The following is a 72089-nucleotide window of genomic DNA, read 5'->3' as shown; positions in this document are numbered from 1 at the left end:
AATCGGTGTTACCGAAAAATCGGGAATACAACCCGAATAGGGGCATTTTGGTTAATTGACACCTAGAATTAACTTTTGACCTAAATGTCCATGAAAATAAAGTAGTGTTAAAGTTTGGAAATTACATGAAAAATTGAAATTGGAATGAAGTGGGATTAAGGGAAATTGTGGGGTGTAAATTACAAATAATGGAAACTTAATTATTTAAGTAATATTTAATTAATTAAGTGGAGGTATAAAAGGCCAAGTGGGCAGCATATCCCACTAACACACTCATCTTCATCTTCCTCACCTCATAGCAGAATTCCATTTCTCTCAAATTCTTTAAGGTTCCTCCATAGCCGGCCATGAAAGAAGCTTTAATCTACCCATGATCAAGTCACTTTCTCCCTAAGTGTCTTCACTAAATCTTGTCTACACACCATGGGCAACATAAAGATAGCAAAAAGGAGAGGAAATTCCATGGATTTGTGAAGCACAAGTTGAGGTAAGTGCCCATTTTCTTCCCTTGTTTAAGTAAAGTTTATGTTTAGCTTGAGATGAGTTGATTGGTGATGAAAATGGATGGAATTATTGAGTTATTGGACTGTCCAATTTTAGAGAGCCATGGGAGCCTATATTACTCGAGTATTCTGCCCAATTTACTTTGTTGGAATTGTATTGAATAAATATAGAAGTGCCAAGAATGAATATTGAAGTATTGGGAGGAGGAGGATTGCCAAATTGGGAGTGTAAATTCTCTTATGCAGGTTGTGATTGTTGGCAGTGTATAAATTAGGTTATAAGTGTAAAGTTGTGACTCCAATTGGTATGATGCCAATTGGAGGTGAAACTAGACATAAAATAGGCCAACTTTCATGCAGAAGTGTTGCCCAAATTCTGCCTAGAAGTGACCTAAAAGATTGACCAAATCTGGATTGGTGACTTTGCAAACCTGAAAATTAACCATTTGAACAGTAGTCAGTATTTTGGCCATAACTCACTCAAAACAGGTCCAAATGACCTGAAATTTATACCATAGAAAGCTTAGACATAGAACTACAACTCTTATTAAGACCACCAAGCTCAGAAATGCCAATTAGCAAGTCAAAATGATCGCCAAAGTTGGGTTATAAAAACTGGCCGAATTGACTTTGACCTAAAAATGACCTCAACTTTGCAATGTAAGTGGAACTTGACCAGCAATAGTAAAATGACCATAACTTGGTCCATATAACTCCAAATGCCCTGAAACCAATGCTAAATTTTCACTAAGACATAGACCTACAATAATGGTATTTTGACCAAAATGTAGAAACTTAGGGAACTAGGTCAATTAACTTGATTAAGTTGGCATACCAAATCTGGAAATGGTTCAAATGACCATTAACTCCAGCAAAGTGTTTTAAGTATAACTCCCACTAGAAGTCTTCAAACAAAATGAGCCATACCATTTTGGAAAGCTAAGAAATAGACCTTCATCTTTGTTTTTGACCTCTCCCTCACCTTATGAATGTAAGAAGCTCAAATGTTGGGTCAAAGCTACTGCCCTAGTTGAACATCCTGTCACTACAAGACCATTGAGTCCAGTCCAATAACTTGACTATAAATAACTCTACTAGACTTGAAAAATTACAATAAAAAATTCTTAGTGACTATAAGACATAGGGTAATATATCATATAAAGAATAATAGACCTAAATATGGCAGCAACCTACTCAAACAAAATTGGCAAAGTGTAATACTAAAACTGCCTAGTAAGGGAACCAAAATTCAGAATTGACCTAGTTATGGTCAATTGACCATAACTTGAGTTATACAAATCCAAAAGACATGATTCAAAAAGGAAATTAAAGAAGACATAATGAGAAACAATTTAATGAAGAGAAATCTATTAAATTTACACTGTAGCTTGGTCCAATAGACAGTAAACATTAGCTATGAAATCTGAATAATTACAATAAAATGCAATAAGCTTTGAAATGAAATTGGCAACATACGTCAACATGTGAGGAATGAAAAATAGAACATATTAGTGACATTAAAACTAATTCACCTAGTGTGCATTAAAGGTCAATATTATAGGTTAACTAATGAAAGGAATAGTATTAATAAAATTTAATTATTGAACCTTATTATTAGAAACAATTTAAATGAGTACTGAAACACTTTAAATTGTGTGTTTCAGTTAGAAAAGACACTAGGAAGGGAAAAGACCCGCTGAGTCAAGGCCAAGAGGTGACTTATCAGAGGTTTGTACACAACTAATTTTAATTGATTTTGTTCTGAAAATTTCATATGACTAAATGACGTATTTTCCTTATGTATTATATTTATCAAGCATTAGATTTAATTCAATGATTATTGAAATTGTCATAGTATGTATGAATTTAGCTTTGTGAAATGGTATTTCAACAAGTATTAAGGATTGAATAAATTATGTTTTGGAAAATTTTGATAGAATATGTTTTGAATTGTGATGGGCAATTTGTATGGAAAAATACAAATTTTTTTTTGAATTATGATAAGCATAAAAAATTATTGGAAATTGGAATTGACTTTGAATTAAATTGTATTGTGATTTATGCTCACAAAAAGAACAAATAGATTGATGATATTATTTTATATCTCACTATAGATGCTTAACTAGGTTATTACTCGTCTCTCTCATTTATTGAGGAGACAATGGAGTTAGCTTTGTTTTGATTACCATAGTATCTGCACAGGCTTAGATTCTCCTCTTATTAGAGGTTAGATCTAAGTTTTTATTTGTTATGGCCCTTTCAGAAGTTTCATTATTGTGGTGTGTACTGTGCACGATGATTCAACCTCCTTGACCACGATGATTCAACCTCCTTGACCATAGGGAGTTAGAATCCGATTTGACCTCCCCGACCATAGGGAGTTAGAATCACCCCGAATATGGCTCTTTCAGATTAGTCTTGCATAGTTAGTGAGATAAAAAAAATGGCTTTTGAATAGTAATGAATTTTGATTTCAAATGGGATATATGCAAACTTGATTTTATTGAAATTAATATTTATTTCCATAAATTGCTGGAATTAATTTAATTGTTCAATTGTGATTTGACAAATTGAAATTCTTGATCAAGGTTATTTTAACAAATGATTATATTATTGGCAATTATTATTTTGACCTTTGGAATTTTTATGAAGTTCAAGATTTCCAAATTATTTATTATAATTCTATCAACATATATATGGTATTATATTTTAAATTATAGTTGTGCACCACTGAGTTCATCACTCAGGGATAGCTTTATATGCTGTTGCAGGTGAAAAGAGCATAGAGCAGTTGAGTAAGCTTCTTTGAAGACACATTCAGATAAGCTCCAGGTATATCATAGGTATACCCATGTACATAAGTTTAATGTATGCATGTAATAATATGTATGTAAATTATTTGAGCAGTTGTATAAAAACTCTTGTAAAATATTTTGGTATGTAATTAAATATAAATTAGTGTAATGTAAATTTGAAATTTCATTTACGTGTATAGTTTTGTAATATTAATTTTTGAGTCTTGTAATCAATGAAATGTTTCTTTTATGATGAGATTGGTTTGAAAATAAAATGATTTGACTATTGAGGTTGAATTATGAGATGAAATGAAGTTTATTGGAGTTGTATTTGAGAAAACATATTGGGAGTGTTTTACTTTTCAGGTTTGAAGAACTGTTTTCTCAAAATAAAGCCGGCACTCTGCTAAAATTTTGAAAAATTTTTATAACACAAGATTTTAATCGATGTTTTAAATTTCATGAAAATTTATTTAAAATCCATTGTAGTATATTTAATGGGTTACCGGTACGCGAAGTACGGTAATTCATTAGGTATACTACAGGATCATGTTACATCTTACAGAGAAGTAGGGTGTGACAACTTTTCTCAAAATCCCTAATTTTTTCTCAATTTTTCATGACTCAATAACTCTAATTTTTCCAATACTCTAATTTCAAAGATTCAATGTTTATAATTCATCTTCACACCTTCATTCAAGTATGCTCACTTATTTAATTCAATCAATTGACATCAATTCTATACTCAACCTTAATTCCAACTGAATTCATGGAGTCCCTCTACATGAAATTTTTTTCATGTTTTTATACCATTAAAATCTTGTTTAACCTTAATTCCATACTTAAAATTCAATTTAAGTCAGAAGAGGGAACTTACCTTAATTGAAGCTTTTTCAATCTACCTCAACTCTTCAAATTTCTTTAACTTTTTGCTCCAAATCTTCTTCTTGAGGGTTAATTTGAAGGTTTTTATAATCTTTTATCAAGGATTTATGATATAAAGGAGGTTTTAAGAGCTCAAATTTGTTTATCAATGGAGGAAATGAAAAAAAAAATAGAGAGAGAGAGAGCAATGGAAGAGGGACGGCAAGCTTGAGCAAAGAGAAGACCAAAATTTCATTTTTAAATTTTTAGTATTTATCCCTTCATTAACTTGGTCAAAATTGTAATTAAAAAGAAATTTATTTATCACATCATGCTTAGGTCATCTTGAGTGATGTCATAACTCTATTTTCCTTTTATTATCTTTTTTCTTTCTTTTTTCCATACTTCTTTAATTGAATTCTATATTTCAAAATTTTCATTTCTCAGATTTTATTGGAAAGTTAGGTCATGGGTCACCTCTAGGGGTGAATTGACCAATTTGCCCTTCGCCGGTCTGATCTGGTTTGCCAATAATTTTGTATTTCTTCTAGAATCCTAACCTAACTATTTGATCTAGTTCACAACCTTTTTCTGTGATTTTCACATTTCCCCTAGCTTTGCAATTTTTCTTAGGCCTGTGGTGTCACAATGCCCCTTACGAAAACAGGGTTACAGTTGACCTCGTAGTTACTTCTCGGTACGGTCACCCATCGCTGTGAGCCCCGGCTCATTTAACCTTTTATGTTTTATTTTTCTGATTTGTATTTAACCTTCTAGTAATCACTATTAATTTTCACTCAGGACTTTTTTAGGTGCCTTAAATATGGTTCTAATCCTCTTAATTGTCCGGACCAACACCAGTCACTGGAACAGTGATTTGCACAGGACTATACATATAGGGGTGTTACAATTCTCCCCCCCTTAAAAGAAATTTCGACCTTGAAATTTTTCTTGCTGTCAGTCCTTAAACAGTCGTATGTATTGTTTTCTCACGTCTTTCTCACACTTCCATGTGGCTTTATAGTCTGAATGATGGTCCATAACACATTACTCAATGGTATTTGTTTATTTCTTATCGGTTTCGTCCCATGTGCTAACATCCTTATGAGTTCTCCCTACTACTTACTTTAACTTGAATTAGGGATAACAAAGGTTGATCCTTATCCCACAATTTTGAGCTCCATGGTTGGGCTCTTAACACTGTCATAAGTTAACTTACTTCGAAGCTCGCTCTTCTATGTGTTTATGCCATAATAAATATTTTTCCTAATGTCATTCTTTTACCATCCTCATTCTTACTTTTCTATTTACTTCTTTTTCCATTCCACAAATTAACTTTGATTATTTCATCCCTTAGTCTTATTTTCTTCCTTGACTCGACTGTCGAGTCAAAATTTAATACCTCTTAACATCCCTAATAAATTCACTATACTTCGATATTACTCTGTTTTGGTCCTGTGACCATTCTAGTCAGCACTCTCTCATTGATATTCATAATGTTCCTTTATTACATTTGCACCAACTATTCAAATTTTCACTTCCCCATCTCTTTTATCAATCGATATTCTATAGTTTATTTTTCACTGATTTACAATCATTACTTCCTCTTGTACTAAACTATAACCTATCCTTTGATACCTTAAGAAGGGAGTCTACAGAACAATCCATTTTCTCTTGTCATGTACCAAACATAATATAATCATTATGGTTTGCATAATAAAATTGTGCCCTTTCTAAGAAATACCTGGCCAATTATTCTTATCCTATCTTTGTGTTAATTAAAACATCATTTTACACTTTATGATTATCATCCATAACATCCTGTCTCCTTCAGGGGAAAGAAATTTTTCTTTGTGCCTTACTATTACACTAATATAATACTGTTTTTCGCTAAACTTTAGGCGAAAGATCCATGACAATATCAAAAAAAATTATAAACCCCATATCAGAGACTGGATGACTTTACTGTGTAGGTGTTATCATTAATTTATGACTATACTGAAATCTCAAGTCTTATAGCAATTCCTGATGTATCGTAGTTTGGGTTAGATAACTGAGTCAACGACTCTAGCTACCTTATAACTATACTCTTTCAATATTATAACTTTGGAATTTTAAATCCCTAAGTAGGAATTTCAAACTCATTTTCAATAATAAAATTTTGTCCTGGCAGAACTCTATCAAAACAGATGTTGTTTGCAACCATCCTTATCTTAGTGCACTATCGGGTAGTATGTAGCTCTACACAATAATCTCAAGTCAGTACTATAATCTGCAGCTTACAGTACAAACATCAAGAATATTACATAGTTACTACGATGCATGCTCAATAGATCAAACTTTCCTATATCTTATCCTTCTCAATTTCACTAATATTCGAAACTTATTTTGATTATAGTACTAACAGTAACATCTTTGCCCTCATTTAGAGCAATTATATTACTGTAACTTACTTTTAGGTCCTCGTATCTTATATTAAGTAGGCTCAATAATTAGCTTTATAAATTATTGTATGCTAGCAAATACTTTTCACTAACTAACTCTTCCAAAACTAATTTCACTTATTATCATAGTTTTTATCCTAAAGAACTATTCACTAATGCATTAAAATTTATTCCCATGTAAAGGAACAGCAATAGAACATATAATTCTAACACTAACACATAAATAAGTAGTGCTATGATCAAATAATAACTAGTTATTTCTTCCAAAATAAAGAACTTACTTACCAGCAGCTACATTCCAAGTTTCTGCTCTTTCTCCCTGGCACAGTGGACGCTCTGACTGATACGCTACTATGTTCGGGTTGATTCGCTATGCTATTATTGCAAGGAATACCAACTCTATTTCTATCTCAGCCCTGACCAATTGTCTGTGAACTTCGAAGAGCAAATCTGATGAGAATCAAGCTACATCCACAACAAAGGATTTCATCCAAGGTCCAATTACTAGAGCTAGAGCTAAATCACTTCAGAATTTAATTTGTGAAATCATAAGGAGCAAGGATTATAAGCTGGAATGGCATGAAGAAAAATGTAAAGGATTAAATTTGGTGAAAATTATGCTTAGAAGTGACCAGGTGTCACGTGGAGCATTAGATTACATGGAATAACCTGTGGACATGCATGCACCAGATTCAACCCATGTACATGTATCTGCTGGCACCTTTTTCAAGGAATATTCCATCTGTTATAACCACTTCTCTTTTGGACTTAAATGCCCTTATTTGCTGCTGCATTAAATTTACTTTTTGTAAGGAGTTTTTAGTCTTTTGATAGATTAATTTTTGTTTGGACTTAAAGCTCCTTACAGCTGTTACTAAAGTAGGGATATTTTTGTCTTTAGTTTTGAAGCCAAGAGGCTATAAATATAAGTGTAATGAGAGAGTGGAGGACACACTTGAATATTAATGAGAGATTGTTTCTGCTCCTCTAGTGAGTAAATTGGCTGTTGCCTTTGTTCTTGTGAAGCTCATTAACCTGCTGAGATTCTATCTTGTAAGGTTTAATATGCATAATATTCTTGGTTTATTCATTCTCCATATGAATTAGGTCAAGAATCCCATTTCTGATATTTTCTTTGAATTACACAACAATCTGATTGTGCTGGTTCAAAGATTCAAATTCATACATCTTGATTTGGTGCTTTCCATATTGTTCATTTAATTCTTGAATGTGGATTTTCAAGTTACCAATTACTTGAAGGTTCACATCAATTTTGGTATCAGAGCAAAGGAACGTCCAAACAAGGTAGATTCTCTATTTGCCTTTTATTCTTTGTGTTTCTTACCTTCTTCATATTTGCTGTTTGGCTCTTGGGGTTTAGTTGGACCTGTTTGTTTAAAATTTTGTTTTGTTGGGTTTGTCTTAGGGTTTTGGGTTAATCAAGCTAAAGCGATTATTCTAGCCATCCATTTTGCTTCCTTCATTTTGATATTAAGCATGAGAGATTATCTGGTTCATTGAGTTCGACTTAACAATTTGGCCTGAAACTGTACCAGCATTATTTGGGTGTGTTTAAGACGTTGGGTGTAAATTTTGGGGGTTGTTTGATATCGTTTGCCTGCTGAACCAAAATTTTGCGGCAAACCTGATCAACTTATGTTCACATAGCAAATAAACCCAGAAATTCCTGAAAATTTACAAGGTGTTTATACCCCATATCAGTAGTTCCCAAATTAAATTTCAGCTTAAAATTCATCCGTTTGTGCAGGGAACCAAAATTTTGCGGCAGACCCGATCAAAATAAGTTCACATAGCAAATATACCCAGAAATTTCTAAAAATTTACCGAGTGTTTACACCCCATATCAGTAGTACCCAAATTAAATTTCAGCTTAAAATTCATCCGTTTGTGTGGGGAACCAAAATTTTGCGGCAGACCCGATCAAATTAAGTTCACATAGCAAATCAGCCCCGAAATTCCTGAAAATTTACAGGCCATTTGTGCCACATTTGAGCTATTCTCAAATTAAATTTCAGCTCAAAATTTAATCGTTTGTGTGGGGAACCAAAATTTTGCGGCAGACATGATTATATTTGATTTACATAGTAAGTCTGTCAAGAAAAGCGTGAAATTCTTGCAGCAATTAGTCAATATTGGGTTGCATTTGCCTACTCAATTTCATATCAAAATACACTCATTTGCTTGGTGATCCTAAATTTATGCAATTCTTGGTGTATTGTGTGAACTGCTGGTAATTGTGATAAGTTGGTGGCAAACTTGGATATTTAAGCTTAATATCTCTACTTTAGGTTGTCTCTTTTCCAGCTTACTACTCTTTTATTTTGGTGGCTTCTTTCTTGATTCCTATTGCATTACATTTCCATACTTGAGCTTTTCTTTTCTTGACTTCTTGAATCACATTATTGTTTTCTTGATTACTCGTTTTGATCCGTCACATTCAGGAATTTTATTGTGTGTTAAATTTTTGTGGGTGCAGTCTTGGTTTGAGTTACTTGAGTTTGATAAGAACTTGTGGACATAGCCAAGAGAGGTAAAAGGCACAGAGTGGTGAGTTCATAAGAGGGAAAAAGCCTTGTTGAGTTAAACACGAGTGGAGTGTCCTCTGTTGAGTGTAAACACGTAAGGGAGTGAGTGAGGTGTTTTCTTTACACTAACCATTTTCTTGCAGGTCTGAAAACATGTCTAGAAGGGGTGATGGTATTGAGGGGGAAGGTGAAAATCCATTCTACATGCAGGCTGTCAGACAACAATTTGAAAGAATGAATGTTGTGTGCAATGAAATCATAGATAGGTTGGAAAGATTGGAGCAAAGAGATAGGCAAAATGAGAGAAGGCCAAATAGGAGGGATCTTGTACCTCCAGTAGTTGAATCTGATGAAGTTGAGGTTGATAACTATGATTTTGAAGTTGAAAGACCTAGGAGGGGTAGATATGAGAGAAGAGCTGAAGATAGGAGTAATGGGGATAGGAGGATAAGAAGAGAGGAAAGAGAGAGGAATAGGGTAGTTGACAATATCAAAAGTATTAAAATGAGCATCCCTTCTTTCCAAGGGAAAAATGATCCAGATGTGTATCTTGAATGGGAAAGGAAGGTGGAAGCTGTGTTTGATTGTCATCACTATTCAGAGGCAAAGAAAGTAAAGTTAGCAGCAGTAGAATTTACTGATTATGCTTTGGTATGGTGGGATCAAGTGTTGATTAGTAGAAGGAGAAATTATGAGCAATCAATTGCAACCTGGGGTGAGATGAAAACTATAATGAGGAAGAGATTTGTTCCTAGTCATTACTATAGAGAGCTACATCAGAGGTTACAAAAATTGACTCAAGGTTCTAAAAGTGTTGAAGATTATCATAAATAAATGGAAATTGCTATGATTAGAGCAAATATGGAGGAGGATAGAGAAGCCACCATGGCTAGATTCTTGAATGGGCTAAACAAGGAGATTGCTCATATTGTTGAGTTACATCACTATGTTGAGTTGGAGGATATGGTCCACATGGCTATGAAGGTAGAAAGGCAACTTAAAAGCAAGTCAAAATTTGGAGGAAATGCAGCTACTTCTTCATCTTGGAAGTCTAACTGGAAGAAGGAGGATAGGGAAAAGGCTTTTAGCAATTATAAGAAAAATGAGGATAAAGATGAGGAAAAGAAGGTGGAGAAGAAATTTGTAGAAAGTAAAGGAAAGGAGGTTGCAACTACTACCCGAAATAGAGACGTGAAGTGTTTTAGGTGTTTGGGCAGTGGACACATAGCTTCTCAATGCCCTAACAAGAGAGTCATGGTCATGAGAGAAAATGGTGAGATAGAAACAAAGGAGGAAATTGTGAGTGATTCCACATCTTCAGGGGAGGAGGATGCAGAGGTAGAATATGCTGCTGAAGGAAGTGCTCTAGTGATTATGAGAGCATTAAATACTCAAGTAAAGGAGGATGTTGGTGATGAATTGCAAAGAGAAACAATTTTTCATACAAGGTGTCTTATCCAAGACAAAGCTTGTAGTGTCATCATTGATGGGGGAAGTTGTGCCAATGTTGCTAGTACGATTTTGGTGCAGAGATTAAGGTTGAGGACTTCGAAACACCCTAGACCCTATAAATTGCAGTGGTTGAATGAATGTGGTGACGTGAAAGTAACAAAACGAGTATTGATTTCCTTTGCAATAGGAAAGTATCAAGATAAGGTTATGTGTGACGTGGTTCCAATGCAAGCTGGCCATTTATTACTTGGCCGACCATGGCAATTTGATAGAAAGGTGATCCACGATGGGTATAAAAATAGGTATTCTTTTGAAATGAATGGAAGGAAAATCATTTTGGCACCTATGACACCAAAACAGATTTATGAAGACCAAACAAGGCTTAAGCAAGCAATGGGTGAGGAAAAATCAAGAGTGGCCGAAAAGAGAGCAGAGAAGAAAAGAAGGAGTGAAAAGAAATTGAGTGAAAATGTTGTGAGTGAGCAAGACAAGGGTGGTTGTGAGGAAAGAAAAGAGAGTAAAGAAAACATTCCAAGAGTGCTTGAAAAGGTGAATCTTCTACAAAAAGGAGAGTCATGCGGAAAGAGGGGAGAGAAAATTAAGCTTGTATGCTAAAGGAAGAGATGTGAGGAATGCCATGTTTGCCAACAAGCAAATGTTATTAATTGTGTTTAAGGACTCTTGTTTATCAACATCTGACCTTGACCCCAATTTGCCTAGTGTTGTTGTCTCCCTTTTGCAGAATATGAGGATGTACTACGAGGAGATGCCACTGGACTACCACCTATTCGAGGGATTGAGCACAGATTGATTTTGTACTGGAGCGATTATTCCCAACCGTCCACCCTATAGAAGTAACCTCAAGAAACCAAAGAATTACAAAGGCAAGTTGAGGAATTGCTAGCTAAGGGATATGTGAGAGAAAGTATGAGCCCTTGTGCTGTACCCGTCCTTTTGGTACCAAAGAAAGATGGCACATGGCGCATGTGTATGGATTGTAGGGCGGTCAACAAAATCACTGTAAAGTATCGCCATCCTATACCTAGATTGGATGATATGTTGGATGAACTTTGTGGTGCTTGTGTTTTTACCAAAATTGACTTGAAAAGCGGATATCATCAAATTCGCATGAAAGTAGGTGATGAATGGAAGACTGCATTTAAAACAAAACATGGACTATATGAGTGGTTAGTGATGCCTTTTGGGCTAAAACTTTAGATGTATTGAAGGAACATTTTTATTGGCCGAATATGAAAAGAGATGTTGAAAGAGTATGTGCTAGGTGCATTGTGTGTGCTAAGGCTAAATCTAGAGTTTTGCCACAAGGTTTGTATATACCTTTGCCTACCCCTAGTGATCCTTGGGTTCATTTGTCTATGGATTTTGTGTTGGGATTACCTAGGTCTAAACAAGGCCATGATTCAATTTTTGTTATTGTTGTGAGTTTTCAAAATGGCACATTTTATTCCATGCCATAAACCGATGATGCTACAAATGTTGCAAATTTATTTTTAGAGATATTGTTAGGTTGCATGGCATACCTAAGAGTTTAGTTAGTGATAGGGATGTTAAATTCCTTAGTCACTTTTGGAAGGTTTTGTGGGAAAATCACCAAGTTGTTATTTTCCACCACTTGTCACCCACAAACCGATGGTCAAACTGAAGTAGTAAATAGGACACTAACTACTCTTTGCGTGCAGTGGTTAAGCAAAATTTGAAGTCATGGGAAGATTGCATTCCACTTGTTGAATTTGCATACAATAGAAATGTGCATTCTTCTACTGGCTATTCTCCATTTGAAATTGTGTATGGTTTCAATCCTTCAACTCCTTTGGATCTTTTACCTTTGGCTGTGAACGAGCTTGCTAGTTTAGATGGAAAAAGAAAAGCAGAATTGGTGAAGAAAATCCATGAACAAGCCAAGCTTCAAATTGAAAAGAACAATGAAAAATATGCTAGTCAAGCCAACAAAGGAAGGAAGAAAGTCACATTTCAACCTGGAGATTGGGTATGGGTTCACTTGCGCAAAGAAAGGTTTCCCTCTCGAAGGAAATCAAAATTACAACCAAGATGTGATGGACTTTTCCAAGTGCTGACCAAAATTAATGATAACGCTTACAAAATAAACCTGCCCGGTGAGTATAATGTCAGTGCCACCTTCAATGTTGCTGATTTATCTCTTTCTGTTGATGCAGGAACAGATTCGAGGACGAATCCTTTTGAAGCGAAGGGGAATGATGAGAATCAAGCTACATCCACAACAAAGGATTTCATCCAAGGTCCAATTACTAGAGCTAGAGCTAAATCACTTCAGAATTTAATTTGTGAAATCATAAGGAGCAAGAATTATAAGCTGGAATGGCATGAAGAAAAATGTAAAGGATTAAATTTGGTGAAAATTATGCTTAGAAGTGACTAGGTGTCACGTGGAGCATTAGATTACATGGAATAACCTGTGGACATGCATGCACCAGATTCAACCCATGTACATGTATCTGCTGACACCTTTTTCAAGGAATATTCCATCTGTTATAACCACTTCTCTTTTGGACTTAAATGCCCTTATTTGCTGCTGCATTAAATTTACTTTTTGTAAGGAGTTTTTAGTCTTTTGATAGATTAATTTTTGTTTGGACTTAAAGCTCCTTACAGCTGTTACTAAAGTAGGGATATTTTTGTCTTTAGTTTTGAAGCCAAGAGGCTATAAATATAAGTGTAATGAGAGAGTGGAGGACACACTTGAATATTAATGAGAGATTATTTCTGCTCCTCTAGTGAGTAAAATGGCTGTTGCCTTTGTTCTTGTGAAGCTCATTAACCTGCTGAGATTCTATCTTGCAAGGTTTAATGTGCATAATATTCTTGGTTTATTCATTCTCCATATGAATTAGGTCAAGAATCCCATTTCTAATATTTTCTTTGAATTACACAACAATCTGATTGTGCTGGTTCAAAGATTCAAATTCATACATCTTGATTTGGTGCTTTCCATATTGTTCATTTAATTCTTGAATGTGGGTTTTCAAGTTACCAATTACTTGAAGGTTCACATCAAAATCGATGTGCTCTAGCATAATCTTTAGCGAAGTGTCCGTGTTCACCACAATTGTAGCAGGCTCCAGTGGCCTTACGACAAATGCCCCCATGTAACTTGCCACATACATCAAAAATATGGATACGGTAGGAACTTCTGGTTCTCAGCCGACTGGTTCTCGATTACTTCTGCCCCAAAAATCTGCCTCTGTCATATCTAAAGGAGCAGAAGCATGTAAATTGTTAGATTAGAGCATTGAATTTCAAAAATTTCTTCTAGGGTTTCATGTATCATGCAACATCCATTATGTGCCTAATTAATTTTAATGTTCAATTGCATATTAAAACACTTTTAATATATATTAGGATCTATGTTTGCTATTTAAGATTTTTGAATTAACAAGTTAATTCAATTGAACCCTACTTTGAAAGTAGAAAATGTGCACTAACCTTTTGATGCACAAGTGATGTAATTGCCACCTTTAGGAAGCACCTAGGACCCCGATTATTGTCCCTTTAGCTTGTCCATACCAAGATCACCAATGGGCAGCCCCTAAATCAGCTTATCAAGCCTTGCCAACCAATTGCAATTTAGGTTTTTGCCTTTAGAGAGGTTGTAGATGTGTATAGGACACTAGAAATAATTTTTAGCAATTTTAATTCAAAGGAATTTGGGCAATGATCTTTGAATTGATGAAAAAAGAAGAAGAGGAGAGGGAGAGCTCAAGGTGGCGGCACCTTTGAGATAAAGAAGAGTATGCTTACCTTTTCATTCTTTTCCTTTTTATAATTAGGTCATCATTTAAAACCCTTACCACATGTCATCACCACATTGCATCTTAATTTTAATTGACTTAATCACATTAAGCCAAGTGTCAAACCTAGACTTAATATTGACGTTGATCATCTTACATGATTGGAAGACAAATGGCAAGCTTATATGGTGCCATGTGTCACTATCTCATGGTGCCATGTGTCACCATCTCATGGTGCCATGTGTCACCCTGTGAAATGACCAAATTACTCTTATGTTTTAATTTTGAGTTCTCAATCCAAAATTATTATTTCTTCTCTTCTAATCAATTTATATCAAATATAAATTAATTAATTAATCTCCATTAATTAATTTCTCACAATTAAATTCATATTTAAATACTTTAAATATAAATTTAACTTATACTATGCATCTAATAACCTAGATTTGGTTTCAAGCTATGCTAGGGACTTTGCAATATTATTGCAAACCAAACCTATTTAATTAATCAATTAAATCACATTTAACTTGGTGATTAACTTGTGTATGTGTGTGACTTACTAGGCTCATCACTAATTGGCAATGAGATATGATATTAACTCTTAATATCATTAGAACTCTTTCTTACCATAAATGATTTCTCTAAATCATTTTAGGCATCTCATAGACCATGGTTGACACCTAGCATAGCATGGCATGGCCACCCAATCAGCAACAAGGAATACCTTTGAATGAACCTATAATCATATGTTACCATGCACTAGAATCTCTCTGTTACAAAATTCTAATTTAAGCTGGAGTCATGGTTTATGTCAAACCCCATTTGCTATGAATATTATGTTCTCTTTTAATTCTAGTTCTTGATTAATTAGATTTTCTTGTCAGAAACTCTTTTCTGACTAAATTTGTATGTCCTGGCCAGGAACCTGAAACATCAAGAACAATTAAATGAACATAGGACTTTATCCCTATTTACTTAGGGTAACAAATTCCATCTTGATCAACACCTACCTTCATATATAACTAGTAGGAGCCAACACATGTCCATATACCCATACACAGTACAAGTATGAAAGCAGTATCAAACTCAAACTACCTATATATAAGATAATTGTGTTATCTCAGGTCTAAAGATTATATGCACTAATATGATATATGACAATGCATTGATAGGAGTAAACTCCAGGTGCTTGTCATATGCGTCGCTGGTTTGGCCTACTTATCATATATAAGTGCCTATCATGTTTGTTATATGGCATGAGACTCACCATTCCATCTTATTTATATCTCATATAAATACCTTGGGAACAAACATGATTACAATCTTTCTGGATAAGTCATGTCCTTATTGTGAAGTATCCTCTATTGTGAACCAATTTATGATACTTTGTTCTAGAAACATTGTCACTCATATTCTTAATAACTTAGGAATAGAATTTCTAACAAAATGTCAATTGACCTTTTCTATTACACATAAATACATTATGTAAATAGAAAAAGTGAAATTGCCTTTTATTAATAAAATATGTATGAGATATATACTAAATGATATGCTCTATGACATACTACTAACAATCTCCCACTAGCACTAGAGCCATTCATTACAATATCTTAGACCCATCTTCTTAAGATGTCGGTCTAACTGAGCTTGTGACATAGGCTTAATGAATGGATCAGTTGGATTTTTAGCTGATGCTATTTTCTGCATGGCTACATCGCCTCGCCCAACTATCTCTCTGATAATGTGGTAGCGCCTTTCTATGTGTTTGGATTTCTGATGAGACTAGGGTTCCTTATATCGAAATAGCCTCTTTTGCAGCATCTGATGCAGCAATATACTCTGTCTCTATAGTGGAATCAACAGTCGTACTCTGTTTGGAACTCTTCCAACTGACTGCACCTCCATTACAAATGAACATAAACCCAGACATAGACTTTCTATCATCGATATCTGATTGGAAATAAGAATTAGTATAACCATCCAATTGCAAGTCACCACCTCCATAAATCAAGAATAAATCCTTACTTCTTCTCAAGCACTTAAGCATATTCTTGACAACTATCCAGTATTCCAAACCTAGATTGGATTGAAACCTACTAGTCAAACTAATAGCATGCGCAATATCTAGCCTAGTACACATCATTGCATACATCAAACTTTCAATAGCTGAAGTATAAGGAATCCTGGCCATTATCTCTTTCTTCAGGTGTCTTTGGAGACATCTCTTTAGAAAGGTGGATACCATATCTCACCAGTAACAATCCTCTCTTGGAATCAAGCATGTTAAACCACTTTAACACCTTTTCCAAGTATAGACTTTGGGATAAATCAATTATTCTTTTCACTCTATCTCTATAAATGTGAATTTCAAGAATATAGGTTGCCTCTTCTAAGTCTTTGACAACCATACCTTTATAGCTGTCAACATATCTATGTCATTACCTATCAACAGAATATCATCCATATATACGACAAGGAAAAGTGATAGCTCTATCACTGACCTTCTTATATACACATGGCTCATCCACATTTTTGATAAAACCAAATGACTTAATGGCTTCATCAAAACAGATGTTCCAACTCCTCAAAGCTTGTTTCAACCCATAAATGGATTGCTTTAGCTTGCATACCTTAGAACCATCTTCGGATTCAAAACCCCTAAGTTGTTCCATGAAAATGTTTTCTGCAATGTATCCATTGAGAAAAGTTGTTTTGACATCCATCTGCTAAATCTCATTATCATAGTACGCAGCTATTGCTAATAGAATCCTAATTGATTTAAGCATGGCAACAGGCAAGAAAGTCTCCTCATAGTTGATTCCTTACCTTTGGCAAAACCCTTTCGCTACTAGCCTTGCTTCATAGGTAGACCTTTCCATCAAAACCAATTTTCTTTTTGAAAACTCATTTATTCCCTATAGGTACAATACCTTCAGGTGGGTTAACAAGATCCCAAACTTGATTCTTATACATGGAATCAATTTTGGATTTCATAGCTTCAATCCATTTTGAAGAGTCTATATCTGATATAACTTTTTCATAGGTAAGTGGATCATCTCCATGATCTACTTCTTCATGAGTAAACAACTCTTGTTCATCTTCATGAAGAAAATCATATCTCACTGGTGGGTGAGATATCCTGGTTGATCTGCGAGGAATAACTGTAGATGTTTCATCAATAGGTGTAGGTTGACTAGATGGATCTATATCCATCTGATATGTTAGTTGGTCAGAATTCTCCAATTCTAACTCTATTTGCCTTCCTTTGCCTCCTTTCTTTAATAAACTGTTGTTCAAGAAATGTCACATCTCTACTTACCACAACCTTTTGTGATGTAAGCAAATAAAAATAATATCCAAAACTCTCTTTTAGATATCTAACAAATTGACCCTTTTCTGATCTGATTTCCAATTTATCAGTGTTCAACTTTTTGTTATAAGCTGGACAACCCCAAATCTTAATATGCTTAAGACTTTATTTTCTTCCATGCCATATCTCATAAGGTGAGGAAGATACTGATTTTGATAGAATCCTATTCAGAATATGCAAAGCTGATTCTAATGCAAATCCCCAAAAGGATATCGGTATATCAGTATAGCTTATCATACTACGTACCATATCTAATAGGGTATGATTTCTCCTTTCAGATACACCATTCAGCTGTGGTGTTCCTGGAGGAGTCAGCTGGGAAGTAATGCTATGCTCTTTCAAGTATTTATCAAATTCAGTACTCAAGTATTCAGCTCCCCAATCTAATCGAAGAGTTTTAATACTTTTTCCTGTTTGATTTTCTACTTCAGATTTAAACTCTTTGAACTTTTCAAAGGATTCATGTTTGCATTTCATCAAATACAAATACCTAAACCTTGATTTATCATCAGTAAAGGTAATAAAGTAATGAAAACCACCTCTAGCCATTTCCTTAAATGGACCACATACATCACTATGTATTAGCTCTAAAATATTTTCAGCTCTTAGTCCTTGTCCAACAAAGGGTGGTCTAGTCATTTTTCCTTGAAGGCAGGATTCATAAGTTGGAGTAGGTTCAGAACCCAATGAGGATAAAATCTCCATTTTCTCTAGCTTTGCAATTCTATCTTCTGCAACATGACCTAACCTTAAGTGCCAAATATATTTTGAACTTGAGTTGATTTTCATCATGGCATTGCAATCATTTAGATCGCTTACATTCAATTTGTGTTTATCATTATTATCCAAATAATAAAGACTATTATGCATATAACCTGAGCCAACATATTTATTTCCAAAATAAATAGTGCAAACATCATTTGTGAATTGAAATTTATAATCATCTCTAGTCAAACTAGATACTGAAATGATGTTCTCAAAAGCATCAGGTACATACAAAATATTATTTAAATACAAAACATGTCCAGACATGTAAGAAGATTTAAATCCTATGGCTAAAGCTTTAACAGTTGAGCCATTGCCAATCCGGAGTCTAACATCTCGAGAATGCAAGCTGCTACTGTTTACTAGTTCCTGCATATCATAAGAAATGTGAGAACTGGCACCGGTATCTAAAACCCAAGCTGTAGATGTATTATGAGTATCATCAGAATCTAAATAACAAGACACAGACATACGAACTTCTAAAGGTCTATCCTTCTTGTCCTTCAGAGAAGCAAGATACTCTGGGCAGTTCCTTTTCCAGTGCCCATCCTTCTGGCAGTGGAAACACTTTCCTTTACCACCATCAGCTTTGGTCTTCCCCTTCTGTTTGGCTATCTTCTTGGTAGGTCTTGGAACTTGAGGTTTCTTTTTCTTATTGCCCTTCATCTTATTGGACTTTCCAGCAGAGGAAGATGCAATCAAAGCTACCTCTTTTCCTTTATTGCTTGGCATATTCTTTTGGGCAATAATAAGCATGTTAAGTAAACCAGCCAAGGTGTATTCCTGCTTAGTCATATGGAAATTTGCTACAAAATTCCCAAATGACTCAGGTAGGGACTAAAGGATCAAATCTGTTTATAGTTGGAAATCCATGTGAAAGTCAAGATGTTCCAGCTGCTCAATAAGTCGAATCATCTTGTGGACATGATCCCCAATATTCTGTCCCTTAGAAATCCATATGCGGAATAGATGTCTAGATATCTTATACCTAGATTTCCTGCTGTGCTTACCATACAACTCTTACAGGTGAAGGAGGATCTTACTTGCATATTGCAATTTTTAGTTCCTCACTTTAGTTTAAATATTTTTCCGAACGTTCTAGCTGTCCGGATCGACACTGGTCACCGGAACAGTAGACTGTACGGACTAGCTAAAATGAGGATGTTATAATATAAATTATTTATTTAATTGGACAAGTTGGCCAAAAATCATCTCTGAAAACGAAATGACCAAAATGCCCTCCATTTGGCTTAACGAGCTAAAATTATGTGTACTGATAAAAAAATTTTATAAGCATTTTCTTGGCATTCTAATACCATAAGAACCTCAATGACCCTTCTCTGGAGTCTCAATAATTATTTTATAATTTTCCCCTGGGTCTAGGGTTGCTAACGGCCTTCACCGTCACTTCCCCTTCGAGTTACTCATCCCTGGTGTTTCGGCTTGTTTAACTTTAGTGTATTTCATTTCTAAAAATTTTTCCTTGATTTTTTATGAGCATTATTTAGTTTCTTTATAACTCCTCACTCTAGTCTATTTATAATTTTAAACATTCTAGCTGTCCGGACCGACATTGGTAACTGGAACAGTAGACTGTACGGACTAGCTAAAGTGAGAATGTTACAACTCTTCCACTCTAATAAAAATTTCGTCCTCCAAATTTACCTGATGCAAACAGTTGAGGAAGCTGTTGCCTCATTGTCTCTTAACTTTCCCAAGTTGCCTCTTCAATGTTGTGGTGCCTCCAAAGCACTTTCACCAGTGGAATTTGTTTATTTCTCAGTTCCTTTACTTCCCGAGCTAGGATCTGTATAGGTTCTTCTGTATATGTCAAGTCCGGTTGGATTTCAATCTCCTCCATGGAAACGACATGGGAAGGGTCTGAGCGATATCTTCTCAGCATAGAAACATGGAATACATTATGGATTTTATCCAGTTCTGGTGGTAAAGCTAGCCGATAGACCACGTTCAGTGACTTCATATGGGCCAATGAACCTAGGACTTAACTTACCCTTTCTCCCAAACCTCAGTACTTTCTTCCACGGTGAGACTTTAAGGTTAGCTTTGATTATCTTCACTTTCTCCTCAGTCTGTTTCACCAGGTCTGGTCCTACCAGCTTATCTTCACCCAATTCAGTCCAACACACTGGGGTTCTACATTTCCTCCCATATAGTGCTTCATACGGAGCCATTTGAATGCTAGCTTGGTAGCTATTGTTATATGCGAATTCTGCCAGTGGGAGATATCTATCCCAACTCCCCTCAAACTCAATGACACAACTCCTTAGCATATTCTCCAGGATCTATCACATAATTCACATTATTATTATCATTTCAATTTATTAACTATGAAAATTCAATTAGTTCTTAGGTTTACCTGTATTACTCATTCTGACTGTCCATCCGTCTGAGGATGAAAAACCGTGCTAAAATGGAGTTGTGTGCCCAAGGCTTCTTGTAATTTTTTTCAGAATCTCGATGTAAAACCTTGGGTCTCGGTCAGATATGATGAAAAGTGGGATTCCATGCAGTCTAACTATCTCACTGATATACAATTCTGCTAGCTTCTCTAGTGAGTAGTCAGTCCTAACTAGCAGAAAATGTGCTGACTTCGTCAATCTATCCACTATCACCCATACTGCATCATGCTTCTTCTGGGTGAGAGGTAGACCACTAACAAAATCCATAGTGACCCGGTCCCATTTCCATTCAGGTATGCTTATAGGCTGTAGCAATCTTGATGGAACTTGATTATCTATGATATGAACCAGCCTAACTCCGCCTCAAAAGCTAGCTCACAAGGGGAGGTTTGCAAACTCATATATATAACACCCAAGACCTCCCTGTAGAATCGATGTGGGACGCATCATTCCCGACCCCTTTAGACTGAACGTCCTCGTGGTGTAACCGAGGTTATGACACGTTCACCCCGACCTCTCCCGAATAACGTCAGGGAACCTTTGTACATGGCCCACAGACCCATACAGAGTGAGGCTCTGATACCAAATGATATGAACCTGCCTAACTCCGCCTCAAAAGCTAGCTCACAAGGGGAGGTTTGCAAACTCATATATATAACACCCAAGACCTCTCTGCAGAATCGATGTGGGACGCATCATTCTGCTTTAACTTGCAGACATGTCAAACACTTAGTCACATAGTCAGCTATATCCTTCTTCATACCAGGCCACCAATAATGAGGCTTCAAATCATTATACATTTTTGTGCTTCCCGAGTGCATAGCATAAATACTAGTGTGTGCTTATTTTAGAATATTAGTCTTTAGTTCCCCATCATCTGGTGCACACACTCTTCCTCTGTAATACATACACCCATCTGCTTTCACCTCATAATCAGTTTCCTTTCCCTCTGGAATTTTACCCACAATGGCCATTAATTTTTCATTTGCCCTCCGCCCATTTTGTATCTGCTGTAGCAGGGTTGGCCTCACTTGCAACTCAGCCAAAATAGCTCCATCTTGAGCTAAGGACAAACGGGCATTTAGTGATCTTAAAGCTGTGATGGACTTCCTGCTTAAAGCATCAACAACTATATTTGCCTTCCCAGGATGAAAATCTATCACACAATCATAGTCCTTTAGGAACTCAATCCATCACCTCTGTCTAAGATTGAGCTCCTTCTAGGTTGGCAAATATTTTAGACTCTTATGGTTTGTATAGATGTAACATTTTTCACCATATAAATAATGCCTCCAAATTTTCAGTGCGAAGATAATTGCTGCTAACTCCAGGTCATGAGAAGGGTACTTCTGTTCATGTGGCTTTAACAGCCTAGAAGCATAGGTGACCACTTTCCCCTCTTGCATCAATACACACCCTAGCCCATTATGCGACGCATCACTGTAGACCACAAAGTCTTTTCCCGACACTGGCTGTGTTAACACTGGTGCTTCTATTTAGCCTCTCAAAACTGGCTTGGCACTTATCGTTCAGCCAAATTTCACATTTTTGTGCAACAACTTGGTCATTGGAGCAGCTATAAGAGAGAACCCCTTCACAAATCTTCTGTAATACCCAGCTAGCCCCAAGAAACTTCTAACCTCAGTTGTATTTCTGGGAGGCTTCCATTCCATCACTCCTTTTATCTTTTTGGGATCCACTATAATCTCCTTAGCTGATACTATGTGTCCAAGAAAGGAGATTTCACTCATCCAGAAGTCACACTTGCAGGGTTTGCAGAACAATCCTCAAATGTTCATCATGTTCTTCCCTGGTCTTTGGAATACACCAGAATATCAACAATAAAGATCACTACAAACCAATCTAAGTATGGATGGAAGATACGGTCCATAAGGTCCATAAATGCTGCTGGTGCATTTGTTAACCCAAACGGCATCACTAGAAATTCATAATGCCCATACTGAGTTCTGAATGTAGTTTTTGACACATTTGCATCATTTACTCTCAACTGATGATACCCTGATCTGAGATCAATTTTTGAAAATACACCGACTCCCTTCAACTGATCAAATATATCGTCAATTCTGGGCAACTGATATTTATTCTTCACAGTTACCTTGTTCAACTGTCGGTAATCAATACACAATCTCAAAGTTCCATCCTTCTTCTTCACAAACAGCACAGGAGCTCCCCATGGTGACACACTGGGGCGTATGAACCCCTTATCGAGTAACTCCTGTAACTGAATTTTCAACTCCTTCAATTCAGTGGGTGCCATCCTATAAGGAGTAATAGAAATTGGTGTTGTACCCGACATTACCTCAATAGCAAACTCGACTTCCCTTTCTAGTGGTAAACCAGGAAACTCTTCAGGATATACATCTGGGAAGTCTCTTACTGTAGGTATATCACACAGGTTTGGCTTAGCCTGCCTAGTATCAACCACGTGTGCTCGGTAAGATTCACAGCCTTTTCTCATCAATCTTCTTGCAACTGTAGCTGAGATAACATTAGATAGGAAATCTGTCCTTTCAGCCACAACAGTAATCTCATTACCCTTAGAAGTTTTCAGAGAAATCCTCTTCAATTTGCAATAACTATTGCTTGATGACGTGACAATCAGTCCATTCCCAAAATCACGTCAAACTCATGGAAGGGCAATTCAATTAGATCTGCTGAGAATTCATACCCCTGAATCCTCAACGGGCAACCTTTATACACCTTATTCAGTACCACACTGTGGCCTAGTGGATTTGTGACCAGAATGTCTTGATCACTCTCCTCTACTGGAACTCCCCTCTCTATGGGTAGTTTGATGCAAATGTAGGAATGAGTGGATCCTGGATCCACCAATACATGCACAGAAGTGTTGTAGAGGGAAGACGTACCCCTGATGACATTCGGGGCATCTTGCTCCTCCTGAGCTCTGATGGCATAGGCCCTGGCAGGTACTCTAGTATTTGGCCTCTCAACTGACTCGAATGCAGGCCTCAGTGATGGACCAGCTGCCTCAGATTTACCGGGCTTCATCCAAGGAGCAACTGTAGTTGATGAGAATCAAGCTACATCCATGTCAAAGGATTTCATCCAAGGACCAATTACTAGAGCTAGAGCTAAATCACTTCAGAATTTAATTTGTGAAATCATAAGGAGCAAGGATTATAAGCTGGAATGGCATGAAGAAAAATATAAAGGATTAAATTTGGTGAAAATTATGCTTGGAAGTGACCAGGTGTCATGTGGAATCATGCTTTTATTGGAAAATTTGTTGTTGTTTATTTTGATGATATATTGGTTTACAGTAGAGGCATGAATGAACATATGCATCATTTAAGAGCTGTATTCGATGTGTTGAGAAAGGAAAAATTATATGCCAACTTGAAGAAATGTTCATTTTGCATGGAAAAGGTTGTCCTTTTTAGGATTTGTCATTAGTGCTAATGGTGTTGAAGTCGATGATGAAAAAATTAAAGCTATTAGAGACTGGCCCACTCCAAAGTCTGCATCTGAAGTGCGTAGTTTCCATGGACTAGCTATTTTCTATAGAAGATTTATTAAGAATTTCAGTACCATTGCAGCACCATTGAATGATCTTGTCAAAAAGAATGTTAATTTTGTTTGGGAACAGAAACAAGTGATGCTTTTCACAATATTAAAGACATGTTATGTTCCGCTCCTGTGTTGGCTTTACTTGATTTTTCTAAGACTTTTGAGATTGAGTGTGACGCATCAGGTATAGGTATTGGAGCCATTTTAATGCAGGATAAGAGACTATTGCATACTTTAGTGAGAAGCTTAATGGAGCAGCTTTAAACTATTCTACATATGACAAGGAGTTGTATGCATTGGTACGTGCCTTGGAAACATGGCAACATTACCTTTGGCCAAAGCAATTTGTCATCCACACAGATCATGAGTCATTAAAGCACATCAAGGGGCAAAATAAGTTGAGTAGGCGTCATGCAAAATGGGTTGAGTTCCTTGAGACCTTCCCATATGTGATTCAATACAAACATGGGAAAGAAAATGTGGTGGCTAATGCCTTATCTCGAAGGTATAACCTTCTTGCCCTTCTTGATGCAAAGTAACACAGAACCTTTTATCCTAAAAGGGATAAACCATATAGGAAAACTCCCAAGAAAAAATCTGTAACATCTTTTAAAAAGAAGAAAAGAGAAACCAGAGAAACTAATTTAGTCTGCTACAAATGTGGAAAAACTGGTCATTACGCTAATAAGTGTAAAGTAAAGCAGCAAATACAAGCTTTAGCAATTGATGAAAATCTTAAAGATTCATTAATAAAAATACTCTTAAATGAGTCAGAACCAGAAGATTTAGAAATAAATGCAGTAGATTATACTTTAGAAGAATCTTCAACCGAGTCTGATAAAAAATCAGAATGTAATGGGAAATGTGATTATTATAAATCACTGTGTACCTTAAATGGTTTGTGTACATTAACAAAAGAACAAAATCTAATTCTAGATTTAATAGACAAAATAGAAAGTCCAGAAGGAAAAAGGAAAAGACTAGAAGAATACTTAAACGTATTCAAAGAAAAGAGTCCTTTAGAAAAGAAAATTAAAGAAAGAGGAATCCATACGATCTTAAAGAAATAATGGATAGAATTAAGAAGGCTAAAACGCCTAGAGAACCAACCGTGAAAGAACTCAGACAAGAAATAAATTCGGTAAAAACTGAAATACAATTCCTAAAAGAAAGAATAGTTTTATTAGAAATAAAACATGAATCTCCATTAATGATGGAAATAGCAGAAAAGGAAGAAGAACAAGAACCAATAGAAATAAATAGTCTTCAGTATGTCAATAGAATTGATAGGGTTATAACTCACAAATGGCATACTAAAGTAACTATAATTGTTCAAAAGGAGTACTTATTCAGTACTATCGCCTTAATTGATTCAGGTGCAGATTTATGCTGTATAGATGAAGGACTTGTACCTTCAAAATACTTCTCCAAAACGGTAGAAGAATTGCATACAACAGACAGTTCTAAAATGAACATCAAATACAAATTATCTGATACGGTAGTTTGTAACCAATGAATATGTTTCGAAATACCATTTATAATGGTAAAAGGATTATCTCATCCAGTAATCTTAGGAAACCCATTCTTACATATGCTATACCCTATTAAGTCAATTACTGAAAAAGGAATAGTATCTGAAGTAGATGGAAGAGAGATTATTTTTGAATTTATCTCCTTTCCAATAGAAAGAGAAATCGATGTGCTTAAAAGCAACATCAAGAATAAAGAAAATTTCATTTATTCTCTTAAAAGAGAAGTTGATTATAAAACAGTTGATGAGGAACCGGTTGCACCAATTCCACACCAAGGGCCAATAACTAGAGCAATGGCTAAGAAGTTTCAAGGCTTGGTGCATAAGCACATCACCAAGTCCAACCTGTTGCAAGTATTCGGTTTGGACTTGGAAGAGGGAAGCCAACCTTGCTGTACATTCCTTTGCATATTTGAGGAGCCAAGAGACCAAGTGGCATCCGTCCAAGTTGGCATACATGTGGCAGCCACCTCAGCAAATCCATCCTACTTGGCATCCAATGTGGCGTCCATGTGGAGTGCCTAGGTGGCAGCACAATTGGCAGCCCATCTGATGAGAATCAAGCTACATCCACAACAAAGGATTTCATCCAAGGTCCAATTACTAGAGCTAGAGCTAAATCACTTCAGAATTTAATTTGTGAAATCATAAGGAGCAAGGATTATAAGCTGGAATGGCATGAAGAAAAATATAAATGATTAAATTTGGTGAAAATTATGCTTAGAAGTGACCAGGTGTCACGTGGAGCATTAGATTACATGGAATAACCTGTGGACATGCATGCACCAGATCCAACCCATGTACATGTATCTGCTGGCACCTTTTTCAAGGAATATTCCATTTGTTATAACCACTTCTCTTTTGGACTTAAATGCCCTTATTTGCTGCTGCATTAAATTTACTTTTTGTAAGGAGTTTTTAGTCTTTTGATAGATTAATTCTTGTTTGGACTTAAAGCTCCTTACAAATTACTAAAGTAGGGATATTTTTGTCTTTAGTTTTGAAGCCAAGAGGCTATAAATACAAGTGTAATGAGAGAGTGGAGGACACACTTGAATATTAATGAGAGATTGTTTCTGCTCCTCTAGTGAGTAAATTGGCTGTTGCCTTTGTTCTTGTGAAGCTCATTAACTTGCTGGGATTCTATCTTGCAAGGTTTAATGTGCATAATATTCTTGGTTTATTCATTCTCCATATGAATTAGGTCAAGAATCCCATTTCTGATATTTTCTTTGAATTACACAACAATCTGATTGTGCTGGTTCAAAGATTCAAATTCATACATCTTGATTTGGTGCTTTCCATATTGTTCATTTAATTCTTGAATGTGGGTTTTCAAGTTACCAATTACTTGAAGGTTCAAATCAGTTTTTGGTATCAGAGCAAAGGGACGTCCAAACAAGGTAGATTCTCTATTTGCTTTTTATTCTTTGTGTTTCTTACCTTCTTCATATTTGTTGTTTGGCTCTTCGGGTTTAGTTGGACCTGTTTGTTTAAAAATTTATTTTGTTGGGTTTGTCTTAGGGTTTTGGGTTAATCAAGCCAAAGCGATTATTCTAGCCATCCATTTTGCTTCCTTCATTTTGATATTAAGCATGAGAGATTATCTGGTTCATTGAGTTCTACTTACCAATTTGGCTTGAAACTGTACCAGCAATATTTGGGTGTGTTTAAGACGTTGGGTGTAAATTTTGGAGGTTGTTTGATATCGTTTGCCTGCTGAACCAAAATAAATACTACTTAAAGATGTTAAAAACATCGCATCTAAACAGATATTTGCAAGATGGCAGGCTATTTTGTCTGTATTTGATTTTGATATTGAGTTTATTAAAGGAGAAACTAACTCACTACGTGATTTCTTAACACGTGAATTCCTTACAGGACATGAGTTCAAAGGCCTCAGTAACTCCTTCAAAAAGGACACACGAGGTATCTCCACCTCCGTCTAAAATGATGGACAAACTCAGAGACGACGCTTATACTATCAGTGTCGAAGCAAATAATTTTAAGGAGGTTAATTACCCCTATATTCCAATCAGCTATTTTTTCCTTATGCCAAAAGACAAGAAACACAAGGATTTGAAGCCTTATGAGGTTGCAAATTTTTACACAGAACATCATACAGTAAATCCTTATTTACCAAAGGATTATACTTATTATCAAGCAATTCTAGCAGAGACCGATTCAGTGGTCTTCTCACCTACAGAAAGGTCCGCTAATGAGTGGGCATTTAGCAAATTTATCATCAAAAGGGTTATATCCTACGATGATTGGGGAGATTCACTCTTTAAACAAAAGGAGTTGAATTTCGGAAAACCCAGGTACTTTAATTATTTTGATTATATGATTGCCTGGACTGGAGCCTTAATTTATGAAAATAGGCAAAGAAAGTTTAGCTGGTTTATACAATTCCAGTTAGACAAAGAATCATAGGAATTTCCCTCATGGTTCTATGAATGGTTCTTCAACTGGGGATTATATCCCATTTCTCTAACTAATAAGGTCTGGACTGTTTATGAACAGTTTACCGATTCAAATAAATCCTTAAAGGATTCAAGATTACTTTTTACTATCCTATACAAAGTTCCTTGGATAGTCAGATGGGATTATATTATCTCAAAGAAAAGAATGAAAAGGTTCGGAGAATTTTCTACCGACCATGTTCCCTGGTTAACCAGAAGAGTCCTAATTAAATGGTGGGATAAATGTGACTTTTTTGAGCCACCCTCTATTTACTCCACCAAAAGATTAATTACTCTGGCTAAAAAGCCATCATTGCCAAGTCCATCAATCTCTTCAGGACTGTCAGATCTGTTCAAAGACCTACTCAAATCAGTCCCAAAAGAAGAGCTTCGCCGACAACTTTTTAGCGCACTTCAAGAAGACGACAAAGAAGCCAGCTCAAAAGCATCCACTTCAAAGGTAAAAGATGCTGCTGAGTGCTCTAAATCACACCGAAAAGAAGATAGCGACAGCAACACTGACATGGACAACCAATACTGGGAAGACAGCTAAGACCCTTATGAGCTGTAAAAGGTTTAAAGATTCTTGCCAGCTATAAAAGTAGCTTCTATCAATCTCCATTATCTCCTGACTGCCACTTAAAGTGACGCATGCAATGACGACTAAAGATTCCTTCTAACTTGTATAAGAAGGCCTCCCGACTTGCTTAACAAGCAGATGTAATATAGATAAAAAAAGAGAGTGTTTTCTAAGTTTGAAGTTTTCAACTTGTTTTCTCTGTTTTGCCACTGTATCATATAGTGTATACTGTTTTCATATCAATAAAGTTTTATGAGTTTTTCTTCAACTTCTTCTCTTGAATCTTCCTTAAACAAAGTAAGTAATGAAATAGATGTTTTAATAGATCAAGCAAAAAGCTTAAACAAAGAATTAGAAACTAAGTCCCGAGACATTGTGGATCTTCTTGGACAGCCCTCTGGTAAGTTTGATTATCAAGTCTACTATTCACCACCACCATCTGCCTCAATTCCTCGATCTTCCATTAAACCTACTGGTTGGAATCTCTCTATATACTGTTTTCATATCAATAAAGTTTTATGAGTTTTTCTTCAACTTCTTCTCTTGAATCTTCCTTAAACAAAGTAAGTAATGAAATAGATGTTTTAATAGATCAAGCAAAAAGCTTAAACAAAGAATTAGAAACTAAGTCCCGAGACATTGTGGATCTTCTTGGACAGCCCTCTGGTAAGTTTGATTATCAAGTCTACTATTCACCACCACCATCTGCCTCAATTCCTCGATCTTCCATTAAACCTACTGGTTGGAATCTCTCTATAAGTATTACTATTCGTAGTACTATTTAATTATTGAAAGCACTGTAAGCATCATTACTATTTAAGTATGCTCTGCACTTGTACTTGAAGGGATCCTGCGCATCAAAAACTATTCATATTTGCTGTTTATGTCTACTTATATTAATCGTTTATTATTTTATTTGCGTACTCTTGATTTAACCAATAGAAGTGAAGTAGAGTTGTTTAGACAAGCAATTGTAGAAAACGGTAACGACTTGTGTAATTATCATGCTGAAACCCATAATGACTGGTGTGACTGTAGAGAGCATCAAAGATTATTAGTCCTATTTAGAGTCATAATTCAATTATTAGATATTTGGCTTAATAATAATAATTTCTAAATTTCTCATCATGTCTGTCATCTCTATTAGTATATCGGCTGGAAACTAGTGACCGCTTGAGCCCTTCATTGGTGGAAGGTAGAGCAACTGCTAGCCACAACGCCACGTACTAGTAGTAATAGTATCGATCCTTGCGTCGAAGTGTCCGTCGCGTCAGTTGGTATCAGAGCCTTGTTAGGAACTATTTTGGTCAAAAGTTCTAGTGAAACCCCAAGTCGCGTATCCACACCGCTTAGCCATGATCAGGCATTTTAGGCATTTGGAGTAAATCGTTGACAGTGATCTAGAACCAATGGACAAACTATTTTCTCGCTTGCCTGGTAGCTCTAGAAGCGCTAGATTTGAGACAGAGGAAAACAAAAAATCAAAAAATAAAAATAAAAATAAAAATAAAGAAATATTATTAATGGCTAATGTAGAAAATAAATTAAACAATTGGAACTTACCACCTATTTCGTCTAGATTAATATATAAGTCAACTAATAGTTTTAAACTAAGGACAGATTATGTGGTCAAAATTGTAGAACAAGCAACTCCTATCCATGAAGGATTAAGCTCTAGGAGTCTGTTTTCAAAGGAACTTCTAAAAGAACACCAAAAAACATATCAATTCCTTCATATAAGAATGATTCAAGTTGCTCTTAAACTTGAAACTAGATTAGGCTTAAACACTTCAGCCTTAGTATGTGTCAGAGATAAAAGACATAAAGATTTTAATGATTCTTTATTAGGAATCATAGAATCATCTCTGTGCGATGGCCCGATATATTTTTCGTGTTATCCAAATTTTACAGTCTCAATTGGAGACCCAAATATTCTGAAAGCCTTGTCCCTGGATATCAAAACCTCGGGATACAATATGTTGCCAGGATCTGAAAATATAATCCTTATTTATAGGATTCATTACAAAGCCATGAATACGGTAGTCCCTAATTTAAGGGAAGAAACAACCAAGTTGATCACCCCAAAAGGTACCACTACTTTCTTCGTCACTGACTTAGAAAAGGGAAACCTGATAGTGCCAAAATCAATTGCTTGGGAACAGGTTAAATTACTTGACAACTGGATTTTAGAAGAAGCAATTCCTCCTAAAAAGGAAGAATCTGATGATAATTCTTTCGAACTTTACGATCACCTTAGTTGTGTCCCAAATGAACATGATACTAAATTTCAGGTAGAACTTCCATCGGTTGCCCAGCGATCTAAAATCTCGCCTCAATACGCCCATCGAACCTTCGCCCAAATCTGTTCGGAACGGTGCAAAATCATTCCGGTTCCTTGATTTTGCCTTTGATATCATTATTTCAGTGCTTTTTAAATTGCCTGATCACGATTTTATGCGCTTGCTATACATAATTTCTTTAGTTTTTCTCGTTTCTTTGCTGCCAAAATGATCCTAGTGGCCCGAAAACCACATGTAATGAGTTCTATTTTGGTCAAAAGCAACAACCTTAAGATATCCCAAATAACCTTTTTCTAGCTCCTGCAAACGCGATCTTCAAGTCCGAACCTGATTTTCTATAAAAACACGTTTTGGGGGCTGCTATAGTGAGCCCCGGTCAAACTGACATGGAATTTGTTCCAACTTTAGAATGACTTTAGCTGCATCCCAAATTGACCCCGTATTAAATTTCACGTCAAAATCACATCATTTGCCTGGCGAGCCAAAATCTCGCCTCAATTCGCTAATTGAACTTGGTTCCAAATCCGTATGAAACCTTGTCAAATCCTTTACTTTGGCTTTCATATCATTATTTCACCGCTTTTAAGTTTTCTAACTCTTCTTTTTACTATTCGTAACGTGCTGTGTCTTTTATCGTGTCGTTGCCGGGTAAACGATATGCGACATTATTTCCTTCTATAGCACATGAATTAAATTTTATTTTAATCAAAAAATATCTTATAATATCCCAAATAACTTTTTTTAGCTTCCAAAAATGTGATCTTCATGTCCTAACCCAAGCTTTCCTTAAACCGTGTTTTAGGGGCGGTTTTAGTGAATGCTCATCAATCCTGCCCAAAATTGCTCGAATCGTGCAATCGCCATAGTTGCGTCCCAAATGGACTCCATATTAAATTTCACACCAAAATTACATGATTTGCCTAGTGATCGAAGATCTCACCCCAATCAACCCTTGGCTCGGATCGATGAAACCTTTTCATTATGTTTCCAAACCCTTTATTTTACCTTTAATATAATTATTTTAGTGTTTTTAAATTGATGATCATTTTTGAGCGCTTGCGATTCATGATTTGTTTGGCTTTTGTCATTTTGTTTGCCACTAAAATGATCCTAGTGGCTCGGAAACGCAGCTAATAAGTTTTCCTTCATCAAAAGCGACTTTAAAACATCCCAAATGTCGCCAATATTCATTCCGATTGAATCTTTGGTTCCAAATCACTTTGAAACCTGTCACAAATCTTTCGAACCCTTTATTTTACCTTTAATGTCATTATTTCACCGCTTTTTATGCCGTCCGACTCTTATTTTAAAAGTTTTAGCTAATCGGGCGAACACGCCCATAATTCTTTCGAACTTTACGATCACCTTAGCTGCGTCCCAAATGAACATTATACTAAATTTCAGGTAGAACCTCCATCGCTGCCCAATGATCTAAAATCTCGCCTCAATTCACCCCATTGGAACCTTCGCCCAAATCTGTTCGAACGGTGCAAAATCATTCCTGCCTTGATTTTTCCTTTGATATCATTATTTCAGTTGCTTTTAAATTGCACGATCACGATTTTATGCGCTTGCTATACATAATTTCTTTAGTTTTTCTCGTTTCTTTGCCGCCAAAATGATCCTTGTGGCCCGAAAAGCACATGTAATGAGTTTTATTTTGGTCAAAAGCAACAACCTTAAGATATCCCAAATAACCTTTTTCAAGCTCCTGCAAACGCGATCTTCAAGTCCGAACCTGATTTTCTATAAAACACGCTTTGGGGTCGCTATAGTGAGCCCCGCCAACCGACATGGAATTTGTTCCAACTTTAGAATGACTTTAGCTGCATCCCAAATTGACCCGTATTAAATTTGGCGTCAAAATCACATCATTTGCTGGCGAGCCAAAATCTCGCCTAAATTCGCACCTATTGAACTTCGTTTCCAAATCGGTATGATTCCTTGTCAAATCCTTTACTTTGGCTTTCATATCATTATTTCACCGTTTTTAAGTTTTCTAACTCTTCTTTTTTACTATTCGTAACGTGCTCAGTCTTTTATCGTGTTGTTGCCGCCTAAACGATGTGTGACATTAGTGCCTTCGTTAGCACATGAATTAACTTTTATTTTCATCAAAAACAATCTTAAAATATCCCAAATAACTTGTTTTAGCTTCCAAAAATGTGATCTTCATGTCCTAACCCAAGCTTTCCTTAAACCGTGTTTTAGGGGCGGTTTTAGTGAATGCTCATCAATCCTGCCCAAAATTTGTTCAAACTATGCAATCGCCATAGTTGCGTCCCAAATGGACTCCATATTAAATTTCACACCAAAATTACATGATTTGCCTAGTGATCTAAGATCTCACCCCAATCAACCCTTGGCTCGGATCAAGATGAAACCTTTTCATTATGTTTCCAAACCCTTTATTTTACCTTTAATATAATTATTTTAGTGTTTTTAAATTGACTGATCATTTTTTTGAGCGCTTGCGATTCATGATTTGTTTGGCTTTTGCCATTTTGTTTGCCACTAAAATGATCCTAGTGGCTCGAAAAACGCAGCTAATAAGTTTTCCTTCAGTCAAAAGCAGCTTTAAAACATCCCAAATGTCGCCTATATTCATTCCGATTGGATCTTTGGTTCCAAATCCGCCTGAAACCCTGTCAAATCTTTCGAACCCTTTATTTTACCTTTAATGTCATTATTTCACCGTTTTTATGCCGTCCGACTCTTATTTTAAACGTTGTAGCTAACTGGCAGCGAACATGCCCATAATTCTTTCGAACTTTACGATCACCTTAGCTGCGTCCCAAATGAACATGATACTAAATTCAAGGTAGAACCTCCATCGGTTGCCCAGCGATCTAAAATCTCGCCTCAATTCACACCACTGGAACCTTCAATTCCAAATCTGTTCGGAACGGTGCAAAATCATTCCGGTTCCTTGATTTTGCCTTTGATATCATTATTTCAGTGCTTTTTAAATTGCCTGATCACGATTTTATGAGCTTGCTATACATAATTTCTTTAGTTTTTCTCGTTTCTTTACCGCCAAAATAATCCTTGTGGCCCGAAAAGCACATGTAATGAGTTCTATTTTGGTCAAAAGCAACAACCTTAAGATATCCCAAAATTCGTTCGAACTGTGCAATCGCCATAGTTGCGTCCCAAATGGACTCCATATTAAATTTCACACCAAAATTACATGATTTGCCTAGTGATCTAAGATCTCACCCCAATCAACCCTTGGCTCCAGATCAGTATGAAACCTTTTCATTATGTTTCCAAACCCTTTATTTTACCTTTAATATAATTATTTTAGTGTTTTTAAATTGACTGATCATTTTTTTGAGCGCTTGCGATTCATGATTTGTTTGGCTTTTGCCATTTTGTTTGCCACTAAAATGATCCTAGTGGCTCGGAAAACGCAGCTAATAAGTTTTCCTTCAGTCAAAAGCAGCTTTAAAACATCCCAAATAACTAGCCAACCCATGGAAGCTCCTCACATCACTCACGGACTTAGGTGTAGGCCACTCTCTAATGGCTCTTACCTTGTCCTCATCAACCTCAATTCCCTTGCCACTCACCACAAATCCTAAGAAAATAACTTGGTCCATACAGAAAGTGCATTTCTTAAGATTGGCATACAAGTGCTCTTTTCTCAACACCTCAAAGACTTGTCTCAAGTGCAGCAAATGATCATGCATATTTTGGCTATATACTAGGATATCATCAAAATACACTACAACAAATTTTCCTAGGAAAGCACGCAACACATGGTTCATAAGCCTCATAAATGTACTAGGTGCATTGGTCAAACCAAATGGCATGACTAACCATTCATATAGTCCATATTGAGTCTTAAAGGTAGTTTTCCATTCATCTCCTAATTTCATGCGAATTTGGTGATTACCACTCTTTAAGTCAATTTTAGAAAATATGCATGCACCATGCAACTCATCAAGCATATCATCAAGTCTAGGTATGGGATGTCTATACTTTACAGTGATTTTGTTGATTGCTCTACAATCCACACACATGCGCATGCTCCCATCTTTTTTTGGCACCAAAAGAACAGGTACGACACATGGGCTCATGATCTCCCTAACATGGCCTTTTGCTAGAAGCTCCTCCACTTGTCTTTGAAGTTCCTTAGCCTCTTCTGGATTGGTCCTATAGGCTGTCCTATTTGGGATTACAGCTCCAGGCACAAAATCTATTTGGTGCTCTATGCCTCTAATGGGTGGTAGCCCATTAGGTATTTCTTCAGGGAAGACATCCTCAAACTCCTGCAACAAGGGCAAAGCACAACTAGGAATGGATTGGTTAAGGTTAGAAACATTGGTGTAAGCTCCCTTACAAATTAGCAAAGCCATTGGCATACTAGAAAAATATGCAGTCCTCACATCCTTGGCTTTTGCTAACAAACTGACTTTATTCTCTCCACTCTTCTCACAACTCTCCTTTTGCCCCAAGCCCTTTCCTTTTGGTTTCGCTCTTTTGGAATTTTCTCTCTTCTCTTTCTCTTCCTCATTTTTCCCTCTTACTTTTTCCTCTCTTTCTTTTCTTTCTTTCTCTTTTTGCACTCTTAGCTCGGCCTCTCTTTGTTGTTGCTCATTCATGGTCTGTTTTATCCTTAATTGATCTTCAAAAGCTTGTGCGGGTGATAATGCTGCCAAGGTAACCCTTCGTCCATCATGATCAAAGGAGTACCTATTCCTAAATCCATCATACGCTACCTTCCTATCATATTGCCATGGTCTCCCTAGCAAAATATGTCCAGTATGCATTGGCACCACATCACACAACACCTCATCCTTATACCTTCCAATAGAAAAAGCCAACATCACTTGCTTGTTCACCTTAATTTCCCCACATTCATTCAGCCATTGCAACTTGTATGGTCTAGGATGCTTCATGGTGCGCATGCCAAGCTTCGCAACCATGAGTGTGCTGGCAACATTCACACAACTACCACTATCTACAATCATGCTACAAGTTTTACCATTCACCAAGCATCTAGTGTGGAAAATATTTTCCCTTTGTAGTGCATCTCCCTCTTCTTCCTTTGCTTGTACACTTAGTGCACGCCTAACCACCAGAATATTACCTCCGACGGCATGCTCTACATCACTAGCTTCCTTCAAAGGAGGCATACTCTCACTAGCATCATCATCATCAACATCATCATCTTCTGATTCGATCTCCCCATTCTGCCTCATCACCATCACCCTCTTGTTAGGACATTGAGATGCATAATGTCCCTTCCCTGGGCACCTAAAACATTGGATATCCCTAGTTCTTCCACTAGAGGTATTCTGTCCCTTGCCTTTCTCAGTCACACTAGGCTTTTCTCCACCCCTAGTCTCCTCTTTCTTTTCCTTAGAAACAGCCTTGGAATCATAAGTTTCACCCTTCTTCCAATTCGGTTTCCATGGAGCATTGTTGCTCGAATTCATACCTACACCCATCTTGAATGCTTTCTTCTTCTTTAGTTGTTTTTCTATCTTGATTGCCATATTTAACATGTCATCAAGCTCTACATAGTGTTGTAGCTCCACTATGTTGGCAATATCAAGATTCAGTCCCTTTAGGAACCTAGCCATAGTGGCTTCCCTATCCTCCTCTACATTGGCTCTTATCATAGCCATCTCTATCTCCTTGAAATATTCTTCCACACTTTTGTTTCCTTGCAACCTTTGGTGCAACTCCCTATAGTAATGTTGAGGTACAAATCTGTCCCTCATGATTTGCTTCATCTCATCCCAAGTTTCAACACCCCTCATTCCATTTTTCCTTCTTTTAGTGAGCAATTGATCCCACCAAACTATGGCATAATCTGTGAACTCAACTACTGCAAGTTTCACCTTCTTTTCCTCACTATAATTGTGACAATCAAAAATGAGATCCACCTTCCTCTCCCACTCCAAATATGCATCCGGATTGGCTTTACCTTGGAATGGTGGAAATTTCATTTTGATCCCACTAATGTTACCATCCACTCTCCCTCTCCCTCTTGCTTCCTCCATATTACCTCTTCTCAAGTTTCTGCCTCCACCTCTTCCACCCCTATTACCTCTCATCCCTCTAGGTCTATAGTGGTCATCATGTGCAGCAGAGTGCTGGTCATCCTCTTCATCAGAATCATCATCATTTTCATCCCCCCAATCATCTGTAGGTGGTGCATTGTTCACTCTAGATCCCCTAGCCACGTTCTGCCCTTCATTTATGTTTTGTCTACCATTCCCACTATTCTGCTCAATTCTTTCAATTCGGTCAGCTAGGTTGCTCAATTGTCTACCAATTCTTTCCAAATGTTAAACAAGTGCTTGTTGGTAAAAAGGATTATCCATATTAAGTCCACTAATTTGTTCTTGTGACATTTTTAACACCTGCACAAAAAAGTTAGTAAAACAGAAAACAACCTCACAAATTCACTCAATTTTTGGTCACTCAAGTGTTTGTACTCAGTTTATAGGCTTTTACCCTCCTGGAGTTCTTGCCACTCAATGCCTTTTTCCACTCAAGCTTGCTTACCAAGTTCTTGTCAGAACTAATGCAATTCCAGCAAGTTTAAATCAAGTTTTAATATATGTTCAAGCACAAACTCAAGCAAAACGTGTGGAATAAGGGTTTGTTATGACACTTGAAGCAAGAAATGAAGACACCAAGCTCTAGAGCAATCAAGTGAAATAGGAGTCGAATTAGCTTGCTATTTTTGTAAAACTGTTTTAAGAGCAGCAACAAGACATAGTTTTAGTAGGGAAAATCAAGTCTAGAGGTTCCAGAAAACAACTTGAAGTTTTGGACCCCAAATTGGCATAATAGGTGCTAAATTTGGTTCACCAAGTAAACGGTAGAATTTTTACACCAAATTTGATTTCTAAGCTTAATTTCGTCTACAAAGCACCCCTATGAAGTTTTAGAATTTTCTGGGTCGGTTTGGTTTTACCTCCCCCCAAAACAGCCACCAAATAGAAATGTTGAACTTATCATATTCCAGCTCTCAAACATGCACTTTAGCACCCTTTTTTTTTCTTTAACCCTTTTTTTTTTCTTTCTTTTTGTTCTTTTTTTTTTTTTATATCATGTAACCACACAATAGATACACTCAACACATCCAGCACTAAACACTTCAACAACACACTTCACAAGCAACAAAGATGCAAATAACCAGGTTGTGAAGAAAAGGTTTAAGGTAGAAAACAACACAAATGTGACAAAACTAGGGAAACAAAGACAGATGCAAGAAAGCCTCTAATATACCCTAAGATTAGTAGTATTGAGTGTAAACTCACTACTAAGCCCTGAATATGTTCAGATTTTCTTACAAACACCAGAAAACACAAGGACTTGAAGAACCATCAAGGCTGAAACACAAGGAAGATAAAAAGGAGAAAGGAGAAAACAAGAACACAACAAAATGGATGACCAACCTGTTTTGAAGAGAGCCTAAGCTCTGATAGCAAATGATACGGTTTCTACCCTTAGTTGCTGATTCTACTAAGAAGAAAGACCAAAGGACCGTCTTCAAAACAAGCCAAGAAACTCCCTTGAACCTTCAACCCTTCACCTTGAAGATGGAGAACTGAAAATATAATTCCCAAGGAAGACAGCCAAGAACAAGACTAATTCACCTATGCTGATGAACAACCTTGAACATATAATAAAACTTAACAAATCAAGGCAAGAATTTGCTAAGAAAAATAGAGACAGTTCTAAGAAGAACTTTGAAGCAAAGCTCCAGCAATTTTGCTCAAAAAAATACCATATGAATTCTGTTCTCTAAATGAAACAAAAGAAGGCTAATATGGGTTGGTGTATTCTGCCAAGACATTTCAACAACCATGGGACATGTGCAAGTCTTGGTTAATACACCAATCTCTCCAAAAATAGATACAAAGTTCAAACATTAATAGAAAAGTCAGATTTGGCAGCCTACAAATGAGAGACAATCTGAAAAGAGATGTTTTGTCTTGAAGTTGAAAGTAGTAACTTTGCTTTTCCTATAAATAGTTGAAGCATGGCTGGAGCTCTTGGACAAAGTTATGGCTTTCAATCTTTGCAAAATGGACAAAAGCTTCTTCAAAAAGTTGGTGGAGATGGGCTGCCAATTGTGCTGCCACTTAGGCACTCCACATGGACGCCACATTGGATGCCAACTAGGATGGATTTGCTGAGGTGGCTGCCACAGGTATGCCAACTTGGACGGATGCCACTTGGTCTCTTGGCTCCTCAAATATGCAAAGGAATGTACAGCAGGGTTGGCTTCCCTCTTCCAAGTCCAAACCGAATACTTGCAAGAGGTTGGACTTGGTGATGTGCTTATGCACCAAGCCTTGAAGCTTCTTAGCCATTGCTCTAGTTATTGGCCCTTGGTGTGGAATTGGTGCAACCGGTTCCTCATCACCTTCAGTTCCAAATCTGTTCGGAACGGTGCAAAATCATTCCGGTTCCTTGATTTTGCCTTTGATATCATTATTTCAGTGCTTTTTAAATTGCCTGATCACGATTTTATGCTCTTGCTATACATAATTTCTTTAGTTTTTCTCGTTTCTTTACCGCCAAAATGATCCTTGTGGCACGATATGCACATGTTATGAGTTCTATTTTTGTCAAATTAAACAACCTTATGATATCCCAATTTACCTTTTTCCAGCTCCCGCAAACGCGATCTTCAAGTCGAACTGATTTTATATAAAAACACGTTTTGGGGGCTGCTATAGTGAGCCCCGGTCAAACTGACATGGAATTTGTTCCAACTTTAGAATGACTTTAGCTGCATCCCAAATTGACCCCGTACTAAATTTCGCGTCAAAATCACATCATTTGCCTGGCGAGCCAAAATCTCGCCTCAATTACCCTAATTGAACTTGGTTCCAAATCCGTATGAAACCTTGTCAAATCCTTTACTTTGGCTTTCATATCATTATTTCACCGTTTTTAAGTTTTCTAACTCTTCTTTTTACTATTCGTAACGTGCTCGATCTTTTATCGTGTCGTTGCGCCTAAGCGATGTGCGACCTTAATGCCTTCGATAGCACATCAATTAACTTTTATTTTCATCAAAAACAATCTTAAAATATCCCAAATAACTTGTTTTAGCTTCCAAAAATGTGATCTTCATGTCCTAACCCAAGCTTTCCTTAAACCGTGTTTTAGGGGCGGTTTTAGTGAATGCTCATCAATCCTGCCCAAAATTCGTTCGAACTATGCAATCGCCAAAGTTGCGTCCCAAATGAACTCCATATTAAATTTCACACCAAAATTACATGATTTGCCTAGTGATATAAGATCTCACCCCAATCAACCCTTGGCTCCAGATCAGTATGAAACCTTTTTATTATGTTTCCAAACCCTTTATTTTACCTTTAACATAATTATTTTAGTGTTTTTAAATTGACTGATCTTTTGTTTGAGCGCTTGCGATTCATGATTTGTTTGGCTTTTGCCATTTTGTTTGCCACTAAAATGATCCTAGTGGCTCGGAAACGCAGCTAATAAGTTTTCCTTCGGTCAAAGCGACTTTAAAACATCCCAAATGTCGCCTATATTCATTCCGATTGGATCTTTGGTTCCAAATCACTTTGAAACCCTGTCAAATCTTTCGAACCCTTTATTTTACCTTTAATGTCATTATTTCACCGTTTTTATGCCGTCCGACTCTTATTTTAAGCGTTGTAGCTAAGCGGCGTGAACCTGCCCATAATTCTTTCGAACTTTACGATCACCTTAGCTGCGTCCCAAATGAACATGATACTAAATTTCAGGTAGAACCTCCATCGGTTGCCCAGCGATCTAAAATCTCGCCTCAATTCACCCCACTGGAACCTTGAGTTCCAAATCTGTTGAACGGTGCAAAATCATTAGGTTCCTTGATTTTGCCTTTGATATCATTATTTCGGTGCTTTTTAAATTGCACGATCACGATTTTATCGCTTGCTATACATAATTTCTTTAGTTTTTTCGTTTCTTTACCGCCAAAATGATCCTTGTGGCGAAAAGCACATGTAATGAGTTCTATTTTGGTCAAAAGCAACAACCTTAAGATATCCCAAATAACCTTTTTCCAGCTCCTGCAAACGCGATCTTCAAGTCGAACCTGATTTTCTATAAAAACACGTTTTGGGGCTGCTATAGTGAGCCAGGTCAAACTGACATGGAATTTGTTTCAACTTTAGAATGACTTTAGCTGCATCCCAAATTGACCCCGTATTAAATTTCGCGTCAAAATCACATCATTTGCCTGGCGAGCCAAAATCTCGCCTCAATTCGCCCCAATTGAACTTCGGTTCCAAATCCGTATGAAACCTTGTCAAATCCTTTACTTTGGCTTTCATATCATTATTTCACCGTTTTAAGTTTTCTAACTCTTCTTTTTACTATTAAATAGCGTGCTCAGTCTTTTATCGTGTCGTTGCCGCCTAAACGATGTGCGACATTAGTGCCTTCGATAGCACATGAATTAACTTTTATTTTCATCAAAAACAATCTTAAAATATCCTAAATAACTTGTTTTAGCTTCCAAAAATGTGATCTTCATGTCCTAACCCAAGCTTTCCTTAAACCGTGTTTTAGGGGCGGTTTTAGTGAATGCTCATCAATCCTGCCCAAAATTCGTTCGAACTATGCAATCGCCATAGTTGCGTCCCAAATGAACTCCATATTAAATTTCACACCAAAATTACATGATTTGCCTAGTGATATAAGATCTCACCCCAATCAACCCTTGGCTCCAGATCAGTATGAAACCTTTTCATTATGTTTCCAAACCCTTTATTTTACCTTTAACATAATTATTTTAGTGTTTTTAAATTGACTGATCATTTGTTTGAGCGCTTGCGATTCATGATTTGTTTGGCTTTTGCCATTTTGTTTGCCACTAAAATGATCCTAGTGGCTCGGAAAACGCAGCTAATAAGTTTTCCTTCGGTCAAAAGCAGCTTTAAAACATCCCAAATGTCGCCTATATTCATTCCGATTGGATCTTTGGTTCCAAATCACTTTGAAACCCTGTCGAATCTTTCGAACCCTTTATTTTACCTTTAATGTCATTATTTCACCGTTTTTATGCCGTCCGACTCTTATTTTAAACGTTGTAGCTAATTGGCAGCGAACCTGCCCATAATTCTTTCGAACTTTACGATCACCTTAGCTGCGTCCCAAATGAACATGATACAAAATTTCAGGTAGAACCTCCATCGGTTGCCCAGCGATCTAAAATCTCGCCTCAATTCACCCCACTTTGGAACCTTGATTCCAAATCTGTTGAACGGTGCAAAATCATTCGGTTCCTTGATTTTGCCTTTGATATCATTATTTGATGCTTTTTAAATTGCACGATCACGATTTTATCGCTTGCTATACATAATTTCTTTAGTTTTTCGTTTCTTTACGCCCAAATGATCCTTGTGGCGAAAAGCACATGTAATGAGTTCTATTTTGGTCAAAAGCAACAACCTTAAGATATCCCAAATAACCTTTTTCCAGCTCCTGCAAGCGCGATCTTCAAGTCCGAACTGATTTTCTATAAAAACACGTTTTGGGGGCTGCTATAGTGAGCCGTCAACTGACATGGAATTTGTTCCAACATTATAATGACTTTATCTGAATCCAAAATTGACACCGTACTAAATTTCGAGTCAAAATCACATCATTTGCCTGGCGAGCCAAAATCTCTCCTCAATTCGCCCCAATTGAACTTCGGTTCCAAATCCGTATGAAACCTTGTCAAATCCTTTACTTTGGCTTTCATATCATTATTTCACCGTTTTTAAGTTTTCTAACTCTTCTTTTAAAATATTAGTAACGTGCTCAGTATTTTATCGTGTCGTTCGCCTAAGCGATGTGCGACATTAGTGCCTTCGATAGCACATGAATTAACTTTTATTTTCATCAAAAACAATCTTAAAATATCCCAAATAACTTGTTTTAGCTTCCAAAAATGTGATCTTCATGTCCTAACCCAAGCTTTCCTTAAACCGTGTTTTAGGGGCGGTTTTAGTGAATGCTCATCAATCCTGCCCAAAATTCGTTCGAACTATGCAATCGCCATAGTTGCGTCCCAAATGGACTCCATATTAAATTTCACACCAAAATTACATGATTTGCCTAGTGATATAAGATCTCACCCCAATCAACCCTTGGCTCGGATCAGTATGAAACCTTTTCATTATGTTTCCAATCCCTTTATTTTACCTTTAATTTATTTATTTTAGTGTTTTTAAATTTACTGATCTTTTTTTTGATATATTTCGATTCATGATTTTTTTGGCTTTTGCCATTTTGTTTGCCACTAAAATGATCCTAGTGGCTCGGAAAACGTAGCTAATAAGTTTTCCTTCGGTCAAAAGCAGCTTTAAAACATCCCAAATGTCGCCTATATTCATTCCGATTGGATCTTTGGTTCCAAATCCGCCTGAAACCCTGTCAAATCTTTCGAACCCTTTATTTTACCTTTAATGTCATTATTTCACCATTTTTATGCCGTCCGACTCTTATTTTAAACGTTGTAGCTAACTGGCAGCGAACCTGCCCATAATTCTTTCGAACTTTACGATCACCTTAGCTGCGTCCCAAATGAACATGATACTAAATTTCAGGTAGAACCTCCATCGGTTGTCCAGCGATCTAAAATCTCGCCTCAATTCGCCCAACTGGAACCTTCAGTTCCAAATCTGTTCGGAACGGTGCAAAATCATTCCGGTTCCTTGATTTTGCCTTTGATATCATTATTTCAGTGCTTTTTAAATTGCCTGATCACGATTTTATGCGCTTGCTATACATAATTTCTTTAGTTTTTCTCGTTTCTTTACCGCCAAAATGATCCTTGTGGCCCGAAAAGCACATGTAATGAGTTCTATTTTGGTCAAAAGCAACAACCTTAAGATATCCCAAATAACCTTTTTCCAGCTCCTGCAAACGCGATCTTCAAGTCCGAACCTGATTTTCTATAAAAACACGTTTTGGGGGCTGCTATAGTGAGCCCCGGTCAAACTGACATGGAATTTGTTTCAACTTTAGAATGACTTTAGCTGCATCCCAAATTGACCCCGTATTAAATTTCGCGTCAAAATCACATCATTTGCCTGGCGAGCCAAAATCTCGCCTCAATTCGCCCCAATTGAACTTCGGTTCCAAATCCGTATGAAACCTTGTCAAATCCTTTACTTTGGCTTTCATATCATTATTTCACCGTTTTTAAGTTTTCTAACTCTTCTTTTTTACTATTCGTAACGTGCTCAGTCTTTTATCGTGTCGTTGCCGCCTAAACGATGTGCGACATTAGTGCCTTCGATAGCACATGAATTAACTTTTATTTTCAACAAAAACAATCTTAAAATATCCCAAATAACTTGTTTTAGCTTCCAAAAATGTGATCTTCATGTCCTAACCCAAGCTTTCCTTAAACCGTGTTTTAGGGGCGGTTTTAGTGAATGCTCATCAATCCTGCCCAAAATTCGTTCGAACTATGCAATCGCCATAGTTGCGTCCCAAATGAACTCCATATTAAATTTCACACCAAAATTACATGATTTGCCTAGTGATATAAGATCTCACCCCAATCAACCCTTGGCTCCAGATCAGTATGAAACCTTTTCATTATGTTTCCAAACCCTTTATTTTACCTTTAACATAATTATTTTAGTGTTTTTAAATTGACTGATCATTTGTTTGAGCGCTTGCGATTCATGATTTGTTTGGCTTTTGCCATTTTGTTTGCCACTAAAATGATCCTAGTGGCTCGGAAAACGCAGCTAATAAGTTTTCCTTCGGTCAAAAGCAGCTTTAAAACATCCCAAATGTCGCCTATATTCATTCCGATTGGATCTTTGGTTCCAAATCCGCCTGAAACCCTGTCAAATCTTTCGAACCCTTTATTTTACCTTTAATGTCATTATTTCACCGTTTTTATGCCGTCCGACTCTTATTTTAAACGTTGTAGCTAACTGGCAGCGAACCTGCCCATAATTCTTTCGAACTTTACGATCACCTTAGCTGCGTCCCAAATGAACATGATACTAAATTTCAGGTAGAACCTCCATCGGTTGCCCAGCGATCTAAAATCTCGCCTCAATTCACCCCACTGGAACCTTCAGTTCCAAATCTGTTCGGAACGGTGCAAAATCATTCCGGTTCCTTGATTTTGCCTTTGATATCATTATTTCAGTGCTTTTTAAATTGCCTGATCACGATTTTATGCGCTTGATATACATAATTTCTTTAGTTTTTCTCGTTTCTTTACCGCCAAAATGATCCTTGTGGCGAAAAGCACATGTAATGAGTTCTATTTTGGTCAAAAGCAACAACCTTAAGATATCCCAAATAACCTTTTTCCAGCTCCTGCAAACGCGATCTTCAAGTCCGAACCTGATTTTCTATAAAAACACGTTTTGGGGGCTGCTATAGTGAGCCCCGGTCAAACTGACATGGAATTTGTTCCAACTTTAGAATGACTTTAGCTGCATCCCAAATTGACCCCGTATTAAATTTCGCGTCAAAATCACATCATTTGCCTGGCGAGCCAAAATCTCGCCTCAATTCGCCCCAATTGAACTTCGGTTCCAAATCCGTATGAAACCTTGTCAAATCCTTTACTTTGGCTTTCATATCATTATTTCACCATTTTTAAGTTTTCTAACTCTTCTTTTTTACTATTCGTAACGTGCTCAGTCTTTTATCGTGTCGTTGCCGCCTAAACGATGTGCGACATTAGTGCCTTCGATAGCACATGAATTAACTTTTATTTTCATCAAAAACAATCTTAAAATATCCCAAATAACTTGTTTTAGCTTCCAAAAATGTGATCTTCATGTCCTAACCCAAGCTTTCCTTAAACCGTGTTTTAGGGGCGGTTTTAGTGAATGCTCATCAATCCTGCCCAAAATTCGTTCGAACTATGCAATCGCCATAGTTGCGTCCCAAATGAACTCCATATTAAATTTCACACCAAAATTACATGATTTGCCTAGTGATATAAGATCTCACCCCAATCAACCCTTGGCTCCAGATCAGTATGAAACCATTTCATTATGTTTCCAAACCCTTTATTTTACCTTTAACATAATTATTTTAGTGTTTTTAAATTGACTGATCATTTGTTTGAGCGCTTGCGATTCATGATTTGTTTGGCTTTTGCCATTTTGTTTGCCACTAAAATGATCCTAGTGGCTCGGAAAACGCAGCTAATAAGTTTTCCTTCGGTCAAAACATCCCAAATGTCGCCTATATTCATTCCGATTGGATCTTTGGTTCCAAATCCGCTTTGAAACCCTGTCAAATCTTTCGAACCCTTTATTTTACCTTTAATGTCATTATTTCACCATTTTTATGCCGTCCGACTCTTATTTTAAGCGTTTTAGCTAAGCGGCGTGAACCTGCCCATAATTCTTCGAACTTTACGATCACCTTAGCTGCGTCCCAAATGAACATGATACTAAATTTCAGGTAGAACCTCCATCGGTTGCCCAGCGATCTAAAATCTCGCCTCAATTCACCCCACTTTGGAACCTTGATTCCAAATCTGTTGAACGGTGCAAAATCATTCGGTTCCTTGATTTTGCCTTTGATATCATTATTTCAGTGCTTTTTAAATTGCCTGATCACGATTTTATGCGCTTGCTATACATAATTTCTTTAGTTTTTCGTTTCTTTACCGCCAAAATGATCCTTGTGGCCCGAAAAGCACATGTAATGAGTTCTATTTTGGTCAAAAGCAACAACCTTAAGATATCCCAAATAACCTGTTTCCAGCTCCTGCAAACGCGATCTTCAAGTCCGAACCTGATTTTCTATAAAAACACGTTTTGGGGGCCTGCTATAGTGAGCCCCGGTCAAACTGACATGGAATTTGTTCCAACTTTAGAATGACTTTAGCTGCATCCCAAATTGACCCCGTATTAAATTTCGCGTCAAAATCACATCATTTGCCTGGCGAGCCAAAATCTCGCCTCAATTCGCCCCAATTGAACTTCGGTTCCAAATCCGTATGAAACCTTGTCAAATCCTTTACTTTGGCTTTCATATCATTATTTCACCGTTTTTAAGTTTTCTAACTCTTCTTTTTCACTATTAAATAGCGTGCTCAGTCTTTTATCGTGTCGTTGCCGCCTAAACGATGTGCGACATTAGTGCCTTCGATAGCACATGAATTAACTTTTATTTTCATCAAAAACAATCTTAAAATATCCCAAATAACTTGTTTTAGCTTCCAAAAATGTGATCTTCATGTCCTAACCCAAGCTTTCCTTAAACCGTGTTTTAGGGGCGGTTTTAGTGAATGCTCATCAATCCTGCCCAAAATTCGTTCGAACTATGCAATCGCCATAGTTGCGTCCCAAATGGACTCCATATTAAATTTCACACCAAAATTACATGATTTGCCTAGTGATCTAAGATCTCACCCCAATCAACCCTTGGCTCGGATCAGTATGAAACCATTTCATTATGTTTCCAAACCCTTTATTTTACCTTTAACATAATTATTTTAGTGTTTTTAAATTGACTGATCATTTGTTTGAGCGCTTGCGATTCATGATTTGTTTGGCTTTTGCCATTTTGTTTGCCACTAAAATGATCCTAGTGGCTCGGAAAACGCAGCTAATAAGTTTTCCTTGGTCAAAAGCGACTTTAAAACATCCCAAATGTCGCCTATATTCATTCCGATTGGATCTTTGGTTCCAAATCCGCTGAAACCTGTCAAATCTTTCGAACCCTTTATTTTACCTTTAATGTCATTATTTCACCGTTTTTATGCCGTCCGACTCTTATTTTAAGCGTTTTAGCTAAGCGGCAGCGAACCTGCCCATAATTCTTCGAACTTTACGATCACTTTAGCTGCATCCCAAATGAACATGATACTAAATTTCAGGTAGAACCTCCATCGGTTGCCCAGCGATCTAAAATCTCGCCTCAATTCACCCCACTTTGGAACCTTGAGTTCCAAATCTGTTCGAACGGTGCAAAATCATTAGGTTCCTTGATTTTGCCTTTGATATCATTATTTGAGTGCTTTTTAAATTGCACGATCACGATTTTATGCGCTTGCTATACATAATTTCTTTAGTTTTTCGTTTCTTTACCGCCAAAATGATCCTTGTGGCGAAAAGCACATGTAATGAGTTCTATTTTGGTCAAAAGCAACAACCTTAAGATATCCCAAATAACCTTTTTCCAGCTCCTGCAAGCGCGATCTTCAAGTCGAACCTGATTTTCTATAAAAACACGTTTTGGGGGCTGCTATAGTGAGCCGGTCAAACGACATGGAATTTGTTCCAACTTTAGAATGACTTTAGCTGCATCCCAAATTGACCCGTATTAAATTTCGCGTCAAAATCACATCAATTGCCTGGCTAGCCAAAATCTACCCTCAATTCGACACAATTGAACTTAGGATCCAAATACGTATGAAACCTAGTCAAATCCTTTACATTGTCTTACATATCATTATTTCACAGTTTTTAACTATTCTAACTCTTCTTTTTACTATTAAATAGCGTGCTCAGTCTTTTATCGTGTCGTTGCCGCCTAAACGATGTGCGACATTAGTGCCTTCGATAGCACATGAATTAACTTTTATTTTCATCAAAAACAATCTTAAAATATCCCAAATAACTTGTTTTAGCTTCCAAAAATGTGATCTTCATGTCCTAACCCAAGCTTTCCTTAAACCGTGTTTTAGGGGCGGTTTTAGTGAATGCTCGTCAATCCTGCCCAAAATTCGTTCGAACTATGCAATCGCCATAGTTGCGTCCCAAATGGACTCCATATTAAATTTCACACCAAAATTACATGATTTGCCTAGTTATCTAAGATCTCACCCCAGTCAACCCTTGGCTCGGATCAGTATGAAACCTTTTCATTATGTTTCCAAACCCTTTATTTTACCTTTAATATAATTATTTTAGTGCTTTTAAATTGACTGATCATTGTTTTGAGCGCTTGCGATTCATGATTTGTTTGGCTTTTGCCATTTTGTTTGCCACTAAAATGATCCTAGTGGCTCGGAAAACGCAGCTAATAAGTTTTCCTTCGGTCAAAAGCAGCTTTAAAACATCCCAAATGTCGCCTATATTCATTCCGATTGGATCTTTGGTTCCAAATCCGCTTTGAAACCACTGTCAAATCTTTCGAACCCTTTATTTTACCTTTAATGTCATTATTTCACCGTTTTTATGCCGTCCGACTCTTATTTTAATCGTTTTAGCTAACTGGCAGCGAACCTGCCCATAATTCTTTCGAACTTTACGATCACCTTAGCTGCGTCCCAAATGAACATGATACTAAATTTCAGGTAGAACCTCCATCGGTTGCCCAGCGATCTAAAATCTCGCCTCAATTCACCCCACTGGAACCTTCAGTTCCAAATCTGTTCGGAACGGTGCAAAATCATTCCGGTTCCTTGATTTTGCCTTTGATATCATTATTTCAGTGCTTTTTAAATTGCCTGATCACGATTTTATGCGCTTGCTATACATAATTTCTTTAGTTTTTCTCGTTTCTTTACCGCCAAAATGATCCTTGTGGCCCGAAAAGCACATGTAATGAGTTCTATTTTGGTCAAAAGCAACAACCTTAAGATATCCCAAATAACCTGTTTCCAGCTCCTGCAAACGCGATCTTCAAGTCCGAACCTGATTTTCTATAAAAACACGTTTTGGGGGCTGCTATAGTGAGCCCCGGTCAAACTGACATGGAATTTGTTCCAACTTTAGAATGACTTTAGCTGCATCCCAAATTGACCCCGTATTAAATTTCGCGTCAAAATCACATCATTTGCCTGGCGAGCCAAAATCTCGCCTCAATTCGCCCCAATTGAACTTCGGTTCCAAATCCGTATGAAACCTTGTCAAATCCTTTACTTTGGCTTTCATATCATTATTTCACCGTTTTTAAGTTTTCTAACTCTTCTTTTTCACTATTCGTAACGTGCTCAGTCTTTTATCGTGTCGTTGCCGCCTAAACGATGTGCGACATTAGTGCCTTCGATAGCACATGAATTAACTTTTATTTTCATCAAAAACAATCTTAAAATATCCCAAATAACTTGTTTTAGCTTCCAAAAATGTGATCTTCATGTCCTAACCCAAGCTTTCCTTAAACCGTGTTTTAGGGGCGGTTTTAGTGAATGCTCGTCAATCCTGCCCAAAATTCGTTCGAACTATGCAATCGCCATAGTTGCGTCCCAAATGGACTCCATATTAAATTTCGCACCAAAATTACATGATTTGCCTAGTGATCTAAGATCTCACCCCAGTCAACCCTTGGCTCCAGATCAGTATGAAACCTTTTCATTATGTTTCCAAACCCTTTATTTTACCTTTAATATAATTATTTTAGTGCTTTTAAATTGACTGATCATTGTTTTGAGCGCTTGCGATTCATGATTTGTTTGGCTTTTGCCATTTTGTTTGCCACTAAAATGATCCTAGTGGCTCGGAAAACGCAGCTAATAATATTACCTACGGTCAAAAGCAACTTTAAAACAACCCAAATGTAGCCGATATACATTCCGATTGGATCTTTGGTTCCAAATCCGCTTTGAAACCCTGTCAAATCTTTGAACCCTTTATTTTACCTTTAATGTCATTATTTCACCGTTTTTATGCCGTCCGACTCTTATTTTAAACGTTTTAGCTAACTGGCAGCGAACCTGCCCATAATTCTTTCGAACTTTACGATCACCTTAGCTGCGTCCCAAATGAACATGATACTAAATTTCAGGTAGAACCTCCATCGGTTGCCCAGCGATCTAAAATCTCGCCTCAATTCACCCCACTGGAACCTTCAGTTCCAAATCTGTTCAGAACGGTGCAAAATCATTCCGGTTCCTTGATTTTGCCTTTGATATCATTATTTCAGTGCTTTTTAAATTGCCTGATCACGATTTTATGCGCTTGCTATACATAATTTCTTTAGTTTTCCTCGTTTCTTTATCGCCAAAATGATCCTTGTGGCCCGAAAAGCACATGTAATGAGTTCTATTTTGGTCAAAAGCAACAACCTTAAGATATCCCAAATAACCTGTTTCCAGCTCCTGCAAACGCGATCTTCAAGTCCGAACCTGATTTTCTATAAAAACACGTTTTGGGGGCTGCTATAGTGAGCCCCGGTCAAACTGACATGGAATTTGTTCCAACTTTAGAATGACTTTAGCTGCATCCCAAATTGACCCCGTATTAAATTTCGCGTCAAAATCACATCATTTGCCTGGCGAGCCAAAATCTCGCCTCAATTCGCCTAATTGAACTTGGTTCCAAATCCGTATGAAACCTTGTCAAATCCTTTACTTTGGCTTTCATATCATTATTTCACCGTTTTTAAGTTTTCTAACTCTTCTTTTTACTATTAAATGCGTGCTCAGTCTTTTATCGTGTCGTTGCCGCCTAAACGATGTGCGACATTAGTGCCTTCGATAGCACATGAATTAACTTTTATTTTCATCAAAAACAATCTTAAAATATCCCAAATAACTTGTTTTAGCTTCCAAAAATGTGATCTTCATGTCCTAACCCAAGCTTTCCTTAAACCGTGTTTTAGGGGCGGTTTTAGTGAATGCTCATCAATCCTGCCCAAAATTCGTTCGAACTATGCAATCGCCATAGTTGCGTCCCAAATGGACTCCATATTAAATTTCACACCAAAATTACATGATTTGCCTAGTGATCTAAGATCTCACCCCAATCAACCCTTGGCTCCAGATCAGTATGAAACCTTTTCATTATGTTTCCAAACCCTTTATTTTACCTTTAATATAATTATTTTAGTGCTTTTAAATTGACTGATCATTGTTTTGAGCGCTTGCGATTCATGATTTGTTTGGCTTTTGCCATTTTGTTTGCCACTAAAATGATCCTAGTGGCTCGGAAACGCAGCTAATAAGTTTTCCTTCGGTCAAAGCAACTTTAAAACATCCCAAATGTCGCCTATATTCATTCCGATTGAATCTTTGGTTCCAAATCCGCTGAAACCCTGTCGAATCTTTCGAACCCTTTATTTTACCTTTAATGTCATTATTTCACCGTTTTTATGCCGTCCGACTCTTATTTTAAACGTTTTAGCTAACTGGCAGTGAACCTGCCCATAATTCTTCGAACTTTACGATCACCTTAGCTGCGTCCCAAATGAACATGATACTAAATTTCAGGTAGATCCTCCATCGGTTGACCAGATATCTAAAATCTCGCCTCAATTCACCCTTTGGAACCTTCAGTTCCAAATCTGTTCGGAACGGTGCAAAATCATTCCGGTTCCTTGATTTTGCCTTTGATATCATTATTTCAGTGCTTTTTAAATTGCCTGATCACGATTTTATGCGCTTGCTATACATAATTTCTTTAGTTTTTCGTTTCTTTACCAAAATGATCCTTGTGGCGAAAAGCACATGTAATGAGTTCTATTTTGGTCAAAAGCAACAACCTTAAGATATCCCAAATAACCTTTTTCCAGCTCCTGCAAGCGCGATCTTCAAGTCGAACCTGATTTTCTATAAAAACACGTTTTGGGGGCTGCTATAGTGAGCCCCGGTCAAACTGACATGGAATTTGTTCCAACTTTAGAATGACTTTAGCTGCATCCCAAATTGACCCCGTATTAAATTTCGCGTCAAAATCACATCATTTGCCTGGCGAGCCAAAATCTCGCCTCAATTCGCCCCAATTGAACTTCGGTTCCAAATCCGTATGAAACCTTGTCAAATCCTTTACTTTGGCTTTCATATCATTATTTCACCGTTTTTAAGTTTTCTAACTCTTCTTTTTCACTATTAAATAGCGTGCTCAGTCTTTTATCGTGTCGTTGCCGCCTAAACGATGTGCGACATTAGTGCCTTCGATAGCACATGAATTAACTTTTATTTTCATCAAAAACAATCTTAAAATATCCCAAATAACTTGTTTTAGCTTCCAAAAATGTGATCTTCATGTCCTAACCCAAGCTTTCCTTAAACCGTGTTTTAGGGGCGGTTTTAGTGAATGCTCATCAATCCTGCCCAAAATTCGTTCGAACTATGCAATCGCCATAGTTGCGTCCCAAATGGACTCCATATTAAATTTCGCACCAAAATTACATGATTTGCCTAGTGATCTAAGATCTCACCCCAGTCAACCCTTGGCTCCAGATCAGTATGAAACCTTTTCATTATGTTTCCAAACCCTTTATTTTACCTTTAATATAATTATTTTAGTGCTTTTAAATTGACTGATCATTGTTTTGAGCGCTTGCGATTCATGATTTGTTTGGCTTTTGCCATTTTGTTTGCCACTAAAATGATCCTAGTGGCTCGAAGCGCAGCTAATAAGTTTTCCTTGGTCAAAAGCAGCTTTAAAACAACCAAAATGTCGCCTATATTCATTCCGATTGGATCTTTGGTTCCAAATCACTTTGAAACCCTGTCAAATCTTTGAACCCTTTATTTTACCTTTAATGTCATTATTTCACCGTTTTTATGCCGTCCGACTCTTATTTTAAGCGTTTTAGCTAAGCGGCGTGAACCTGCCCATAATTCTTTCGAACTTTACGATCACCTTAGCTGCGTCCCAAATGAACATGATACTAAATTTCAGGTAGAACCTCCATCGGTTGCCCAGCGATCTAAAATCTCGCCTCAATTCACCCCACTGGAACCTTCAGTTCCAAATCTGTTCGGAACGGTGCAAAATCATTCCGGTTCCTTGATTTTGCCTTTGATATCATTATTTTAGTGCTTTTTAAATTGCCTGATCACGATTTTATGCGCTTGCTATACATAATTTCTTTAGTTTTTCTCGTTTCTTTACCGCAAAAATGATCCTTGTGGCCCGAAAAGCACATGTAATGAGTTCTATTTTGGTCAAAAGCAACAACCTTAAGATATCCCAAATAACCTGTTTCCAGCTCCTGCAAACGCGATCTTCAAGTCCGAACCTGATTTTCTATAAAAACACGTTTTGGGGGCTGCTATAGTGAGCCCCGACATGGAATTTGTTCCAACTTTAGAATGACTTTAGCTGCATCCCAAATTGACCCCGTATTAAATTTCGCGTCAAAATCACATCATTTGCCTGGCGAGCCAAAATCTCGCCTCAATTCGCCCCAATTGAACTTCGGTTCCAAATCCGTATGAAACCTTGTCAAATCCTTTACTTTGGCTTTCATATCATTATTTCACCGTTTTTAAGTTTTCTAACTCTTCTTTTTCACTATTAAATGCGTGCTCAGTCTTTTATCGTGTCGTTGCCGCCTAAACGATGTGCGACATTAGTGCCTTCGATAGCACATGAATTAACTTTTATTTTCATCAAAAACAATCTTAAAATATCCCAAATAACTTGTTTTAGCTTCCAAAAATGTGATCTTCATGTCCTAACCCAAGCTTTCCTTAAACCGTGTTTTAGGGGCGGTTTCAGTGAATGCTCGTCAATCCTGCCCAAAATTCGTTCGAACTATGCAATCGCCATAGTTGCGTCCCAAATGGACTCCATATTAAATTTCGCACCAAAATTACATGATTTGCCTAGTGATCTAAGATCTCACCCCAGTCAACCCTTGGCTCCAGATCAGTATGAAACCTTTTCATTATGTTTCCAAACCCTTTATTTTACCTTTAATATAATTATTTTAGTGCTTTTAAATTGACTGATCATTGTTTTGAGCGCTTGCGATTCATGATTTGTTTGGCTTTTGCCATTTTGTTTGCCACTAAAATGATCCTAGTGGCTCGGAAAACGCAGCTAATAAGTTTTCCTTCAGTCAAAAGCAGCTTTAAAACATCCCAAATGTCGCCTATATTCATTCCGATTGAATCTTTGGTTCCAAATCCGCCTGAAACCCTGTCGAATCTTTCGAACCCTTTATTTTACCTTTGATGTCACTATTTCACCGTTTTTACGCCGTCCGACACTTATTTTAAACGCTTTAGCTAACTGGCAGCGAACCTGCCCATAATTCTTTCGAACTTTACGATCACCTTAGCTGCGTCCCAAATGAACATGATACTAAATTTCAGGTAGAACCTCCATCGGTTGCCCAGCGATCTAAAATCTCGCCTCAATTCACCCCACTGGAACCTTCAGTTCCGAATATGTTCGGAACGGTGCAAAATCATTCCGGTTCCTCGATTTTGCCTTTGATATCATTATTTCAGTGCTTTTTAAATTGCCTGATCACGATTTTATGCGCTTGCTATACATAATTTCTTTAGTTTTTCTCGTTTCTTTACCGCCAAAATGATCCTTGTGGCCCGAAAAGCACATGTAATGAGTTCTATTTTGGTCAAAAGCAACAACCTTAAGATATCCCAAATAACCTGTTTCCAGCTCCTGCAAACGCGATCTTCAAGTCCGAACCTGATTTTCTATAAAAACACGTTTTGGGGGCTGCTATAGTGAGCCCCGGTCAAACTGACATGGAATTTGTTCCAACTTTAGAATGACTTTAGCTGCATCCCAAATTGACCCCGTATTAAATTTCGCGTCAAAATCACATCATTTGCCTGGCGAGCCAAAATCTCGCCTCAATTCGCCCCAATTGAACTTCGGTTCCAAATCCGTATGAAACCTTGTCAAATCCTTTACTTTGGCTTTCATATCATTATTTCACCGTTTTTAAGTTTTCTAACTCTTCTTTTCTACTATTAAATAGCGTGCTCAGTCTTTTATCGTGTCGTTGCCTAAGCGATGTGCGACATTAGTGCCTTCGATAGCACATGAATTAACTTTTATTTTCATCAAAAACAATCTTAAAATATCCCAAATAACTTGTTTTAGCTTCCAAAAATGTGATCTTCATGTCCTAACCCAAGCTTTCCTTAAACCGTGTTTTAGGGGCGGTTTTAGTGAATGCTCATCAATCCTGCCCAAAATTCGTTCGAACTATGCAATCGCCATAGTTGCGTCCCAAATGGACTCCATATTAAATTTCGCACCAAAATTACATGATTTGCCTAGTGATCTAAGATCTCACCCCAGTCAACCCTTGGCTCGGATCAGTATGAAACCTTTTCATTATGTTTCCAAACCCTTTATTTTACCTTTAATATAATTATTTTAGTGCTTTTAAATTGACTGATCATTGTTTTGAGCGCTTGCGATTCATGATTTGTTTGGCTTTTGCCATTTTGTTTGCCACTAAAATGATCCTAGTGGCTCGGAAAACGCAGCTAATAAGTTTTCCTTCAGTCAAAAGCAGCTTTAAAACATCCCAAATGTCGCCTATATTCATTCCGATTGAATCTTTGGTTCCAAATCCGCCTGAAACCCTGTCGAATCTTTCGAACCCTTTATTTTACCTTTAATGTCATTATTTCACCGTTTTTATGCCGTCCGACTCTTATTTTAAACGTTTTAGCTAACTGGCAGCGAACCTGCCCATAATTCTTTCGAACTTTACGATCACCTTAGCTGCGTCCCAAATGAACATGATACTAAATTTCAGCTCGAACATCCAACGGTTGCCACGCGATCTAAAATCTCGCCTCAATACACCCCACTTTGGAACCTTGATTCCAAATCTGTTCGAACGGTGCAAAATCATTCGGTTCCTTGATTTTGCCTTTGATATCCTTATTTCAGTTGTTTTTATATTGCCTGATCCCGATTTTATGCGCTTGCTATACATAATTTCTTTAGTTTTTCTCGTTTCTTTACCGCCAAAATGATCCTTGTGGCCCGAAAAGCACATGTAATGAGTTCTATTTTGGTCAAAAGCAACAACCTTAAGATATCCCAAATAACCTGTTTCCAGCTCCTGCAAACGCGATCTTCAAGTCCGAACCTGATTTTCTATAAAAACACGTTTTGGGGCTGCTATAGTGAGCCCCGGTCAAACTGACATGGAATTTGTTCCAACTTTAGAATGACTTTAGCTGCATCCCAAATTGACCCCGTATTAAATTTCGCGTCAAAATCACATCATTTGACTGGCGAACCAAAATCTCGCCTCAATTCGCCCCAATTGAACTTCGGTTCCAAATCCGTATGAAACCTTGTCAAATCCTTTACTTTGGCTTTCATATCATTATTTCACCGTTTTAAGTTTTCTAACTCTTCTTTTCTACTATTAAATAACGTGCTCAGTCTTTTATCGTGTCGTTGCGCCTAAGCGATGTGCGACATTAGTGCCTTCGATAGCACATGAATTAACTTTTATTTTCATCAAAAACAATCTTAAAATATCCCAAATAACTTGTTTTAGCTTCCAAAAATGTGATCTTCATGTCCTAACCCAAGCTTTCCTTAAACCGTGTTTTAGGGGCGGTTTTAGTGAATGCTCATCAATCCTGCCCAAAATTCGTTCGAACTATGCAATCGCCATAGTTGCGTCCCAAATGGACTCCATATTAAATTTCACACCAAAATTACATGATTTGCCTAGTGATCTAAGATCTCACCCCAATCAACCCTTGGCTCCAGATCAGTATGAAACCTTTTCATTATGTTTCCAAACCCTTTATTTTACCTTTAATATAATTATTTTAGTGTTTTTAAATTGACTGATCATTCTTTTGAGCGCTTGCGATTCATGATTTGTTTGGCTTTTGCCATTTTGTTTGCCACTAAAATGATCCTAGTGGCTCGGAAAACGCAGCTAATAAGTTTTCCTTCGGTCAAAAGCAGCTTTAAAACATCCCAAATGTCGCCTATATTCATTCCGATTGGATCTTTGGTTCCAAATCCGCCTGAAACCCTGTCAAATCTTTCGAACCCTTTATTTTACCTTTAATGTCATTATTTCACCGTTTTTATGCCGTCCGACTCTTATTTTAAACGTTTTAGCTAACTGGCAGCGAACCTGCCCATAATTCTTTCGAACTTTACGATCACCTTAGCTGCGTCCCAAATGAACATGATACTAAATTTCAGGTAGAACCTCCATCGGTTGCCCAGCGATCTAAAATCTCGCCTCAATTCACCCCACTGGAACCTTGAGTTCCAAATCTGTTCGGAACGGTGCAAAATCATTCCGGTTCCTTGATTTTGCCTTTGATATCATTATCTCAGTGCTTTTTAAATTGCATGTTCACGATTTTATCGCTTGCTATACATAATTTCTTTAGTTTTTCGTTTCTTTACCGCCAAAATGATCCTTGTGGCCCGAAAAGCACATGTAATGAGTTCTATTTTGGTCGAAAGCAACAACCTTAAGATATCCCAAATAACCTTTTTCCAGCTCCTGCAAACGCGATCTTCAAGTCCGAACCTGATTTTCTATAAAAACACGTTTTGGGGGCTGCTATAGTGAGCCCCGGTCAAACTGACATGGAATTTGTTCCAACTTTAGAATGACTTTAGCTGCATCCCAAATTGACCCCGTATTAAATTTCGCGTCAAAATCACATCATTTGCCTGGCGAGCCAAAATCTCGCCTCAATTCGCCCCAATTGAACTTCGGTTCCAAATCCGTATGAAACCTTGTCAAATCCTTTACTTTGGCTTTCATATCATTATTTCACCGTTTTTAAGTTTTCTAACTCTTCTTTTCTACTATTCGTAACGTGCTCAGTCTTTTATCGTGTCGTTGCCGCCTAAACGATGTGCGACATTAGTGCCTTCGATAGCACATGAATTAACTTTTATTTTCATCAAAAACAATCTTAAAATATCCCAAATAACTTGTTTTAGCTTCCAAAAATGTGATCTTCATGTCCTAACCCAAGCTTTCCTTAAACCGTGTTTTAGGGGCGGTTTTAGTGAATGCTCATCAATCCTGCCCAAAATTCGTTCGAACTATGCAATCGCCATAGTTGCGTCCCAAATGGACTCCATATTAAATTTCACACCAAAATTACATGATTTGCCTAGTGATCTAAGATCTCACCCCAGTCAACCCTTGGCTCCAGATCAGTATGAAACCTTTTCATTATGTTTCCAAACCCTTTATTTTACCTTTAATATAATTATTTTAGTGTTTTTAAATTGACTGATCATTCTTTTGAGCGCTTGCGATTCATGATTTGTTTGGCTTTTGCCATTTTGTTTGCCACTAAAATGATCCTAGTGGCTCGGAAAACGCAGCTAATAAGTTTTCCTTCGGTCAAAAGCAGCTTTAAAACATCCCAAATGTCGCCTATATTCATTCCGATTGGATCTTTGGTTCCAAATCCGCCTCAAACCCTGTCAAATCTTTCGAACCCTTTATTTTACCTTTAATGTCATTATTTCACCGTTTTTATGCCGTCCGACTCTTATTTTAAACGTTTTAGCTAACTGGCAGCGAACCTGCCCATAATTCTTTCGAACTTTACGATCACCTTAGCTGCGTCCCAAATGAACATGATACTAAATTTCAGGTAGAACCTCCATCGGTTGCCCAGCGATCTAAAATCTCGCCTCAATTCACCCCACTGGAACCTTCAGTTCCAAATCTGTTCGGAACGGTGCAAAATCATTCCGGTTCCTTGATTTTGCCTTTGATATCATTATCTCAGTGCTTTTTAAATTGCCTGATCACGATTTTATGCGCTTGCTATACATAATTTCTTTAGTTTTTCTCGTTTCTTTACCGCCAAAATGATCCTTGTGGCCCGAAAAGCACATGTAATGAGTTCTATTTTGGTCGAAAGCAACAACCTTAAGATATCCCAAATAACCTTTTTCCAGCTCCTGCAAACGCGATCTTCAAGTCCGAACCTGATTTTCTATAAAAACACGTTTTGGGGGCTGCTATAGTGAGCCCCGGTCAAACTGACATGGAATTTGTTCCAACTTTAGAATGACTTTAGCTGCATCCCAAATTGACCCCGTATTAAATTTCGCGTCAAAATCACATCATTTGCCTGGCGAGCCAAAATCTCGCCTCAATTCGCCCCAATTGAACTTCGGTTCCAAATCCGTATGAAACCTTGTCAAATCCTTTACTTTGGCTTTCATATCATTATTTCACCGTTTTTAAGTTTTCTAACTCTTCTTTTCTACTATTCGTAACGTGCTCAGTCTTTTATCGTGTCGTTGCCGCCTAAACGATGTGCGACATTAGTGCCTTCGATAGCACATGAATTAACTTTTATTTTCATCAAAAACAATCTTAAAATATCCCAAATAACTTGTTTTAGCTTCCAAAAATGTGATCTTCATGTCCTAACCCAAGCTTTCCTTAAACCGTGTTTTAGGGGCGGTTTTAGTGAATGCTCATCAATCCTGCCCAAAATTCGTTCGAACTATGCAATCGCCATAGTTGCGTCCCAAATGGACTCCATATTAAATTTCACACCAAAATTACATGATTTGCCTAGTGATCTAAGATCTCACCCCAATCAACCCTTTGCTCGGATCAGTATGAAACCTTTTCATTATGTTTCCAAACCCTTTATTTTACCTTTAATATAATTATTTTAGTGTTTTTAAATTGACTGATCATTCTTTTGAGCGCTTGCGATTCATGATTTGTTTGGCTTTTGCCATTTTGTTTGCCACTAAAATGATCCTAGTGGCTCGGAAAACGCAGCTAATAAGTTTTCCTTCGGTCAAAAGCAGCTTTAAAACATCCCAAATGTCGCCTATATTCATTCCGATTGAATCTTTGGTTCCAAATCCGCCTGAAACCCTGTCAAATCTTTCGAACCCTTTATTTTACCTTTAATGTCATTATTTCACCGTTTTTATGCCGTCCGACTCTTATTTTAAACGTTTTAGCTAACTGGCAGCGAACCTGCCCATAATTCTTTCGAACTTTACGATCACCTTAGCTGCGTCCCAAATGAACATGATACTAAATTTCAGGTAGAACCTCCATCGGTTGCCCAGCGATCTAAAATCTCGCCTCAATTCACCCCACTGGAACCTTCAGTTCCAAATCTGTTCGGAACGGTGCAAAATCATTCCGGTTCCTTGATTTTGCCTTTGATATCATTATTTCAGTGCTTTTTAAATTGCCTGATCACGATTTTATGCGCTTGCTATACATAATTTCTTTAGTTTTTCTCGTTTCTTTACCGCCAAAATGATCCTTGTGGCCCGAAAAGCACATGTAATGAGTTCTATTTTGGTCAAAAGCAACAACCTTAAGATATCCCAAATAACCTTTTTCCAGCTCCTGCAAACGCGATCTTCAAGTCCGAACCTGATTTTCTATAAAAACACGTTTTGGGGGCTGCTATAGTGAGCCCCGGTCAAACTGACATGGAATTTGTTCCAACTTTAGAATGACTTTAGCTGCATCCCAAATTGACCCCGTATTAAATTTCGCGTCAAAATCACATCATTTGCCTGGCGAGCCAAAATCTCGCCTCAATTCGCCCCAATTGAACTTCGGTTCCAAATCCGTATGAAACCTTGTCAAATCCTTTACTTTGGCTTTCATATCATTATTTCACCGTTTTTAAGTTTTCTAACTCTTCTTTTCTACTATTAGTAACGTGCTCAGTCTTTTATCGTGTCGTTGCCGCCTAAACGATGTGCGACATTAGTGCCTTCGATAGCACATGAATTAACTTTTATTTTCATCAAAAACAATCTTAAAATATCCCAAATAACTTGTTTTAGCTTCCAAAAATGTGATCTTCATGTCCTAACCCAAGCTTTCCTTAAACCGTGTTTTAGGGGCGGTTTTAGTGAATGCTCATCAATCCTGCCCAAAATTCGTTCGAACTATGCAATCGCCATAGTTGCGTCCCAAATGGACTCCATATTAAATTTCACACCAAAATTACATGATTTGCCTAGTGATCTAAGATCTCACCCCAATCAACCCTTGGCTCCAGATCAGTATGAAACCTTTTCATTATGTTTCCAAACCCTTTATTTTACCTTTAATATAATTATTTTAGTGTTTTTAAATTGACTGATCATTCTTTTGAGCGCTTGCGATTCATGATTTGTTTGGCTTTTGCCATTTTGTTTGCCACTAAAATGATCCTAGTGGCTCGGAAAACGCAGCTAATAAGTTTTCCTTCGGTCAAAAGCAGCTTTAAAACATCCCAAATGTCGCCTATATTCATTCCGATTGGATCTTTGGTTCCAAATCCGCCTGAAACCCTGTCAAATCTTTCGAACCCTTTATTTTACCTTTAATGTCATTATTTCACCGTTTTTATGCCGTCCGACTCTTATTTTAAACGTTGTAGCTAATTGGCAGCGAACCTGCCCATAATTCTTTCGAACTTTACGATCACCTTAGCTGCGTCCCAAATGAACATGATACTAAATTTCAGGTAGAACCTCCATCGGTTGCCCAGCGATCTAAAATCTCGCCTCAATTCACCCCACTGGAACCTTCAGTTCCAAATCTGTTCGGAACGGTGCAAAATCATTCCGGTTCCTTGATTTTGCCTTTGATATCATTATCTCAGTGCTTTTTAAATTGCCTGATCACGATTTTATGCGCTTGCTATACATAATTTCTTTAGTTTTTCTCGTTTCTTTACCGCCAAAATGATCCTTGTGGCCCGAAAAGCACATGTAATGAGTTCTATTTTGGTCGAAAGCAACAACCTTAAGATATCCCAAATAACCTTTTTCCAGCTCCTGCAAACGCGATCTTCAAGTCCGAACCTGATTTTCTATAAAAACACGTTTTGGGGGCTGCTATAGTGAGCCCCGGTCAAACTGACATGGAATTTGTTCCAACTTTAGAATGACTTTAGCTGCATCCCAAATTGACCCCGTATTAAATTTCGCGTCAAAATCACATCATTTGCCTGGCGAGCCAAAATCTCGCCTCAATTCGCCCCAATTGAACTTCGGTTCCAAATCCGTATGAAACCTTGTCAAATCCTTTACTTTGGCTTTCATATCATTATTTCACCGTTTTTAAGTTTTCTAACTCTTCTTTTCTACTATTCGTAACGTGCTCAGTCTTTTATCGTGTCGTTGCCGCCTAAACGATGTGCGACATTAGTGCCTTCGATAGCACATGAATTAACTTTTATTTTCATCAAAAACAATCTTAAAATATCCCAAATAACTTGTTTTAGCTTCCAAAAATGTGATCTTCATGTCCTAACCCAAGCTTTCCTTAAACCGTGTTTTAGGGGCGGTTTTAGTGAATGCTCATCAATCCTGCCCAAAATTCGTTCGAACTATGCAATCGCCATAGTTGCGTCCCAAATGGACTCCATATTAAATTTCACACCAAAATTACATGATTTGCCTAGTGATCTAAGATCTCACCCCAATCAACCCTTGGCTCCAGATCAGTATGAAACCTTTTCATTATGTTTCCAAACCCTTTATTTTACCTTTAATATAATTATTTTAGTGTTTTTAAATTGACTGATCATTCTTTTGAGCGCTTGCGATTCATGATTTGTTTGGCTTTTGCCATTTTCTTTGCCACTAAAATGATCCTAGTGGCTCGGAAAACGCAGCTAATAAGTTTTCCTTCGGTCAAAAGCAGCTTTAAAACATCCCAAATGTCGCCTATATTCATTCCGATTGGATCTTTGGTTCCAAATCCGCCTCAAACCCTGTCAAATCTTTCGAACCCTTTATTTTACCTTTAATGTCATTATTTCACCGTTTTTATGCCGTCCGACTCTTATTTTAAACGTTTTAGCTAACTGGCAGCGAACCTGCCCATAATTCTTTCGAACTTTACGATCACCTTAGCTGCGTCCCAAATGAACATGATACTAAATTTCAGGTAGAACCTCCATCGGTTGCCCAGCGATCTAAAATCTCGCCTCAATTCACCCCACTGGAACCTTCAGTTCCAAATCTGTTCGGAACGGTGCAAAATCATTCCGGTTCCTTGATTTTGCCTTTGATATCATTATCTCAGTGCTTTTTAAATTGCCTGATCACGATTTTATGCGCTTGCTATACATAATTTCTTTAGTTTTTCTCGTTTCTTTACCGCCAAAATGATCCTTGTGGCCCGAAAAGCACATGTAATGAGTTCTATTTTGGTCGAAAGCAACAACCTTAAGATATCCCAAATAACCTTTTTCCAGCTCCTGCAAACGCGATCTTCAAGTCCGAACCTGATTTTCTATAAAAACACGTTTTGGGGGCTGCTATAGTGAGCCCCGGTCAAACTGACATGGAATTTGTTCCAACTTTAGAATGACTTTAGCTGCATCCCAAATTGACCCCGTATTAAATTTCGCGTCAAAATCACATCATTTGCCTGGCGAGCCAAAATCTCGCCTCAATTCGCCCCAATTGAACTTCGGTTCCAAATCCGTATGAAACCTTGTCAAATCCTTTACTTTGGCTTTCATATCATTATTTCACCGTTTTTAAGTTTTCTAACTCTTCTTTTCTACTATTCGTAACGTGCTCAGTCTTTTATCGTGTCGTTGCCGCCTAAACGATGTGCGACATTAGTGCCTTCGATAGCACATGAATTAACTTTTATTTTCATCAAAAACAATCTTAAAATATCCCAAATAACTTGTTTTAGCTTCCAAAAAATGTGATCTTCATGTCCTAACCCAAGCTTTCCTTAAACCGTGTTTTAGGGGCGGTTTTAGTGAATGCTCATCAATCCTGCCCAAAATTCGTTCGAACTATGCAATCGCCAGAGTTGCGTCCCAAATGGACTCCATATTAAATTTCACACCAAAATTACATGATTTGCCTAGTGATCTAAGATCTCACCCCAATCAACCCTTGGCTCCAGATCAGTATGAAACCTTTTCATTATGTTTCCAAACCCTTTATTTTACCTTTAATATAATTATTTTAGTGTTTTTAAATTGACTGATCATTCTTTTGAGCGCTTGCGATTCATGATTTGTTTGGCTTTTGCCATTTTCTTTGCCACTAAAATGATCCTAGTGGCTCGGAAAACGCAGCTAATAAGTTTTCCTTCGGTCAAAAGCAGCTTTAAAACATCCCAAATGTCGCCTATATTCATTCCGATTGGATCTTTGGTTCCAAATCCGCCTCAAACCCTGTCAAATCTTTCGAACCCTTTATTTTACCTTTAATGTCATTATTTCACCGTTTTTATGCCGTCCGACTCTTATTTTAAACGTTTTAGCTAATCGGCGAACCTGCCCATAATTCTTTCGAACTTTACGATCACCTTAGCTGCGTCCCAAATGAACATGATACTAAATTTCAGGTAGAACCTCCATCGGTTGCCCAGCGATCTAAAATCTCGCCTCAATTCACCCCACTGGAACCTTCAGTTCCAAATCTGTTCGGAACGGTGCAAAATCATTCCGGTTCCTTGATTTTGCCTTTGATATCATTATTTCAGTGCTTTTTAAATTGCCTGACCACGATTTTATGCGCTTGCTATACATAATTTCTTTAGTTTTTCTCGTTTCTTTACCGCCAAAATGATCCTTGTGGCCCGAAAAGCACATGTAATGAGTTCTATTTTGGTCAAAAGCAACAACCTTAAGATATCCCAAATAACCTTTTTCCAGCTCCTGCAAACGCGATCTTCAAGTCCGAACCTGATTTTCTATAAAAACACGTTTTGGGGGCTGCTATAGTGAGCCCCGACATGGAATTTGTTCCAACATTAGAATGACTTTAGCTGCATCCCAAATTGACCCCGTACTAAATTTCGCGTCAAAATCACATCATTTGCCTGGCGAGCCAAAATCTCTCCTCAATTCGCCCCAATTGAACTTCGGTTCCAAATCCGTATGAAACCTTGTCAAATCCTTTACTTTGGCTTTCATATCATTATTTCACCGTTTTTAAGTTTTCTAACTCTTCTTTTCTACTATTCGTAACGTGCTCAGTCTTTTATCGTGTCGTTGCCGCCTAAACGATGTGCGACATTAGTGCCTTCGATAGCACATGAATTAACTTTTATTTTCATCAAAAACAATCTTAAAATATCCCAAATAACTTGTTTTAGCTTCCAAAAATGTGATCTTCATGTCCTAACCCAAGCTTTCCTTAAACCGTGTTTTAGGGGCGGTTTTAGTGAATGCTCATCAATCCTGCCCAAAATTCGTTCGAACTATGCAATCGCCATAGTTGCGTCCCAAATGGACTCCATATTAAATTTCACACCAAAATTACATGATTTGCCTAGTGATCTAAGATCTCACCCCAATCAACCCTTGGCTCGGATCAGTATGAAACCTTTTCATTATGTTTCCAAACCCTTTATTTTACCTTTAATATAATTATTTTAGTGTTTTTAAATTGACTGATCATTCTTTTGAGCGCTTGCGATTCATGATTTGTTTGGCTTTTGCCATTTTGTTTGCCACTAAAATGATCCTAGTGGCTCGGAAAACGCAGCTAATAAGTTTTCCTTCGGTCAAAAGCAGCTTTAAAACATCCCAAATGTCGCCTATATTCATTCCGATTGGATCTTTGGTTCCAAATCCGCCTCAAACCCTGTCAAATCTTTCGAACCCTTTATTTTACCTTTAATGTCATTATTTCACCGTTTTTATGCCGTCCGACTCTTATTTTAAACGTTTTAGCTAACTGGCAGCGAACCTGCCCATAATTCTTTCGAACTTTACGATCACCTTAGCTGCGTCCCAAATGAACATGATACTAAATTTCAGGTAGAACCTCCATCGGTTGCCCAGCGATCTAAAATCTCGCCTCAATTCACCCCACTGGAACCTTCAGTTCCAAATCTGTTCGGAACGGTGCAAAATCATTCCGGTTCCTTGATTTTGCCTTTGATATCATTATCTCAGTGCTTTTTAAATTGCCTGATCACGATTTTATGCGCTTGCTATACATAATTTCTTTAGTTTTTCTCGTTTCTTTACCGCCAAAATGATCCTTGTGGCCCGAAAAGCACATGTAATGAGTTCTATTTTGGTCAAAAGCAACAACCTTAAGATATCCCAAATAACCTTTTTCCAGCTCCTGCAAACGCGATCTTCAAGTCCGAACCTGATTTTCTATAAAAACACGTTTTGGGGGCTGCTATAGTGAGCCCCGGTCAAACTGACATGGAATTTGTTCCAACTTTAGAATGACTTTAGCTGCATCCCAAATTGACCCCGTATTAAATTTCGCGTCAAAATCACATCATTTGCCTGGCGAGCCAAAATCTCGCCTCAATTCGCCCCAATTGAACTTCGGTTCCAAATCCGTATGAAACCTTGTCAAATCCTTTACTTTGGCTTTCATATCATTATTTCACCGTTTTTAAGTTTTCTAACTCTTCTTTTCTACTATTCGTAACGTGCTCAGTCTTTTATCGTGTCGTTGCCGCCTAAACGATGTGCGACATTAGTGCCTTCGATAGCACATGAATTAACTTTTATTTTCATCAAAAACAATCTTAAAATATCCCAAATAACTTGTTTTAGCTTCCAAAAATGTGATCTTCATGTCCTAACCCAAGCTTTCCTTAAACCGTGTTTTAGGGGCGGTTTTAGTGAATGCTCATCAATCCTGCCCAAAATTCGTTCGAACTATGCAATCGCCATAGTTGCGTCCCAAATGGACTCCATATTAAATTTCACACCAAAATTACATGATTTGCCTAGTGATCTAAGATCTCACCCCAGTCAACCCTTGGCTCCAGATCAGTATGAAACCTTTTCATTATGTTTCCAAACCCTTTATTTTACCTTTAATATAATTATTTTAGTGCTTTTAAATTGACTGATCATTGTTTTGAGCGCTTGCGATTCATGATTTGTTTGGCTTTTGCCATTTTGTTTGCCACTAAAATGATCCTAGTGGCTCGGAAAACGCAGCTAATAAGTTTTCCTTCAGTCAAAAGCAGCTTTAAAACATCCCAAATGTCGCCTATATTCATTCCGATTGAATCTTTGGTTCCAAATCCGCCTGAAACCCTGTCGAATCTTTCGAACCCTTTATTTTACCTTTAATGTCATTATTTCACCGTTTTTATGCCGTCCGACTCTTATTTTAAACGTTTTAGCTAACTGGCAGCGAACCTGCCCATAATTCTTTCGAACTTTACGATCACCTTAGCTGCGTCCCAAATGAACATGATACTAAATTTCAGGTAGAACCTCCATCGGTTGCCCAGCGATCTAAAATCTCGCCTCAATTCACCCCACTGGAACCTTCAGTTCCAAATCTGTTCGGAACGGTGCAAAATCATTCCGGTTCCTTGATTTTGCCTTTGATATCATTATTTCAGTGCTTTTTAAATTGCCTGATCACGATTTTATGCGCTTGCTATACATAATTTCTTTAGTTTTTCTCGTTTCTTTACCGCCAAAATGATCCTTGTGGCCCAAAAAGCACATGTAATGAGTTCTATTTTGGTCAAAAGCAACAACCTTAAGATATCCCAAATAACCTTTTTCCAGCTCCTGCAAACGCGATCTTCAAGTCCGAACCTGATTTTCTATAAAAACACGTTTTGGGGGCTGCTATAGTGAGCCCCGGTCAAACTGACATGGAATTTGTTCCAACTTTAGAATGACTTTAGCTGCATCCCAAATTGACCCCCTATTAAATTTCGCGTCAAACTCACATCCTTTGCCTGGCGAGCCAAAATCTCGCCTCAATTCGCCCCAATTGAACTTGGTTCCAACCGTATGAAACCTTGTCAAATCCTTTACTTTGGCTTTCATATCATTATTTCACCGTTTTTAAGTTTTCTAACTCTTCTTTTCTACTATTCGTAACGTGCTCAGTCTTTTATCGTGTCGTTGCCGCCTAAACGATGTGCGACATTAGTGCCTTCGATAGCACATGAATTAACTTTTATTTTCATCAAAAACAATCTTAAAATATCCCAAATAACTTGTTTTAGCTTCCAGAAATGTGATCTCCATGTCCTAACCCAAGCTTTCCTTAAACCGTGTTTTAGGGGCAGTTTTAGTGAATGCTCATCAATCCAGCCCAAAATTCGTTCGAACTATGCAATCGCCATAGTTGCGTCCCAAATGGACTCCATATTAAATTTCACACCAAAATTACATGATTTGCCTAGTGATCTAAGATCTCACCCCAATCAACCCTTGGCTCCAGATCAGTATGAAACCTTTTCATTATGTTTCCAAACCCTTTATTTTACCTTTAATATAATTATTTTAGTGTTTTTAAATTGACTGATCATTCTTTTGAGCGCTTGCGATTCATGATTTGTTTGGCTTTTGCCATTTTGTTTGCCACTAAAATGATCCTAGTGGCTCGGAAAACGCAGCTAATAAGTTTTCCTTCAGTCAAAAGCAGCTTTAAAACATCCCAAATGTCGCCTATATTCATTCCGATTGAATCTTTGGTTCCAAATCCGCCTGAAACCCTGTCGAATCTTTCGAACCCTTTATTTTACCTTTAATGTCATTATTTCACCGTTTTTATGCCGTCCGACTCTTATTTTAAACGTTTTAGCTAACTGGCAGCGAACCTGCCCATAATTCTTTCGAACTTTACGATCACCTTAGCTGCGTCCCAAATGAACATGATACTAAATTTCAGGTAGAACCTCCATCGGTTGCCCAGCGATCTAAAATCTCGCCTCAATTCACCCCACTGGAACCTTCAGTTCCAAATCTGTTCGGAACGGTGCAAAATCATTCCGGTTCCTTGATTTTGCCTTTGATATCATTATTTCAGTGCTTTTTAAATTGCCTGATCACGATTTTATGCGCTTGCTATACATAATTTCTTTAGTTTTTCTCGTTTCTTTACCGCCAAAATGATCCTTGTGGCCCGAAAAGCACATGTAATGAGTTCTATTTTGGTCAAAAGCAACAACCTTAAGATATCCCAAATAACCTGTTTCCAGCTCCTGCAAACGCGATCTTCAAGTCCGAACCTGATTTTCTATAAAAACACGTTTTGGGGGCCTGCTATAGTGAGCCCCGGTCAAACTGACATGGAATTTGTTCCAACTTTAGAATGACTTTAGCTGCATCCCAAATTGACTCAGATTAAATTTCGTCAAAAATCACATCATTTGCCTGGCGAGCCAAAATCTCGCCTCAATTCGCCTAATTGAACTTCGTTCCAACCGTATGAAACCTTGTCAAATCCTTTACTTTGGCTTTCATATCATTATTTCACCGCTTTTAAGTTTTCTAACTCTTCTTTTCTACTATTCGTAACGTGCTCAGTCTTTTATCGTGTCGTTGCCGCCTAAACGATGTGCGACATTAGTGCCTTCGATAGCGCATGAATTAACTTTTATTTTCATCAAAAACAATCTTAAAATATCCCAAATAACTTGTTTTAGCTTCCAAAAATGTGATCTTCATGTCCTAACCCAAGCTTTTCCTTAAACCGTGTTTTAGGGGGGTTTTAGTGAATGCTCATCAATCCTGCCCAAAATTCGTTCGAACTATGCAATCGCCACAGTTGCGTCCCAAATGGACTCCATATTAAATTTCACACCAAAATTACATGATTTGCCTAGTGATCTAAGATCTCACCCCAGTCAACCCTTGGCTCCAGATCAGTATGAAACCTTTTCATTATGTTTCCAAACCCTTTATTTTACCTTTAATATAATTATTTTAGTGCTTTTAAATTGACTGATCATTTTTTTTAGCGCTTGCAATTCATGATTTGTTTGGCTTTTGCCATTTTGTTTGCCACTAAAATGATCCTAGTGGCTCGGAAAACGCAGCTAACAAGTTTTCCTTCAGTCAAAAGCAGCTTTAAAACATCCCAAATGTCGCCTATATTCATTCCGATTGAATCTTTGGTTCCAAATCCGCCTGAAACCCTATCAAATCTTTCGAACCCTTTATTTTACCTTTAATGTCATTATTTCACCGCTTTTATGCCGTCCGACTCTTATTTTAAACGTTTTAGCTAACTGGCAGCGAACCTGCCCAGAATTCTTTCGAACTGTTCGATCTCCTTAGCTGCGACCCAACTGAACATGATAGTAAAGTTCAGGTAGAACCTCCCTCGTTTGCCGAGCGAGCTAAATTCTCGCCTCAATTCAGCCCCCGCGAACCTGCCGTTCCAAATCTGTTCGGAACGGTGCAAAATCATTCCGGTTCCTTGATTTTGCCTTTGATATCATTATTTCAGTGCTTTTAAATTGCTTGATCACGATTTTATGCGCTTGCTATACATAATTTCTTTAGTTTTTCTCGTTTCTTTACCGCCAAAATGATCCTTGTGGCCCGAAAAGCACATGTAATGAGTTCTATTTTGGTCGAAAGCAACAACCTTAAGATATCCCAAATAACCTTTTTCCAGCTCCTGCAAACGCGATCTTCAAGTCCGAACCTGATTTTCTATAAAACACGCTTTGGGGCTGCTATAGTGAGCCCCGGTCAAACCGACATGGAATTTGTTCCAACTTTAGAATGACTTTAGCTGCATCCCAAATTGACCTCAGATAAATTTCGCACAAAATCACATCATTTGCCTGGCGAGCAAAAATCTCGCCTCAATTCTAAACTATTGAAATTCGGTTCCAAATCCGTATGAAACCTTGTCAAATCCTTTACTTTGGCTTTCATATCATTATTTCACCGTTTTTAAGTTTTCTAACTCTTCTTTTCTACTATTCGTAACGTGCTCAGTCTTTTATCGTGTCGTTGCCGCCTAAACGATGTGCGACATTAGTGCCTTCGATAGCACATGAATTAACTTTTATTTTCATCAAAAACAATCTTAAAATATCCCAAATAACTTGTTTTAGCTTCCAAAAATGTGATCTTCATGTCCTAACCCAAGCTTTCCTTAAACCGTGTTTTAGGGGCGGTTTTAGTGAATGCTCATCAATCCTGCCCAAAATTCGTTCGAACTATGCAATCGCCATAGTTGCGTCCCAAATGGACTCCATATTAAATTTCACACCAAAATTACATGATTTGCCTAGTGATCTAAGATCTCACCCCAATCAACCCTTGGCTCCAGATCAGTATGAAACCTTTTCATTATGTTTCCAAACCCTTTATTTTACCTTTAATATAATTATTTTAGTGTTTTTAAAT

Source organism: Hevea brasiliensis, chromosome 4, assembly GCF_030052815.1.
Source record: "Hevea brasiliensis isolate MT/VB/25A 57/8 chromosome 4, ASM3005281v1, whole genome shotgun sequence".
In the NCBI taxonomy this organism is placed as follows: domain Eukaryota; kingdom Viridiplantae; phylum Streptophyta; class Magnoliopsida; order Malpighiales; family Euphorbiaceae; genus Hevea; species Hevea brasiliensis.
The sequence above is the reverse complement of the archived record's forward strand: the minus strand, read 5'-3'. Positions refer to the sequence as shown.